This window comes from Chaetodon trifascialis, chromosome 14 (genome assembly GCF_039877785.1).
Source record: "Chaetodon trifascialis isolate fChaTrf1 chromosome 14, fChaTrf1.hap1, whole genome shotgun sequence".
In the NCBI taxonomy this organism is placed as follows: domain Eukaryota; kingdom Metazoa; phylum Chordata; class Actinopteri; order Chaetodontiformes; family Chaetodontidae; genus Chaetodon; species Chaetodon trifascialis.
In genome coordinates this window covers 18,695,041-18,755,988 of record NC_092069.1, presented here as the reverse complement: position 1 = coordinate 18,755,988, position 60,948 = coordinate 18,695,041, and the positions used below count along the sequence as shown (strand labels likewise).

The following is a 60,948-nucleotide window of genomic DNA, read 5'->3' as shown; positions in this document are numbered from 1 at the left end:
CAGCCACAACATTTAAATACAGTTTTTTCGACATTCACTTCATTACGGCTTGAATGCAGGAGTTATAATGTCTTATTTATTGCTTTTTTTGGGTGAAGACTGGTGTAGCTTTCCCTCCTCTCTGTTCAGTGATATTTCTTGTGGTTCAAAGACAATAATTAACTTGAAAGTCAAAGCAGACAGGGCTATCTTATCATGTCTCATGTTAAATACCTTCCCTGTTATCACCACAAACAATTCACTGTCTACAGTCACTTTAAATATCACAACATTGTCTTGTAGTTCTGGGTCTGACTTTTTTTTTTAGCAGTTCAGTTTAAAAATACAGAAAGTAGCACTTTAAAATGCAGTGCCCTTCATCTCCACTGTAGACGACTTCCGCTTCTTGTTTCTCTTGGCTGTGCAGGAGAGGAGGAGCCAGGTGATGGCACAGCCAATCAGAAGACCCACCGCGGCCAGCACACCAGTGAGCCATATTTCCACCTTGTCTGTGCAATCAGAGGTGGGAGGCGGGTCGGTGGTCCAGCTGGGCAAGCTGTTCTTCGCTGTGAAGATGTAAGGATGCTCCTGGAACATGTGAGAGTAAAGGTCTTTTATTCAGTCACATCCACTTTTTATACCATATTCGCCATTACATGAACAAGTTGTACAGAGAAATCACAGCTGGCTCAGCAGTGGCGTGTGACAAGTGTTTGTGTGGCAGATTTCTTACCTCAGTGGGGCACTTGATGTCATTTCGGGCACTTGTGAAATTGTTGTATGTCTGTTTTTCACCCACTGGCTCCAACTGGAGACACAACATAGGTCAGACATCTTTGCTCAGTCCATGACTAAATTGCATGTTTGATTTAAAGAGATTCACTCAGAACTCTTCCCCTGTCAGCTGCGCTTTAAGTGTTCGCCTTGACAGACTCACCATGTTGTTCCACAGAGCTGCAGCCATGTCCGCATGTCCCCGTTCACTGAAGTGGAAACAGTCCTGAGAGAAGAAGCTGGTGTCAGGTTTGCTTTCCTGGAAAAGAGATGATACAACATCAGTGTCCGTAGGGAATTAGGTGCTTTGAAGGGAAGCGCTTGTTACTGTCCTACAAGGTATTTGTTTGTATATGTGGAAGTTGCAGTGGAGTGGTAGGGGTACGCGCAGGGCTTTGGGAGATCAAGGGGGGATGGGTGGGGTGCAAAAAGGGCTTGGCGACACACGAAAAGTCCTCTCTGTTTTTGGGGGTGAGGTTTTTTGGGGGGTAGACAATGTGTCTCATCAAAATGCAGGATCTATGAAAATGCAAATATTTTCACTTCAGAAGTTTAACTACTGAACACTGGATGCCCCCTGCGACGCTGTGTACGTGCACTGGAGGTTTAGAGGCTCCACATCACACTAATTGACTGTAAGTTGCATATTGGACCACGACTGTCTTAAAGCACATCAGACTCTCCACCTACATCCTTCTGCACGGTTCACACATCCAAGTGAATTAACAACAAGCAAGTCCCGTTTTCCAGTGGAGGAGCACTTTAGATGTTGGTCACACATTTTGCTGTCTGCTGACCTGCATTTCCCGATTGATCCGCTTCACTTCAGCCAACTCTGGGGAATTCTCTCCTGGTATCAGGAAGCACGAGCAGACATACCTGAGCATCAAAGGTGAAAATAAGCAGCTGATTAATACATGGATGAGGTATCCTTCAATAAACTTATTACATATATTTGTGCTGGATTGATTAGTATTCGATCAATATTCAGAGAAGCCCCGATGAATCAAAGGAGCACTGGACTCCTGGCATGAGTGGATCGATGAACGTACTTTTGTACCACACTGCACCCAATGGTGTCTTCTTTGATGGTGCGGAGGCCTACAATTTCTAGGATCTCTAAGACGTTGACAATTGTTCTGGGAACCTACAGAAAGAGTTAAAATTCAGAATTGAGTCTTTTATCAGTAATAATTTACATGAAGAGAATATGAACCCATCAAATTTAGGAGGGAAAATTGCACATTTCAGTCATTTTTCAGTCCGTTACAATATTTTTTGATTCATCAACTGTGATTTCTTAGCAGATAACATCATTTTACCTCATTGTAAAGCATATCCAAGCTTGTCATCATATGATGCCTGTAGTTCTGAGGTGACAAAGTGACCTGTAGTTTTGAGACGGAAAGAATAATAAGATTTCACACAATGCACAATGCCTTTTATTATCAATTCATAGTGAACACATGTATCCTTGTGCCTTTTTTCATTAGCAGCTGCTCTCTGTTGTGGCCAGAGAAAAACAGAATAATTATGGCCGATTTCAGGGAAACTGGCCAAGTTTGCAGCAAAAAAGCACATATCAACCAAAAGAGTCGACGCCATGCAACATGCATGAGCGTACGAGCAACAACTAACCCTAAGCTGTCACTACCACAGTCTCAGAGCTCATCTTAAATTGATGCTGCGCTTTGATATTATGCTTCAAAGCACAAACATTAAAAGAGAGACTACCCTGTCAGTGGAGCGTGGGGAGCGTAATGGAGAGAGGGAGAGAGGAGAAGGGAAATGGAGGCTAAATGAGAAAGGAGAAGGAGAGTGGAGGAGGAAGGAGTGAGACAGAGACAGGATGAAGAGAGTCTGGCTTGACCTCTGTGTTGTTTATGCCTCTGAGAGAACAAGGCCTGTCACTGTGCCTCGTGTGCTTGTTTAATGCAGACAGAGGCTGAGATCGGGGGGAGGGGGGGTTGTGTTGGAGGGCTGAAGCGACAGAATGTGCTCATCGAAAAAGAAACCATGTCTGCTCTCATCTTACTCCGACACAATAAAACAATTAAGGGAGGGCTGTTCACAAAGCTTGATTATTCTGCCCCAGTGCGCAGTCCCATTTGGAGGGTGATATCATGAGACGGCTCTACACACAGGGCATCACACTACACCACGGGATGTTTAAACACTGTGCTGTGGTTACGAGACTGTCTTCATTCGGCGGATCATCCCTCATTTCCTGTGACAACTTCTCCAGGCAACTCACGCGGTCATTGCAGTACTGACACAGGTCATTGCCTCCAATGAAGAGGGTCACCAGCTTCCAGTCATTCTCAAAATCCACCGTCTATGTCCGTTAAAAGGATGGAGAAAGAATCAGAATGAGAGAGATGGAGCAGAGATGATCATTTTGCACATTAAAATGTTAGAATTTGTGCATCAGTGTATGCATGTTATTATATTATCTTATAGAATATGATGCATTGCTGTAGATTAAACTACTCAACAGTATATTAAATACTTAAAGCTCAACTCAACATCTACAGCAGTAAACAGTAAAACACCAACAGGCAGTGTTTTACTGCACAATGAGTACTTTTACTTTTGATACTTTATACTTTGCTGATAATACTTAATACTGATGTTTTCAATGCAGGACTTGGAGTGTTTTCACAGTGTGGTATTAGTACTTTTACTGAAGTAAAGGATGTGACTGCTTCTTCCACCACAGGTAATGCCACATATTAAACTTACAGAGTCATTTTTCATGGCATCAATCAGGACTCGGACCTGCCCTGGGATTTCTCTGTGTGGGAAATCAGAGATTTTCATGAGTGCACAAAATACTTAAAGCGCAGCACGAAATACATGAAAGGGAACCATCCGAACCTGAGGACAGATCAAACAAACGTTAGAACTCACGCTACTTTAGCTCCTGAAACAGCCACGTTGAAGCCAGTCTGTTTTTTCCCTTTTCCCAGTGACACTCCTTTGATATTAGGATTGAACTTCTTGAGGATATCTGATGTTTAAAAAAAAAAAAAAAAAAAGGAGGGAAATTACTACACAGGAGACAAAATACTCATTTTGTTACGGTCCAACTCTGTCATCTACTGGTGCTCATGTGCATTACAGGTCATGAGGGACACAGAAGCTTGGGACTTACTCGGCAACGTTGTGACAGTCTCAAGAGTTTCGTCTCCTCCAATGCTTTTTAATGAAACACAAGCAATGAATGAAATGATTGCAATGCAATGCAAACAAACGTGTTATGCATGTATTCACGTGTGCAGTCTCTCACCTCCATGACACCCCTCTGTCTTCAATTGGCAGCTCCAGCAGATTCTCTGCCTTTGCACCAAAGGCGGCCTTCATGCACAGAAAGATGGAAGAAGATGCTATTTAATCATTTGCAGACACATTGTTTTCCCTCTGACCCATCAAATTTAGAAAGTGCTCTCAGCCTGCGCATAAACCTGAATTACAGAGAAAAAGTACAAGATAGAATAATGATCAAGCCCTTTAAGGTCATCTCATGTGTTTTGATCCCATGTTTTTAACCTACATGAATGTCCTTCATAGCCTAGAATGGTAAGAATAACATGACAGCCACTTCTCATAACTAAAGGCAGGTGACACTCTTGTTGTTGACAGTCTTGTCTCCTCTTCACTGTTTGTGATATCTATTGCATTTAGATACGTGCCTCACACAACACACACATACAGGTTGTTTTTCACATCTAGAACAAAGATATGGTGCATCCACGCCTCGGGAACTGACCAATTATATTCTGTAACGTATATCTGATTATTGTACGGGGTTTGGTCAAACCCAAGAAGATAAATGTGAACTTGTATCTGAAATCTGCACTCATTCTGGCTGAGACCCTGAGGGAACTCTGACACTCTGAGACCAGCGCTGCATTGCTTTACATGCGACCTCAATAAATACTTTGACTGTGAACTGAAGACTTCTCCGGACCGTTCTTGGGCTTCCAACAAAAGAACCGAGCTACAAAGCTAACAATAGCACAAGTCGACCCACCGGTGGCTCCATCATTACAAACTTATGTTGTGTTACTTTTATTCAAACCCACAGAACTTCACACCTTTTTCTTGTGGAGAGAGCAAAAAATATGACAAGCTGCAGTTTGCAGTTACACTGAAAATTCTACACTTGTATCTATTCCATCTGTCAATCTTACTATCACAAACGTACCGTTAAAGAATCTCCCAGAGCACCCACCACTTTGATGTCTGCTGGTCGTAATCTGTGAACTACCAAAAGATCAACGTGAGCATATTTTACATTAAACTATTCTTTTCTCCTGTAGATAACACCTCAGCAAACACCTTGCATGCTTACCTGAAGTGGGCACAGAATCGGATGGAGCTGTGTTAGCACAGGAAAAGTCTTTGCCCCAATTCTGAAGAATGACAGAAACATTTTTTTTAGGCATTTGTAGTTCAAATCTGTAACTTGGCATCATGCATAAAAAATATTTATTGCTATTCTGAAGTTGTGCTGTGTGTGAAAGACAGAAGCTATGACCTACTGTAACAGGAGGAGGAGGAGGGGGAAGGTCTGGATATGTGTAGCCACTGTTGAGAGCAGTCTTAAGATACGGACTGGTCTAACAACAAAATAATTAGCAACACATTAATACAGAAAAAATGCTAAAAACAATAAAATGTAGTGTACATTTTTTGATAAATTGTGGGGCAAAGTTACCGTAGAGGGACACTGCAAATCAACTCCAGCTTCAAAGTCTTGATAAAAAGTCTTGTTGCCCACTGGCTCTAACTGAGAAGTGGTGAAGGTCAGTGAGTTAAATTGGGTCATTATAAGAGTAATTAAAAAAAAAACAAAAAAAAACGAAACAAAGAAAATCCTACCATGTTGTTCCAAAGAGCACGAGCCATGAGAGTGTGAGCTTTCTGGCTCAGATGAAAACAGTCGGGTGCGAAGAACGAGCGATCAGGCCGGCCATCCTTTCAAGAAGGAACAGAAGGGAAGACATTAAATGATAATAATCATGATGAACTAAGATGAATAGATAAATGAAAACAGCATGAATGTTTCAGGCGTGTCGGCTCTTACATCTAACAAGGGAAGGACAAGCTCCCTCACCAAGGGCTGCAGCACCACAGTGAAGTTTTCGTGTGTGTCGTAGCGCCCAGAGTCTATCAGATCTCTCATTCCACGCTGGGCAGGAAGACAGCCAGAAGACCAATGAAGAAAAGTAAACAAGCGTTTGGCTTCTCACTGACAGCTGTTTTGAGTGACAGTGTCATGCTGATAGTCGTGACTGAGCCCTTAAAATTGGGTTTAAAAGTCTTTTTAGGTGTTGAATTTACCATCAAGTTCTCACACTAGTAAGAAATTGTAACACGCTTAAGAATATGTACAAAAAACTTCCTTTCAGCTCTCTTTAGTCTCATACCTGGTAGGCCCGATTGAAGTCATTGACCTGCTGGAGTTCAATGGATCCATCTTTAGGCTTCAGTATGCAGGGGCAAAGTAAACTGAAACATAAATATCAAAACTGCTAAATGATGTCTTCATCAGCTCTTTTCTGTCCATTTATCTTAACACAATCAAACATCACTGACCTCACAAGCCAGGTGGGACAGCCCAGAGTCTTATCATTGTGCAGATCACGCAATGGAACAATATCTAACAGCTCCACCAGATTAACGATGGCACGAGGCACCTGGATGATCCAAAACAACAGGTTTGCAGCCTGACTTCGACTTGCTAATGCACAGATAGGCTGCATGTTAGTGCAGGCAGGTGAAAACATACTTCACTGTGGAGGATGTCCAGAGCTCGTTTGATACGGCCGACCACGTTGCTGGGTGAGAAGAAGATCTGTGGGAAATAAATAGTTTCCCAGTGGTTCACAGGTCCCAAAGAATGAGGACACATAAATATGAACACGTTAATGCTCAAAGAATTAGCCAGTTAGTCAACTGAGAGAAAATTAAGCAGCTGCTTTGATACTTGGTTAATCATTTCAGTCAATTTTTCGAGAAAAGATGCCAAACATTTCCTGGTTTCCTTTGTCGTTTATGAAGGTTTTGGACTGTTTGCAGTTACAGATATGCCAGATAATTGATAGAATAATCTGCATATTGTTAGTTGCAGACATTAAACAGTTTTACTTTACATGTTTTGGATGATCATGGCTTCAAATGTGACACTAGATCTAGATCTTGAACAATATTTTTTGAAATGTCATCAGACCCTAAAGCCATATTTTTGTCCTCTGAGATAATTTAAGACAATTCAACAATCATATATAACAACCATATGAGCATAACATCAAAGCACAAAGTATGAAATTAATGCACTGATCTTAATAAAGAAACTGTGCTCACAGTGTCTGTGCAGAAGTCACATATGTCATTGGCAGCAATAAACATGGTGATCACTTTCCAGTCGTTCTCGAAATCAATGCGCTGTAAAAAGAGATAAGAGGTGAATCTTTAGTTAGTTTGGCAATTGTGAACACAAAACTAGGACAAAGGTTACATGAAAGCATAGCTGGATGAGTTCAGAAGTTCACCGCTGCCTTACAGAGTCCTCCTTCATTTTGGTGACCAGGACGCGCACCTGGTGCTCCATATCACTGCAAATAAAAAACGTTTTATTTTAATAATATTTTTTGTAGTTTGGCCTGAATTCTGTTGAAATTTTAAATATTAAGATCTGAAAGGTAAAGAGCTTGACTGACCCGCTCTTCGCTCCTGGCACAGCCTGATTGAGGAAGGCTTTAGCAGAGTTCTCACTACCTCTTCCCACTGAGAAGCCGGTCAGCGAGGGGTTAAACTCCCTCAGGATGTCTGCAGACCACAAACACAGGGAAATCTTTACCTGATCTATAATGATGGTGATAAGGCACCATAATCACAGATCAGTGTTACAATTGGCCAACGATGGACATCTGATAGTTAATTGGATAAACATTAGACAAAGCATTTTATATGTATGCTATTAGATTTTTACTGTGAAGCAAGAGACAAACATACTTGGCAGAGTGGTCACTGTGGAAATATTGTCATCACCACCAATGCTGAAAATTGAAGCAACATCTCATTAGCTTTGAATGCAATGCACAAAATTAGTAAATGCTGAAGGATTTTCCTGCATGATCAAAATTTGAACAAAGGTGTACTTTAGCTTATCTCACCTCCATGACAGTCCTCTGTATTCAATAGGCACAAGCAGAAGGTTATCAGTCATTGCTCCCACGCCATTGGCTGCCTGTAGAGAACAGTGTGACCATGTAGAAACTGAAGAAATATTTATTGAACTTACTGAATTATAGTTAAATCATGATCTTCTTTAAATACACGTTCAGCTATAAATTTAGATGATAGCAAAAGGACTTACTGTCACAGAGTCACCCACTGCTGCCACCACCTTGATATCTCCAGGTTTGAGTTCATGAACTACACAGAGAACAAATTGGTTGAGCTCAGCTGGATTGAACTACATTTCCCAAAATGTTTTTGCAGAATAAGAGGTAAAAAAATATATTTTACCTGAAGTGGGTATGGAGGGAGATGGGCTTCGGTTTGTGCAATGTACCTCAGTGCCCATAACCTGCAAACGTTCATTAGTTTCAAATAAGTTTAATTGTGTGTGATGCAATTCTGCACTGTAGAAGCTGAAAGACTTACAGGATCGACAGGTGCGGAGGCTTTGTCCTCCTTCTCACTGGGGGAATTACTCTGCGTCCGCAGGAAAGGTCGTTCCTGGGATTAAAATCAGGTTGAATGTCTGAGAAGTTTGTGAAGCATTTCTTTCTATGTTTGCATCAAGACAGGAAGACCATGCATGATTATTCTATATCCAGTTTGACTGCATTATGGGATGTCATGCCTCACCTGGGTAGGGCAAGGAAAAGTAATGACGCTGCTGTCCATGACCCCTGGCTGACGTGTTGATGGCTGAAGCTGGAGGAGGATTGGTTCAGATTTTAGGTTTCAGTGGGACCACTCTGCACAGCCAGTGGCCACACAGTGTCAAACAATAGCGATTACATCATTCTTCGATCAGCATATAGATCTACAGTGATCAAAACTGCAAGTCATCACATCGAATAATCTCATCATTTCAATCTTCGAGGGCATCTGTTATCTAATCTCTCGTGAGAGTAATAAATGCAGTCACTACAGTCATTGTTCCATCTTACTTTTGCTTTGAGGGATTATGGCGACTATTACCTATTGGCTCATTTTACAACAGCACAGAGATCAATGTTGAAGGTTTTCTCACAGCCTAATGTATACAGTACAGTGTGTGTTTTATTGTTCCACTTACCAGATTTGTCCATAGCTGAACAGCTAATTGGTCTGGGTCAGACCATGTGGTCCCCTGCAATAAAACAGACGATATGTGCTAGTTATACATTAGCCATTTCAAGGTCCTTTCATGCATTACTGGAAGGCAGGCTGTATAATTTACAGGTACTGTATTGTTGATTATAATTGGCGTCTGGAAATAGCTTCTCTTCACTTACAGAGATTTGTTCAAGGATAACCGGAGTGGTCTGCAGCACAGCAGCGAAGTCCACTCCTCGGTCGTGCCACTTTGATTTTTCCAAGATGCCACTTAGAGAGGCCTGAAAATAAGACAAATACATTTTTGTTAAGCAGGTAGCCAAATATGAATCATATGAGCATGACCCACGGGCACATAAATACCACGTCTTTATGTTTATTTTACCTGTAGTGCGTTCAGAAGAAATGCTTGATGTAGTCGCCGGTTGATGTTTTCATCTCTCATACACTCGCACCTGCACACATGCATTTTTCAATTAAGAGGATCACAACTCCATAAAAAGCAGGCTTTCTATAACCGAGTAATCAGTTTTTACTGAAGTTATTTGCTCTCTTTTAATACCTAAAATTCAAAACACTCACTTGTCCCGCTGATGATTTGTGCTCCAGACTGCAACGTGAACTAAAGTGCGATGCGACTGTTAACGAAAAACAGCATTTTAGTTTTCTTTTCATTTTATCTGTTCATGGTAAACTTGTGATCAACAAAAAGCACAGTACCCTTTTCTGCAACAACTCCAGAGCTGCTTCCACTTCCTGCACCACAGAGTTAACATTTGCAGCAACCTGAAGCACAAGAAAACAGTTACACACTCGAAACACCCCTTACAAACTAACATATGCCACAGTAAACATGATTTTTTGTAGCAAGGAATCTTACATCTGGTGAGCAGGCGCATACGGAATCTGCTGGCACAAACAGCAGCACAAGCTTCCAGTCTGTCACCTGCAAAGATACACGAATCTGAGCAAACTCCATCCACTGTGAGATGTGGGAAAAAGGTGCAAGAAACCTGACTAGCAGCATCTCTAAAGCTCACTTCAAACATCTTGTTTGTTTAATCCATGCAGAAATTGGGGTGTAAAATGAGTGGTTTTATGAGACCAAAAATAGACGGAAGCACAAGTTTCTTATTTATCTTAAATTGATGAAATACAAGTTTTCATGTCAGCTGTGGTTTCTGGTTTTGATGGGAGTTGCTTGTCCTCCTAAATATGGACAGAGATGAGTTCTATTTAATATTCTGCTGAGTGTTGTGGTAAATCTTTTATTCTTATCTATTTTCTATCATAGTTATGGTGGTTAATCTCACTCAGTGTAGAATTATCTTCATCTAAATAAAACATTTAAAATACATTACACAGCAACGTTATTAGAGGGTTGATGCGTACCTCGTGTGAAAGGGAGAGGGACAGATCTTCAGCTTCCTCTAACAAGCTTCTGAAACACACACATAAAAACAAACACACTCACATAAAACACACCTGCAGCCATATCCTTACATAGCACTTATGTGAGTGTAACTGTGCATGTGTGTGTCACCTGGGCTGCAGTGAGCTCTGATCCAGAAAGTGACTCACTCCAGGGTTAAACATGGACAGCAGCTCTGTTCAGCACACACACAGACACATTTGTATAGATTTAATCAACATTATTCTAGTTCCTAGACCATCTGATGAGGTCATGAGGTCACTGTGAAAAGGAAGCGGGTGAAAGCTTCCATTCGTGTTGCCAGTTTTTTCTTACTTTGGTGTAAATGGAGGTCAACAACCTTTGTTTATTGCCCACTCTTATCCTTAGAGATAGAATATGCCCAAACTATGACACGGTCTTGATTACAAGCGCCGACTGAGCTCTCTGGAATTTCTAAGTGCTTTTGAACTAACCCTAACCCTAACCCATGGTCAGACAATCCCCCAACAGTGTGAAAGGTGTCTGTTTTTACCTTAAATCTACTCAAAGTTAATAATTGACGGAGAAAGATTACTGTGTTAAACTACAACAAAAATCGAAGACCAGGACTATGCCTGAGAACACAGTGAGAAAACTAAAGTCACAATCTAAATTCAACACACTGACAGTGCTGACAAAGCAAGCAAAAAATAAACGTAGGAAAGAAATACAGGGGATTTTAGGTGATTATACACTTTTTCCTTTCTGTTTGATCGTGGAAATACAATCTAGATAAAGTCTGTGGGCGAGAGTTTAAAGACTTACCAGCTACCCTGCTGACCACCCTGGATGCTTCATGCCTAACAATGAAGATAAATGAGTTGTTAGTGTGAGTTAGGGATGATGAGGTTCTAGTATGTTAGCTTTGGCTTTGAAGAAGCTCAGGAAGCCACTGTATTTACTGTGTGCTGTCACTTCCAGTGATTTAAGTATTACTGAAGCAAATCTGTGCATTTTATTTTTGGCTGTCTACCTGTGTGAGGATGGGATTCCCAAGACATGAACAGCTGAAATATCATCAGGTCTGAGAGTATGAACTGATGGAGAGGGAACAGACAGGGAATGAAGTCAGCAACAGCACGATAACAACAAATGACAGATAATAAAACAGATTTTTGGAAAAAGATTGCATTCAAGGAAATAAGAGCATCAAAAAGACTAATGATGCAGTAATCACAGCACTCTATTATGATTGCTGATGATGACTGCAGAGTGCACTGTACCTGAAGAGGATGAAGACACAGTGGCAGGTATGGGTGAGCAGAGTATTGGCATGTAACTTTCTGTCTGTAGCACAGAAAAAAACAATCCATGTCATTGACACAGTGTCAGACCAGCATAGAGGGTATGAATATTGTTGAAAAATAATGAAAAAATAAAATATTAATGTGTTAAATATTAACAAATTCAATTAACACCAAGCTGTGATTACTGACTCACAGTACCTCTGAGTTCTCTGTCTGCGGTGGATTTTTTCGTACATCAATGCTGAGGGCGTCTAATTGTGACACGAGAAACAGGAAATAACTTATAATACCTTTCATAGTAACACATTTCTAAGAGGCTAAGCATTTACTCTTTGCAAAGGTTCAAAAGTTAATATGTACAGAATAAAAACACTTTTCTTTCATTTCACTCATTTTCCCCCAAACTACAGCAGACTGGCTGTTCAGTTACCAGTTCATTCCGATCTCATCACATAACTGTGTCACCTTGCACTTAAAGGTCAGTGACTGTAATGAGTAATTCAGTGCACAGAGTTTGTCAAATGTCCTGTAGCTTACCTGTAAACTGAGCGCAGGATCCAACGAGGGCGGCCAGAATCAGGAGTGCAGATCTCGCCATGATGTGGTGAGATCCTGAGTGACTTCCACACTGTGGGGTTTATGTAATGCCCTCCTCTGTTTCCCCCGCAGCCTCAGAGAAAGAATGACTGTTAGCTTTCACTGACTGTAAAAGTACACTGTACCTGTGAAGGCTGTGAAGACGGAAAAAACTTCCCACGAGAGAAAAGTTTTCAAAAGGAAAAAGAAAACCACCTCTCGTGAAAAGAAAAATGATCAGTCGTGCAGCTTTTGCCACTTGCACTCTTTTATTCTCAGGCATATCTTCCTCTTATCAGTTTATCGGGATGACAATCAGTCAGACTAGATGGCGTTTCACCTCCTCTCTATCTCTGCATTCTGTCTCTTGATGTGTATCTGTATCTTGTGCGGTTTAACTTGTAAATCTAAAGGATGTGCTCGTGTTTGCAACAGACCGAACAGACACGTTTATGGCTGCCAGCAAATAAATCATTGATAAATCTTTATATCATACATTTAAGGGATTAAAAAGGCAAAACACACAATCTTTTAGCTGGACAATTACAAGGTTTATCCTGATAAGGCAAATAAAAATGCGATCAAATGCCATTAAATATAAGGAATATATCTAATGAGATCTTAGTTCTATACACCTTCTACTTTCAGTGTATTTTAATTTTAGCTGAAAGCTTTTTTTTTTTTAAGCTGTTGTTTCAGAGCCCACATAAACAACTCCTAAAGAGTGGTTGAGCTGAGCTCCTCCGTTGTTTTAAGGAACAGGACGGAGTTTGTGGACACAGTGATAGTAACGATTTTTCCAGGGGAATGAATACGTTTCTGCTTCATAATAAAACTCATTTGGGTGTAAAAGCTCAAACAATCATAAATCTTCTCTGTTATTCAAAGTTTAAATGTTTTTGTTTTCTAGCTTGTGGAGGTGGTTTTCCACATTGAAGCACATCACTGATAACATTGACAGAACTATGAGTCATGAGGTTAACGTGTGCCATTTAAGATCATTTTAAGGCGTTGCTCCTGAACGTGTTGTCATGCATTGCTGCGTGCACATAAGACATTTTATAAACTGTGATCATACAAGTAACTTCACAGTGTTTCATGTATTCCATCCGGTTATGTAATAATATGTTAACGACCAGCAATTTAGGTAGATTTGGAGATGTGATGAGATTGCTAAATGCTTTATGAGTTTGTCCTTAGATTGACTTTGCAGATAGCCTGATCCTTGAAGTCGAGAGAGAAAAAAACAACGGCTTATCTTGATATTGAGTTATCAGATTTCTATCAAACAGGAGAAAATGTATGTGGTTTATAATGCTCTGATATGTTGCATCACAATATTTGGATTGCCCAACAACTTGCGAAGAGACTTTACAGTATATTGGTTTTCCCTTTTATTTGTCGTCAATCTGCATTTTCCTGCCTGCTTGAAAGTTCTACTCTCAAATATGAAGCGTGTCATATTCCTTATTCCACATGGGGCTGCTGCATTTACTGCCACTATTTGTGTCCTGCTACAGTTGGAGTCTGGTTGGTTGGTCAGTCAGGAGATGTCTGAATCTCTCTTATCGTAGTGCAAAAGTGCATGCGTTATCAACACAATTAACAACAGGTCTGTCCTATTCAGGTTTCCCAGTAAGTCATGACAGTGAGTCAGCATGCACAACACCAAGACCCTGAAACTGAAGCAGCTAAATGGAACAGATGGCTCAATGGGAGCGCCCACCTGCCTCCACCCCATCAACCAACACACACACCCACGAGCATCTCCCAAAAGATGAAAGGTGGCTTGATCTGAGGATGTGTTTTATTTCATTTTCAACAGCAGACATGCTACTGAATGATCACAGAAATACAGTATTACAGGAATATTAGAGGCAATTCCACAGGCAGTAGTGTGCCTCTATGATCCTCTCCCTCCTCTGTGACTACATGTTGCTGTCTGTCACTTTGATCATGCAGGTGACACGACTCTGCAGAGGGCATCGGCTATAATATGGTATAGAATTAAGTATTTATAGTATCGAGCATTATAGATCCGAGACCAAACAGACTGAAAGGTGGATTGAGAGACAAAAAAAGGGATGCAACTTCAGCACCGCGGACAGCACCTTAGGTTTATCAATACACGGCACAGTTAGGCTACTGACATTTTAATAAATAGGGCGATAGATTCTAAATATTAACAAACCTCATTCAGATAAAGGATCAATGAGTCAGGCAGATTAGACTAACACATTAAACTAAACAACCCCTCTGCCCCTCCACTCTCTGCTACTGTGGTATGGAGAGGCGTGGGTGACAGGTTAACAAAGGGGATGTATTTTGGTCATTTTTTTAATAACGTTGAAAGCGGGTGCCTTCGTTGGATGCCACGTATTATCTGCTTTGCCTAGTGTGACATATCAAAATGTCAAGTGAAGTCTAGTAAGATAAGATATAAGATATGGTTATGGTGTCCGTTCAGGTGAAGGTTTTCCTCTGCTGACATCTTGTGGCGGGCCCGCGCGCAGCTACAGCACGGGCTGCTACGTCATGACCGGATGTTGATACTAGGTTGGAGCACAGCGCAGACAGGAACAGCTGAAAAAGAACAACAAAGCTGCGGCGACGACGGCACAAACAACAGATGCGTGTCTAAAATATACCAAAATTATCGGTGACATCATCGCTGGTGGGGACAATCTGTGCCACTGAAACACATTTGAAAAGGTAGAAAGACGTCATTTTGAACTAAGCTGAGATATACGTTTTGTTGTTGTTCCGCTTGTTCCTAGCTTGTTGTCGTTGTCGCTGTTAGCTCAACGGCTAACGCAACGTTAGCTTCTTTTTACTTGATTCCACTCAGCTAAAATGTCCAGAACCACTTTTGAAACCAGCAAATGTGCTCCCTTTTGTCAGTTACTCAAAAGTATTTATCTTCACTCATGTTCTGCAGTCTACTTTTTGTCGTCCTAGTTGTATAACGTTATACTAGGTTTTTCTGTCCGTCTTGGGGGAGGGATCCCCCTCTGTTGCTCTTCCTGTGGTTTCTTCCATTTTTTCCCCTGTTCGAAGTATTTTTTTTTATCGAGGCTCTAAGAACAGAGGGTGCTGCATGCTATAATTACATAAAGCCCCTTGAGACATAATATGATTTGTGATATTGGGCTGTATAGCTTAATACAATTGGCTATCATTTGAAGAGAGGTTATTTTTTTTTATTTTTGATGGGTTTATTTTCAGCACCATTTAAAGCTCAGCTGCCATCTACAGGAAACAGTCTGCATGACACACCAGTCAGGAACATAAAGTCCTTTAAACCAGTAAAAGGCTCAACAGGGAGATACAACAGCAAGGGGAGGTAATAAGGTAAATACACCTCAAAATACAGTTAAATAGGTCATAATGTTTGTTTTCCTGTTAAGACTGTGATATGGATAAAATCAAAGTGCATGTTATTTTATATTGTGATGCAGATATGTATCGTAATTAATTTATTAATTTTCTGGAATGTTTCTGGAAAATAAGCGAAAAAAATATTCATTTAAATCAAATATATGTATATGTGTGTGTATCTCTCTCTCCCTATATATATATGTATGTATATGTGTGTGTATGTATATATGTGTGTGTATGTATGTATGTATGTATAGGTATTTCACTGCTGTATGATTGTTTTGCACTTATAGTAACTGTCTTACACCTGCTGATTGAAAATTGCCTTCTTTACACCATATCAGACACTCTGGAAAGGCACTTAAGACATGGGGTGGCACAGGATGCAGTCTGTTTGTCCATGACTTTCACAGTTAATGCATATTTTGGTTCTGGGGCACCACCGTGGTTTTATTTATCCTCATAAAGCGCAAATAAAAGCCTCGCTACCTTGTTTGAAACTAAGATAGAGAAGGAAGTAAGTGAGGGAAGAGAAAAGAGAGCTTGAGGGTGAGTAGAGACATAAAAGCGAAACTAAAACCAAAATAACATCAGTTGGTATTTACTTTTAAAAGTTGCCTTTGACATAGCACTTCTTGATATAATGTAGACTGGATGACTGTGAGTCTTCACAGATTTAAAAATCCAATGTGGCCAAAAACAGTCCTGCTCATTGATTTGCAACATTACCCAGAATGGTCTCACACACCCAAAGATTATATTTTCAGCTTTTCTGCTTTAATATAATAGCAACAGCTGGAGACAGGCAGGAAAGGCAGGGGGAGAGAGAGGATGACTTGCAGTAAGGGCCCCGGGCTGGAATCCAACCCGGGCTGTTGCAGTAAGGACTCCGTCTTAATGTGTGGTATGTGCTCTACAAGGTGAGCTACCGGTGAGCTTGTTAAAGGAGTAGCTGTCACATTATAAACGGTATAACAAAACCTCTTTGAGTTCTCACATTTGCGTAGCCTTAAGGTATTGTATTGTAAGGTGTTACTGCCTATATACTGTTTATCATCAAGTCCTATTTTTATGTCACTTTCAACAATAAATAGTTTGCCCTTCTCTTTCTTTCGTACTTTAGCTTTAGTTCAGTCACTGTCAGAGATTTGGCGATGGGACGCATCTTCTTGGACCACATTGGCGGAACACGCCTCTTCTCCTGCGCCAACTGTGACACCATCCTGACCAACAGGTCTGAGCTTATCTCAACACGCTTCACGGGAGCCACAGGCAGAGCGTTCCTCTTCAACAAGGTACAAATAACTACTTATGACATTTACTCCTACACCAAACAGGGTGCACACATTCAGTATCTGCTTGCCTGCTACAAAATGTGTTGTGTCAACCCCACAGGTGGTGAACCTCCAGTATAGCGAGGTGCAAGACAGAGTGATGCTCACTGGAAGACACATGGTGAGAGACGTCAGCTGCAAGAACTGCAACAGCAAGCTGGGCTGGATCTACGAGTTTGCTACTGAGGACAGTCAGCGGTACAAGGAGGGACGTGTCATCCTGGAGAGGGCGCTGGTTAGGGAGAGCGAGGGCTTTGAGGAGCACGTCCCCTCAGACAACTCATGAGTCCCTATCCTTGGATTAACTCCTCTCCCTCTCCTTTACCCCCCTGCCTCTGCACTGCACACCACCACCTGCAGACTTAGTGGTCAGTGAAGTTTTGGCTTCACCCTCCCACACCCCTTCCCCGTCTCTGGCCTATGACCTTAGACCTATTCCTACCACTTCCCGATTTAAGTGTCACAGGGCACCACCCCAAAACAGCTGGACACACAGATAGGAAGTTGTAACTTCACTTGTTTAAGTGTTCGTGCACGGTCACACAGAATTTTCACCATCTTTGCACAAAGCACGCTCCACACATGGTAATTAAACACATGCATGATAGACATGGTCAGTCACTAAAATCACCTGGTTGTTTTATTTATTTCAATAACTGGAGTATGTTCATCATCCAGACATGGGTAAAGCTACCAGTCCTCTCTACACAGCAATGTTAAATGAACCAATGGAGGTGACACTTCGCTTTCAAGAGGCTTGTGCTTCTGTGTTGTCAACTTTGTCTCAGTGTATTTGTCACTGTGAGCTCTGAATGCAGTTAAGACCACGATAGTTGTTATTTCTATATCACTTTTATTAGTAGTGTAGTGAATATGACAGTGTTTACACTCTCTGTTCTCATCTGAATTACACCATAAGTACTGCACAGATTGATGTCATATTTAAATATTTGTTGCTGTGTTTGATGATGAGTTTGATTTAGATCACACGGTGTGTGCATTTATTTTGACTGACACAACATTCTTGAAATGTACATAAGGTGGCTCGTGTCCTTAGTGTCCCATTTTTTCAGTTCATAGTGTGGAAGCAATGTGGATCCCACAATTTAATGGAGTTCTACCACTCTCCATCTGTTAGCATGGATTCTGTGCTTGTGTGATGTGCCGTGTGAAGCGCAACATGTCACTTTGGTGACTTATGAGGAGCGTGTACCTTCCAGCCATGTGTCTTCAGTATGACGGAGGGGGAATGAGTCTTAGACGTGATGGAGACATTCTCTGGCTGCCTCCTGGCTTAAGGACAGGATTATGAGAGGATGGGTCATGCAAGTGTTTGACAGTAGCCAACAGTGGGAGACAAGTTTACAGACACGCTCTGGAAAGAAGACAGCAGACGTTCTCTTACCAGTTAATATATAATAAAGTTAGAAATGACTTATTTAAACACAGTTGACTGGAGATGACATCTACTTCTCAGACAATGACCCATCCTCTTTTTATAATCTTCGGCTTAAGGCATATTTGGTCATAAGATGACTTGTTTCTTACAACACAAAGCCAAACAAGCTTTAATGGAGTCTTTGAAGTTGAGCCTTTGCCCTCTGACTATGCCAGAGCCCCAATTTTATATTGTCAGTGTCCTGTGAAGATTTCAACCAAAATGTCAACTTGTAAAAAAGGAAAATCTCAATCTCCGTGACATTTGAGGTTATTTTTGGAGCGGGTCGCAGCACAGCATCATGGCCCCAGTGTAACATTGTGCCATTTCAGAGTGTACATGCCTGCAGGCGTTACCAAAGTGGTCCAGCCGTCACTGGTGACACTGTCAATGTTTTTGCTCGCCTTTCCAAGGTCACGCAAGAAAGTTGTCATTTCTACAAAAAGAAAAGCTAAATTTAATACAAATGGCTTTTCCAGGACATAGTCCATATCCCCACGTCAGTGCAGTGAACAGTCAGTGGCTGTGACAGAATATTGTTATCATTTTGTTGTTCACTTTTGCCATTTTATTGATAGGTAATGGTTTTATTTGCTTTACTCTATATGATTATTATTTTATTGCCCGATAGATGATCTTATTGTATATTTTCTCGATTGGAGGTTTGGAAAAAATGTTTTCTTCTTGTATGGCTGTAGTAAGGTTTTCTCTGACGTGATTTCTAAATAAACATGTAGTCTTGCTGGGTTCAATGTCTTTGTCTTATTTGTCCATTGAAATCTATAAATCTGTAGGAGAGAGGACAGGTGTTTGAATACATGGCTATAATTACTCAAACCTGGTGCTTAAAGCGAGTTTTTAAATAAGCACTCGTGGATTTATGTACATATCCATAAAGGGATCAGAGGGATGGGAGGCCGCTTATGAGCAAAACAAAATCCTCAGACCTCTAGATGGCAGCAGGGTACTGAGAGACAGGACGGTCTCTGAAGACGTTTTCCTTTCTGATGCATGATGCTGAGTCCCTTGCCTGCCTCTGACGTTAGCCTGCTTGGCATGGTCTGTAGAGCTTCACTGCAGGCTGGAAATACATGTCAGTGACATTATTCTTTGGAGCAGAAACATGAATTAAATTACTGGATTATGTGCAGTAAATAAGTGGCCAATACAGGCAAACATTGAATGGGTTGTCAAGGAAAAAGCCAGCATTTATGACGAATGTGTACTACATCTAAACTATAAATTCCATTTAATCCTACTAATTCAGTGAATCAGCCCCATGAAGAGGTTTGACTGCATTGGGTTTATAAATAGGCAGTGACGATTCACTCCTAATCCACCCACTAATATTGCAGTGCTGCCGTAAAGTTATTTATAGCTCTGATCCTGTTGGAAGGCTTCTTTGTTAGTGTGTCTGTGTCACAGCGGTGGAATCAACAACCGATCTGCTTCTCTGCAGTCACTCACGGAGGCGACCTACACCGAGCACGCAGCACTAAACTTAGCTCACACAAATATTAATTAAAGGTTGTTGAACACGACAAACTGTTCTGGTCACGGCTATTTTTACAGCCACCACGGTTGCTTTCCTTCTCTGTTTCTTTTCTGAGGGATCCGGAGCATTAATGGATCCAGAGCAGTGATGTTTTTCTGACCGCATCTAGAGCCATTTAAATGCCGGACATGACTAGAGGCAAAAAGCAGCCTCCATCTCCACAGAGCTCACTTGCCTGCTTTATAATTCATAGTAGTCTGACTTTGTCCCTGCGTAACCTCAGGATTATCTGCTGTCTTTATTGAAAAAGCCATCAGGCCAGATAGGGATAATTACATTGCCCTGTTGATCCTATTAGTCTGCAGGCAATTCGACAGACATGGCGCAAATCTACATCTGCCAGTCTTTACGTGTGAGAGAGCTATTTTTCCACTACCCTACACTTCCACCGTGATCCTGGGCAAGACTTGGGACATTGACATTTAAAGTCTTTAACCTTAAGCTCTCATCCTATACACCCATTCAACTATCCTCGTCTTTGAGGGCCAAATCTAGTAACAGGAGGAAAAAGAAGTGCACAAGTGAAGCAATGCTCTCATGTGCATTATCCATCTCCCTTCCACCCACTGTCAAACATATCAGAGCACATCTGAAGTTACATTTAGATGTTGGGGATGATTTGGGAGCGGGGGAGGGAAAGAGCAAAAAAAAAAAAGAACCAGGAGCATAATTGCACCCTTAATTGGCCCGTGATTCATCGTCCCCAGACAGCTATTTTCGTTTATCCTCACCTTTTGTCTGTCTTTGGTTCTGCGGGATGTCAGCATCACACCCCCTCTCAGTCCCCTCAGGAGAGCAGCGATATAGGATATAGAAATAAACTTGTCGCTTCGCACACTCACAAAGGAGTGACATCATTCTGTCAGAGGGGGAGAAAATAGCATGCTTTCCATTGACATCACTCTACATCCCGTTGCTAGGAGACAGGGGAGTCAACATTAGTTACTATGGCGACTGCACTTCACCTTCAAAGCTCCTGACCTTTTTGGTTGTCTATGGCCGACTAGGACGTGTTTGTGTGCGTGCTAAATAGACGAGGCGAACTGTGGCCCGGGTGTTGTGTAACATGAGCGCTGAAGGTCTTGTTGCCTCATTCACCGCAGTGATGGTTTGTGCTAAGTTCTAGATTAAAGGACCGCAGAGACAACTGCAGCAAGTGAACACGTCAGAGTGAAGACATGACAGCAGTGAAGTGGAGGTGCTCTACATGAGAAACGACTGTCACTACCCCTACGTCATATCATAATGTCACACCATGTCAGCCATGTATAACATTTTAAACTGATGCTACCGTCAATCCAATGGCCTGGGCTATCAGGTCGTTTACCATAAGCATCAAGGCAGTATTAGTGTTCAGGTTGAAGTCAAAATTTCCTAAGTTTGCCATAAAATCAAAAGAACAATGACTGGAAACGTGAATGAGGTGATATAATATATTTATTTATAGATTTCCTCCTTTAAGAGCCTGACTCAAACAGTGCCCACTGTGTTTACCTGAGGACAATGACTTTAAAGAGGTCCAGCATCAAAAAGTGATTGTAAAATGGGCAACAGAAAATAGCACACGTGAAAGAGTAATATGTGGAGATTGTAGCTGGTTCAGGGTTGAGGAAACTGATATAGTACCATGTCTGGTAAACTACCACATGCTGATGGTAAAATTGTTAACACAGCTAGATCACAGTGACTGGAAACAGCCCCTTTACACTTTTAACTACAGGAGCTTCAGAGTCATATAAACAAAAACGAAAATAAAAAAAGACGTGTCAGTGAACTTCCTTTTGTGTGGTTGACCGGGAAAGACATTTGAAGCGGTCACCTAGAGCACGTGTTGCACAGTGTTACAGAAACTGCTACAGACTGTCTAAGACACAAATGTTTCCTGACTCCCAGAATTAACATGGTTTCATATGGTATTGAGTGGCAAGGTGAGTCAGTGGCTAAAAGCGTGGTCGAAGCACCACTCCAATCTTGTTTCAATTTCTGTCCTTTTTTGGCACAATTGGAGTAGCTTTCTCAGCTGTCATTTGCTAATTGAGTTTAGCAGGCGCATCAATGCCAGTCCTCTGGAGAGGGACGCAGGCAGAGGTGGGCATTACAGGGCTTTTTTGGATTAGGTTGAGTTCAGGGCCAGTTTTCCACTCCAAGTCTGGTCCTCTGTGCCACCCTGCACACCGAGGGGTAATGTTGTCCCAACAGGACATTCTTCCACCCCAGCACCACCCACGTCCTGCCTCTACATGCCATCCCTCCATTCCCAGAAAGGGCACAAAGCTCATCTGCTTCTACACTTACAAGATCTTAGTCAGATCTTTGATCTCGGTGAGTTGACGATCACAAGTGTTACCTCAGCGTGGCTGCGGGCAACCTTTCCAGTGGCGGGTGAGGTTTCCCTCTCCGTACAAGACAGCCTACATTCTGTTTGGTTACTTTTTAAAATCACGTCTGCTTTTCACACCTTTGGCTTTTATGTGCAAAAGCTACTTGAGGAAACAAGCAGAATAACATAGTTTAAATTTCAAGACCTATACGATAATAAACATCATCACAGAGGAAGTTACCTCGAACAACTCACTGGGAAAGGTTCTTTCCCCAGTTTGTATAAAAGGGTAATTATACCCAATAAAAGGTAAACAATGGTACACATATATACCTGTATATTCCATCATAATTCTCTGTGAATTACATCGGTCTGTTTTTTTTCAGTACTTGACTAGAGACTACTAATGGAAACGGATTCATTGAACTTGTCCCTTCGGTCTATTCCAGCAAACTACAGTGCTGATTTGAATGTTTGTTAGTCAAGTCATCATATGTTCAGGGTCTGTACTATGGCTCTGCTCCATAACGTATGACACCGATAGAAAACCAAGGGCAACACATACAATAAAACCAGTTTCAAAGACATGGCAACTGTATAACAAATACTAAACAGCATTGTTTCACCACAGACGTCCACACTGAGGTTCTGAACAAACAACCGTAATAAACACCAACATAAACAGATAAAATGCACTGACAGCAAGCTTGCAACGGTGATTATACAAGGGGAGAGGTACAGGGGGCAAGTGACACATCATGTGTGATGAACTCCTTGACTCCGACACAGATAAATGTACATAACATTCCTCTTTTTCTTCTTCAAAAGAAAGGCAAGCTCTCTCCACTGAAGCCATGCATACTGCCAGGAGGTGAACTCATTAATCCCTTTCTAAGGCATGAAGGACTGCGTCCCTCAAGGGGATCCTCTAGCCCTCTGGACTGAACAGGCCAAGACCACTGAGTCCTCAGTGTCCTTGCTGAGCACAGGTGGAAACATGTCATTGTCCAGTCAACACAGTTTTACGTCCTCACTGCATTTTCCCATCCATCACCTTTTCCTTCTCGCCAACGTCAGCAGCCATGGACTTCCAGTATCGATGGCACGACATCTCCAGCAGCTCCAGTCCTCCAATCAGCTTCTGCTGGGCAATATACACTCCAACCACTACCAGGAAGTAGAGCCTGAATGGAGCCCACAGCCACAGGCCAGTGAAACACAGAGCAATGAAGCTGCTCCAGTACAGCAGTGAGGCAGCTTTGATCAGAGCCACTCGCAGCTCCGTCTTACAAGGTGGCACACGTGCAACACCTTCCCTATCGAAGGCTCGGGGTTGGCCTGAGTAGAAGTCCCGCAGACGGACCTCCTTCTCGGCCCAGCGCTCTCGACACCAAGACTCCAGGTCAGAGGACGAGGTGGGCAGGCAAGCCACTGAGTAGCGGCGGACGTGGAAGTGGATCTCACGGGGGAAAAACCCCAGGATGAGGTGGCGTTCTGTCTGAGGGATGTTCTTGGGGTATGCTACTGTAATATCATGGACGGCATCCAGGTTGTCTCCTAGGAAAAGGGAGACAATTTTAAAATTATCTACGGAACAACACTTGCTGATGGAACAGTCTAAAATAACCAAAACAAGACGGTGAACTGGATCCTTTTCTGTAAACTCCGCAGTTTCCAACATGATGGCATGACACTGAGGGGAGATTTAATTAGATCCCTTTTCCACATCCACACTCGTTATTGGAACTGCGTTATGCACCCTTAAAAAAATCCCAGCTCTCAGCTCCATTACACATGTGCCTCTAATTACCCAGGGGCTTAGAGCTTCATCCCCTCTCTGCCTTCAACAACTACCCTGAGCTCTACACCATCATCACCGATCTGCAGTGCTACAACACACGGATAGAGCTGAATTAATTATCAAGTGGACAGGGTGACACCTGCCAGCGCCCGCTCCTGTCCAGCTCGGCTCTGCCTCGGTAAAAATAGAGCCGAGAGGGGCACAGTGGACTTGGACAAAGAACAACATGCACAGCATGTCAGTCAGCGGTGCAGAGAGAGGGAGAGGAGAATTAGCTAAGTCTGATGACATCACACTGATTCACAACACCTGCTTGGAGAGTTAGTGCCACGCTCAGCATCCAGGGCGGCTGGGGGATTCGACGGCAGGGCCAGAGGTGGTATTTAAGAACCCTGGAGGGCTGCCAGAATTAGCTCACAGGGAAACATGAGAGTCTCTGGGGTGCTGTAATGGCTGGCAGTAGGATGAAGCATAGGTCTGAGACTGTGAAAAATAACAGGTACAATCCCTCTTCCAGAAACAGCGTCAGTGGATTAACTACAACCATCATGACAGCATGTCATTTTCCTGCGGTTTTGCTGATAAAATATTTCCATTACGAGGACAGACTCCGTGTCCTACTTACCCACAACAGCACGTCTGCTGTTTGACTGCCAACTAATAACATTATTATTATGAGTGGATCATTGTCATGTTTAATGTGGACATTTCAGAAATGGCTGATGCGGATCACGCCTGACCTTTTCGTAGTCTGTCCACAATGAAGGTGAATCCAGTGGTGCGGGGATGCAGCACATACTCGAATTTGGGCAGACTGTTCTTTGCAGCAAACGCATCACTCCTTGCTCTTGTATTTTCTGCAAAAGACACACACATGATAAACCTCTGGCATCTGCAATCACCGCATGTGTGCTGTCCTGTATGTGCTCACTGTTCTTACAGAGGAGCAATCATCTACATGTGTAGTAAACCGGTGCATCATACTATTTTTAGTTGCAGGTACAGAGCGCACAACTGAAAATTACATTAGATGTTATTCTATTCTGAAGTAACACTACAATTAGTGCATACATATTTAAAACAAAAATAAGGTAATACAAGGTCATTTAAATGGCTTGTAATATGCCAGCAGATGCATGTTAGGATACATTTTGACTTTGTAGCTTTACAATAAATGTACTAAATGTGCATAAACCGTGCAAGCCTAATTCCTGCATACTCCTTATTTAAAAAATAAAATAAAATTTGACATACAATCATAAACAAAAGTGTACCATTATAAAGATATCAGTTAAACAATAATAATGTTGTTTAAGGGATATGACCACATTCATGAAATACATCCACCAATGCTTACACATTTGGAAAAACCACAGGTGGACATCGCTCAAACATTCTTCAGGTTCTTCCTGCAGCAACACGTAAACTATATCATGACTCATTATTCAGATTATGCAACGAGTAGCCGAGGTCAAATTGTAGGAAAAAAGGACTATGGACAGACGTTTGTTGATCAGGACTCTGCTATAAGTTCTCATTCTTGCACAATCTTTCCTTCAATTCACAAAGGCTCCGCAAGCTATAGAAGGGGTCATGGAAAATTTTAGAGGGGCTTAAGCACACCCTGACCTGATCCTGTAGACAGAGGTTATATGTACAACTCTACAATACGTAATAGCAGAGTTAAGACTAGGACAAGTTTAAAGGCATGAGAACATACTGTATACATCCTCCAATGTTGAGGTTTAAGAGGCTTAAATGCAGACGTGTGCGCACATACAGAGGAACAAACACAGCCCTAAATCTGCTCAACAATTATGATGCAACTTCACTGGACCCCTCATGACATCATGGTATGTACAGAGAAGTTAAGCTTGCCCCAGTAAAGCTACTCTGGACTTTGATTGGCTTAAATGTGATCTCTGAGGGCTTTAAACACTGGTGTCGCTGTTGCTTGGACTGAAAGATCAGAGCATTCTTGCAGAAATGACTGTGCGTCAAGGGATTTGGCTATGCCTTATCACCTGGAAATTGTGTTTGCATAACAGTGTCAGTGCAAAGGTGTAAGACAGGTGCCGCACTGAGCTCTGGAACTCGGTCGGTGGGTAACACATTCTGAGAACAACAGATGAAACGTGGGAAATTTGTCCCACGGATGGTTGGAGATGTTGCATTGTTTCCTTCTCACCAGTGAGGTCTGTGCCCTCCGGGAACAGCAGCAGCTGCAGCGGCTCTCTGATGTCGCAGAAGTAGTCCAGCATGTTCTCCATGTGCCTCTTGTCTGCTTCCCAACGACGCTGAATAAAGATGAAGCAGGCCACCTGCATTGCCCAGCCTGGAGAACACATACAATGTCTTAGCATGCCTTACTGATTACTTCTTCTGATTAACTGATTCTGTAAGGGTGTTTCACAGAGGTGTTCATTCAACTTAATGGTCATTCTGGAGGCTGCAGGTTTGAGGTGAGAGGAGGCTCAATAACAGAAATACCACTGAGTTTTATATAATACAATTCAAGAGGATCGCAAACTGCATCCTCCAAAAGATCATACAGTTGAATGAACATCAAATTGAACATTATAACCTTGGATTTATTGCAGAACTGTTGTATTAGACTGCCCTGAAGCTACATTACACACTGTTCCTCTTTTATATTTAGATTCAGCTGTCTCAATTTGAATGATTTTGCTTACGCTTTGTAAAGCACATTTTACATAAGGTATGCAGAGGTGTTCAAGTCTGTGTGTACAGGAGAGGGCAGGGCACCCACTGTATACCCACCAAAGCCAGGAACGGCCTTCAGGGCAGCCTTGAGGCAGATCTTCTCCAGACGAAGGTAGCTGTACCTGAGCAGACAACACCACAGGAACATCCAGTCCAGGCGGGTGCGGTGGTTCATGATGATCACACTTCGCTCCCCCGGAATGAAGCCATCACCTGTTATCACCACTTTCACCCCAAACACCAGCTCCAGCAAGGACTGCAGAGGGGAGAGACGTCAGGATAGAGGGAGGATGGTGAAGAAGTGAAAGAGGGGGAGGAATGGAAAGGGGCAGAGAAGAGGTGGATGATCATTTAAAAAGGATGTAGAGGGAGAGAGGAGGGACTGGGAAGAGAAAAGGCGGAGAGATAAATTTAAGAGAGAGACAAGAGTGAGTGGAAAATAAATTAATAATGCTGTCAATTCATGTGGTCACTGTAAACAAGATTTGCATAATTGTTCTTAAGGGTAATCTGAATAAATTAAGTTTACATCTCACAGAAATCTTATTAAATGGGGAGGCATAAATAAGGCTGAGATGACGCAGGTTATCGTGTCAGACACAGATAACTTAAGACCATCTGGCACGCACAGAAATAGGCTAAGTGAAGGCGAAGCTGGTGTACACACCACAGGCAGGGTGAGCCAGGTAGCGACGATGCGATCGGTGATCCAGCGATACCAAGCAGGAGACAGCAGCATGAGGGGCAGAACTGGACCCAGCATAAAGACGCTTCCGAAGAAACTACCCAAAAACAGGGTCACCACAAAGTACAGGCCCCGCACCGACACAGCCATCTGCGGAGAGATGAGTGAGACAGATTAGATTAGCTGGAACGTAACTCAAAGACACATAAATAAAATGGTGTTGAGCAGTCAAAGCGCTGAGCTGTAGTTGCATTAAAAAGGGGGATAAAAATGATGACTTTTATGGAATTTATTCCTGATTTGGATTTCCACCACGGAAAGGAGCTGAAGCGGTGAAACTCTGTAACATGAAACAAATGGGATTATCGACATTCTCATCAATAGCAAAGACTGCTGTTCTGTTGTTCCTCCGACATATTTTCCCACAAACAGTGGAAAATCCAGGGCAGACGTTCCTACACTGGAATGTAAATAGGGGAACCTTTCTGACTGTGGCTAACAAATTGTGGGTGTATGGTCACTAAATCAAGTGTGGACATGGCTTCAAAATAATTCACTGGCTGTACAGCATGTACAGTAGCATTAATATTTTCTGATGTTTTAAAATAAATAACTGGTGGTAGAATATCACCGCTATATCAACTGAAGATCTAAAATACTGTCAAAAACTTATCAGAAATTTCAACCGTGGTTGCAATGCTATTCTCACAGTTAAGATAAAACAGCTGATGATTTGACCGGTTTGCGGAAAAGAACATACACTCACTGCTCTCCATGAACGTAAATGCAGACCATTTAAACAGACTGACTGCTGGTTAAGCATGACTACAACAGTAGCTGCAACATAGCAGGAATACCACATGGTCATTATATCCCTGAGGGAAGTGAACTGAGCCTGTAATCCTTCTGAAACTCAAAACCGAGTAATGGGACCTTCAATTGTCCATGACACATCTGATGAGACTAAAGGGGCTCATGTGGACATGCCAATGGGGATCCCTTGTCATTGAAATGACATCAGTTGTGACCACTTCAGTTTCTGATGGTACTGTTACACTTGTGGAAAATGTCCTTTCTGAAAACCCTACATATAGTACATCCACACAGGTGGCTTCCACTTATTTTGCCTGATTACACCTCTTCTCTGGACTGTGTGCTTGACTAGAATGCCTTCTGTTCGTTTTGTTGCACATGTCTATTGCACCTTATTAATACATGAACTTTGGTGACGTCATGTAATTCTTAGTATGGCTACACCAAAACTAAGAGGAGCTCTCCGTAACCAGAAAAGTGGTGTTGCCATGTATTATCCAAATTATCCAAACAACCACTTAACGAAGCCAACTTGAGTGCCCAAACAGAACAATTTAAAACATGGATGAACAACACTTTCAATAGCAACCAATACAACTTGCTCTTGAGAAAGTCACTTAGATGTTAAACGGAAGGAGTCTGGGCTGATGCTACAGGGAGGATTTCATCCAGCAGGTGTTTTCTTCTCTTACATGAACTGCAGTATTCACCTTTCCACCTCAATTACTGTTATGATTGCACAAGTCTTCGGTTCACACTACCTGCCCCCAACACTCCCATCATCCTCCCCCCGTTGACACCCTCTGCGGCACCATGACACAGCAAGTTTCACAGCGGAGACCAGAGCGGCTGAAGCGCATTTAAGAGGTGCAAGTGTATTTGCGTGCATGATTATGCCGGCAATAAGGGTTTAAGGGTTACTGGTTATAACAACGGAAAATGTGAGTGTGTGAGAGACGTGAGAAAAACAGGCTTGGTCAGCACAATTGCCACAATTAGACTGTGTCCCCACAAAAACAAAAAGCACACCCTTGGGTGGCTGCTGGAACAATCAGACAAGCCTATTCATACATGCAGCAAAAAGGCATGACACACCTGGAACCATTAGTGAATGGAATTATGGACATTAAAGGGTTAAACAAACATGTTTTTCTTCCGCTTCACATGCACACCTGGGACACAGCACTATTTAAACAAGGCATCCACGGAAACACTTTGTTTTCCACACTCCATAGTACCACTTGTCGGTTTGATTTAGCCGAGTCCATTTGCATTGGTTTAACATTTATTTAATCACCATAGTAATGATTCTGAAAGCACTTCCACAAACACACCACCACATGCAATGCTGTGCAGCATACTCCTCATAGTCCCAGTCTGAATTCTCTGGCAGACATTTTGCATTCCTCGTCTTAAGCCAAGACCAGACATCCCAACAGAGCAAAGCAGAGTGAAGAGGTCAAGCACGTCTAGGCTAAACAATGAGCTTAAGTGGTGTGTGAATGTGTGCAAGAGACAGACAGAGAAGCAAAGACAGAGGCAGGAAGAATGAAATAGATAATGCCATAAAATTAATTGCAAATAGATTTAAGGGCAGGAAAATTCTACAGCCCAGAGGGCACTTGGAGAGAATAAGCCTCCATAACTGAACAACTCTAAAGTCTGCTATGCTAGCCAAAAGCACAGTCAAACTTTAATAACTGGTTCGGTTTTTTGACTTTACAGCCTTCAGGAGTCAAGTCAATATTTACCAAGTTTCAGAGAAATCATTTACTTTTTCCAGAATATCCTTTTGACAAACGACGTGGCAAAAAAATGAAACAGTACAGGCACGAAAAACAAAACAAAACAAGTGGTCTGTACGCTTTATTTCCAACAAGCACATTGGCTATAGGAGCCTTGAATCCATACCTACATGTAACTAAACCTTGCATCTTCCAATATGGCCAAAATCTAAAATCTGCCTCTAATGAGACCACACTTGGTTTTAAAAACTAAAGAGTAGAACTGAGTTTCTGTAAAAATGGAAGTGTTAAGTTCCCAAATGAGAACGACAGAGATGCCATAGAGGTGCATCATCGTCACCGACTGTCACGTCACATGAGGACCTGGTTAGCGCTCCTGCAGCCCAAATCACATGACCTTGAGGAGCACGTGGATTGCTACACTGAGCTGCCCCCAAATATACAGCAGAGACACCAAAGCTGTTGTCTCATGTGAACTCTGGACGGTGTCCTCAGGATCAGGTCCAAACATTTTCCAGAGTTGTCCTTTCGCACATGTAGCACAGTTATCTGTGTCAGACACGTTCTCACTTACTGGAAATACGCTGGCTTAGGCGAGGTGTGGCGCCTGGGTTGAGTGTGCAGGAGAAGGAGGAGGACTCATCTGTCATGAATATAATTGCATGCATATAAATGCTACATGTATTTGGATGTAACTGCAATGTCAACGAAAGAGTGGAAAACGATATACAGGCAAGCAGAATAGAGTACGAAGCAGATACACTCCGTGCAACGACATCAACATACCCATTCAGTCGCTGTGAAGCCGCGTAGAAGTGCATACACTGTGAATGACTCTGTAATTATGGCTTAGCTCCCATGGTGGAAACAGTATTGCCAAATCATTTTTGCATTTTTATCATTGCACAGTATACACCGTCACACCGCCAAACCCATGCAGACAGTACTCTTATATGTAAGCAGGGCAAGAAATCGTGCTGAAGAAAGACCACAAGACATTCTTCGATGTGTTGTTGTAAAAACAACTATCCTAGTGTGCAATGCGTCTGTGTGTAGCAAGTGCGTGGTTGAGCAAGTGAGAGAAAGGTCAGAGAAGTGAGCAGAGGAAAGGTTAGCCGTAAATTAATCTGGCAATAAATGTACAGTATAGGTTACAAAGCATCAACTAAGAAACACTGCAGCTTCTCAACCACAAGAAAAGGTTTGCTAATGCTAACAACACCGCAGTACTGTCTTTGGAAAAGCAAAACAGATATAGGCTTTAGGTACATTGTGTGCGGGTTTCAAGGGAACTATACCAGAGGTGTTTGGTGGAAACATGGACTTAACAGTTTTCAGTTGAAGATGTTGTCATCAAGTTAGACATTGCAGAAAATATGTTTTGTTTTTTTTGGAGCAACTTCTCCATGACAATGTCCTTTGGTGTCCAACCACTTTCAAACAGTACCACAAGCAGGTCATGTGGGTTTTATGTGACATGCATGCACACAGCTGCACACCGGTGGAGAAACACATGCAAGATAGCTTCTGCCACCATCAACTCTGACAAAAATCCTAGCATTAACAAGCCTTCCATTAGATTAGGAAGACTTGAGACTTACTTTACTTGGTTTCTGAGTAAATGTGTCCGAATTGGTTGGTGCTTATTAATCACTGCAGCTGCACAACGAGCCTGTGGATGAGTAATAAGTTTGGGAGCAGAGGATGTCAGTGGCTGCAACTTGGACCTTCCCAGTCCACCATATCGATTAATGCAATAACTCTGGGTATTTTATGTGATTAAATGAATCCGCATTAGGAAACAGGGACTGAACCACGCCTCATTGATGCAATATTCAAGACGAGTAAATAGCTAATGCACTGTTATTTCACGTGCACACATTTTCCATAACCCCAGGGTGGAACACACAGGGAGCAGGGAGTTTAACCACAAAGACAACACAGCTTCGCCAACGTTTAACTTTAAGCTAAGTGATCACAAACACAGGCCGTCAGCGAGGTTTGCCATGTCCCGTCTGTGAATGATCCGCCTTCGAGCGGCATGTTGCTTCGTGGATTATTAACGCATTTAACCTCACCATCAAGAATAAGGAAACTTACTGTCTGTACATTATAACATACATTTGAGACGACAACGGTAGCTGCTGTTAGTGCAATGTTTGAGCTAATATGCCACTCTCAATGAGGCTGACACGAACAACAACGTGAATGCTAACTTAGCAAACCAAATCTAACACAAACATAAACTAGCTCATGTTAACCGACGTCATTTTAACCGGACTGGCTGATGCACAAACTACTGTCCGACAGTTCACTGCACTCGGTCCAATCACAACATACCCACCTTTCGTGTTTTCCTCCAGTATTAAAGTTTGTCTTATGTGAGCTAGTTCTGTTAGCTCAGATTAATCCAAGCACTTGGTTGCGGCATAGCAGCTTCGCAAGCCAGCTAGCTGCTCGCTAACGTTGGCTAACGCTGAACAACAATTGCGTTGCCGGTCTTCAGAGCTGACGCTTGTTGAAACTGTTTCGCAACCGGTTTGTTTCTCCCAAGATATGAACCGATCCAAACACGGACCCACGACAACTTAGCTTTCTTTGAATGCCTTTACTTACTATGACTGCAGCAAAAGTATAGCCGCCTGCTAACACGACCTCTCAACTTGTCACCTCTCACCCGTCCTTACAACCAGGCGTCAACAGGGGGTGCTATTTGTATAAGCTTACGTTGATTGACTTGTTGACAGTAAACCGCACACACATCATATTGGAGCAAAGGTTCCCAAGGCGGTACTGAATATAGTGTAGATTTGACATGATGATAGTAACTATGGTTGTTATATTTTAAGCAGTACTGAAATTACCTGCACTCATGAAGTCTGAAGTAGGCGGTGCAAAGGAAGAGAGGCACATGCATGAATGCACTGCAAGCACCAGTGGTAAAAGAAGTACTCAGATTTTTTTATAATATAATAATATCACAATGCGAAAGTCATCAGCAAAATGAACTGAACGTATCGAAAGTAACAGAAGCTCATTATGCTGTTAAATGGCTTCTGTGGATGTTGTGTCATTATGTATAACATGGTTTTATTGTCATTAATGTCTAAGCAGCATTTTAATGTAATGTGGAGGTGGTGCCAGCGTTTAACTTGATCATAGCTTCATCTGCAAAGTAACTTCAGCTGTGAAGTAAATATAGTATAGTCAAAAGAGCAAAATTAATATTTGCACCAAATGAGAAGTTTAGACAAGTTAATTATCCAATTAACTAATCAAATCATCATTCTTTTGATATTTAACACAGGTTAACTATGAACAACACAAGTCTGCCCCTTGTTTGACGTGTTTCAAGAGTAAATATCCAGCAGGCATCTCCTTGTCTCAACAGACTCACAACATCCTGCTTCATTTCTAGAAGCTTAACCTTTACAATGACATACATGTCTTTAAATCATGTTTAAAATCACTAAAATGAATCACCATGTCCATATCTGTGCTCACTAATCCTCCTTTCATACCTTGAGAGGTTTTACTCATGTTGCAGTGTTCCTCCTCAAAATCCCTGTGTTAATAATATGTCAGAGTTCATTCAAATCTCAAGCATGGTATTGATGATATACTTCCCTCAACATGGCCTTTTAAAGTAGTGTAAATCCCAGCATGTGTCATTTGTTTCTTTTACCCACAGTTATGAGCTATTCTACTGTTTCAAATTACCTCAGCTTTCAGTGATGTGTGTGTGTGCGTGCAGATTGGTCAATGTGTCCGAGCGTATCCGAGCATGCATATGTACTCTCCTGTGCGTGTGTGTGCTACAGTGTGTGAGGCAGAGACAGACTGACAGACAGGGTAAAAGACAGAGTGCACTTAGTCAAACTCAAGACTTTTCCATGACCTGCTCCCTATGGCATGCACTCTATCTGAGAGACTGAGTGAACTGTATAGCTTTGTCAGTATAAACTTCTCAAGGGTCAACGCATCACTTCAGAGGGGAACGGAAAATCTTTGCTTTGAAACAAGCCCTCAATTTTTCAGTTAAGTGCCAACTCACCTTCAAAAGAGAAGCACATCCACATGATTAACGACTCACGTCCAAGATAATTTAGCAAGAGCAATTCGATCAGGTGCTCTTAATCATATTCCCTTTGAGAATTCCAGATATCTAAAACCCTCATTGCAATGCATGAAAAATATAAAACATGCACACATTACTTCTGTTTGCTGATGGACACGACATGGGAGGTAAGCCAAGCCAAATGCAACTTTTCTTACAGTGAAAGCTTGGATCAAATTAACAGATAAATGCAGAGAGCAACTACATTAATTCACGTTTGACATGCCATTCCATTTACATAAGTCCACGTGGGAGAGACAGCGACTTTTTCGGGCATTGCACACTGTGTTTTGGTTTATTTTCAGTGGAGTCTATTGATAGCGCTTTAACGAGGCTTTATTGGAAAAAAAAAAAAAAAACTCATCTAGTTTGTTTCTTTAAACATTCTTGCCTCTAATGACCTCTTGTGCTTTTTTGGTAGTTCAAAGAGCGGACATGGATGATTTGACTTGAGTCTTCCTCACTTCACTCCCCCTCTGCGTTGTCTCAGCCTCACACCTGTCAAGGCACATGCACACTATTGTTAATCCAGTTTTGCATCTTAAATGCTGTGTGTTTATCTCTGTCTATGTCCTGGTCCTATCCCCTCTCTCTTTCCTCCCTTTTTCCACCCTGGTCTCTAAGCAATAAGGATTAGAGTGGCGAGGCCATAAGCAGTCTATTTATACCGATGACAGCCTATGGAAGAACAGCAAGCTTAGCACATTAACACACAAAACTATGGTATAAAGCGGATGCCAGCAGACGCGTATTGATCAAAGCTTTAAAAGCTTGAGGATGAGATGGAGATGTACCTTACATCACCCTGTTAAATAGAGAATGAGTCCCAGGGTGCTTGGAATTATCTGTCCAAATATGCACTGTGGTTATGAGTCCAGCAGTTGCATTATGTCTTCAAAGGCTGGTCTGTTGATGTGCACGTACAGAGTGCAGTCTGGCACACTACTGAGCAAGCTTGACTCTGATTAATTGTGATGTTGCGAAGACTTTTGTTTTGAATAGCAATCACTGCTCTGTGGTCCCCTCTTCTCAACTGGTGTATCACACGGCACTGTGGGGTTTTCAAATGTCAAATATATTCAGGGGAATGACAGATTACAACCAAAGGAGTTGCCTCACCGACTTCCAGAGGTCTCTTGCAGTTTTTTTCCATCCGTGCTGTTTGTGGCGTAATTTGGAAAGTGCATTTGTTAAATTTTACGAGGGCATAGTGACACTAAGCAAGGTCCCAAGTGTCATTCTTGCTATGGTTTTATTTCTCATCAAGTCTTATCTAAATTGGCCACCAGCAGAGACAACCAGCCTCTAAACTGTGATTTATCCATGTTACAGCGCAGGTGTTCTTTATGCTCTACCTCCTCAACATCCTTCGTTTTTCTTGCCTGACCCCCTCTCCTTTTAATCCCCCCTCCTTGTTGTATGCCTCTCAGTGTTATCATTCTCTAGCTCTTCCCTTGTTGACAGTGCCAGATATGTGTCTACGCTTGGTGGGCCGTCTCCAGACAGGTTATAAATAACCATCAGAGTTTTTGCTTCATGTCCTGAGAGCTCTACTTTCTTCTCACACTTGAGGAACCATGGGAAAAGAATCTTTCCCTTACGCAAATGGCGCTCATAATAACAGACACGGTTATACATAAAACCTCCGAGCACATGTGCCCGTTTGCAAGCTCTGCACAAACACACAGACACAGCTATGCATGCACACACAGAATAAACCTTGGTGGCTTATACAGTAAGGTTGCAGCACTAAAATAGCAAGGTTATAAGAACAGGGGCGCTGTTTATAATGAAATGTTAACTTGCGTTACATAACCTGCACTGTGGGAATGCAGAGTACATTTCGACTGTCATGTAAGTATGGGAAACTTGCTGAAACAACAGAATGGGATAAAAGTCTGGGAGAGCGAAAAATAGAAGGAACAAGCAAACAACCTCACTGGAGCAGTAAAAAGGGGTGGAAAAAGAGTTCATCGGATAAGCATTATTTTTCTCCCCGTGACATACCAGACTGGAGAGGGAGGGGTTACATGATGGCTACGAGAAGGGGTTGGTGTGAGTTTATGTGTAGAAGAGTGACAGTGAAACAGCGTTAATGTAGACTATAGTCGGCAGACGGGGAGAATTCGGGGGTTGGTAGGTCAGACTCTGCTGACACACTGGGATCAGCGATGGGATTGTTTCCATTGGAAAGAATTCCAAGAATGAGCTAGAAGAGCTATCAGTGACTTCACTCAGAGGGCTCTGACAACAGTTTTAATACATAGCCAGGCACACGCTCTCACACATGCATTTAAAGATACTGCCAACAATGGTGTGTGAGACACACTCCATTCCCCTATGTCACTGAGTGCTCAGTGGCTCTCACTGAGTACTCACCTTACCATTTGCAAAATGAATGCTGTCATCCCTGACCACCTGCTGAGTGGCTGGGGAAAAGATTTCTCTCACACGAGAGATAAAGCAGTTCAAATCTGCAGTGAAGTTCGCCAAAACACCAGGGCATGTTCAAAGGGCAATGTAAAATTAAAGTCCCTGGAAACTCGATTTCAAACCATGAAATAAGCAACAATAACAGTTTAAGTCAGTTATTTATTAAGAGTGCAACAGAATAGCTGGACATGTCAGGGAATATGTTTATTCTTGCAGTGTTAGATGAGAGGATTGATACCACTCTTACGTCTGTAAATATGTAAACTGAAGCCACTAACTGCTTGACTTAGCTTAGCGTAGCTTAGCAGTTTGTGAATGGATTCAGCAAACAAGTGTGTTAATCAGTGAGTTTAAGATGTGCTGGGATGCAGGTTTTATTACCACTGAACAGAACCAGGCTAGCTGATTCCCAATTTCTTGTGCTAAGCTAAGTGGCTACTGGCTACAGGTACATATTCACAGCACAAATACGAGCATGGTGTCAGTATTCTCACCTAACTCTCAGCGAGAACAAAAAGACACATATTTCTGAGCTATTGTTGTTTGACCAGATTTAACAAACAGCAGCTTGACAACATAAGCAAATAACCCCATAAGTGTCATTCTGATTCAAATGTTCGGAAATGCTGATCGGTACATGGAAGTATGTGACATTACCTCTTCCCGACTGAGCCCTGCCCATTTCAAACTAGTGAGAAAAACACAGGAAAAAACACAGAAATCTCCCATGTTTTCTGACCTTGGCAGGAAATGTGCTCACGCAGGAGCCCGTCATTCATAGCAAGGGGCTGATTGAGAAACTCGAACTGTTTATATGAATGGTGAACATTTCTTTCAGCTCCCAGCCTCAGTTTTTAGTGGTTTATTCAGGTTTGAAGATGCAAAGCCCTGCTTGTCAAAAGAAAAGAACAGGAGACACTGGAAATACAATTTACAGCCCTTACACAGTTTTTCCCTTCTGAACAAGAACCTGCTTGCATCACATTCAGTTTCTTAATGTAGTATTCTGCTTTGTCACGTAAGTACTGTTTGTAATAAGGCTTACAGGAGGCCGATGTGATGAGAGGATCATAGCATGACTGTGCTTGCACTGCATAACAAACAAGCCTTTGAGCATGGCTCACTTTCTTTCACTTTGTGCTCACTTTGCCTTTTACACCGTGAATGCCACAAAAATTGTTTAAGAGAAATTTTTGGGTGGGTCTTGTGGGTGTGGGTTTGGTGTCAAGGGCAACAAGGTGGCGCCGCACATTTTGATTACGAGTTGCATTAAAAAAAGTCTTTAATTTCAAAGGTTCCTTAGTGAGTTAAACGGCTGAGAGGCGGCTGAAGTAGAAGGGCTGAAGATAAGCTCAAAATGTCAAAATGCTATGGAAAGATGCTTCAGGGGCTTCCTCTCAAGACCCAGAAACACAGGACCTTTCTTTATTAAAACTGAAGTATATTACTTTCTCGCTATTCCTTTCCTCAGTAATTTGAAGGACAACGCAAAGTTCAGAGGTTTTCGGGCTGACGTCACATGATTGCGTAGCTGGATGCAAGTTCAGCCCGTCTCTCTAAGGACTGTGATTGTCCTTTTCTAACTTCTTATGATTTCTTCTTTCCATGATGTCATGACATTTTCCACTGAGATCAAGGAGCAGTCGTTAAGAAAGGGATGAAAGACGTTCCTTTTGTAGCCTATTCAGACCTAGCTGCTGGCTCCCTGGGCCAGACACACTCTGCCACTGACCACCATTATCAGCTGGGGGTATTAATAACTCTTTATGTTCCAGTTTTTCCAGGAAGAAGGAAGCAGGATAGAATGTCAGTTCATTGTTCCCCTTCTAGGAAGTGACCATAAGGCCCTGAGAGTACCACCTTGGCCAATCTATCAGGCCCTTGGCCTCCAAAGGCCCTACCACAGCAACTCTGACGGACTATTCCCGGTACAAGGCAATCAAACTTGACCTGATGGGTCACTAATACATTATACAGCAGCGAATCACCTGAGAAGTTTCCACTGTAACAGTGATCAGAAAGCTTTCTGTTTATTCCTGTAAATCCCCCAGTTCCCCATTAGAACTTTTCCACTCAACCACATTTTATTAGTCTTGTATCATTGTGGTGAGTGTTTATGGGTAGAGCGTGAGGAGTTGCTTCCACAGGCTTTTATACCCTGTACTATCCTCAAGATTTCTGCTATTGTAAAAACCCTGCAAAAGGTTGGTGGGTCAAACCAATGTTCTCAATTACGCTGGATGGCATCATCTTGGTATTTTAAACATGCAGTTTTTAAGGACTTAGAAATGAAAGCTGTTCTGAGCTCAGGAATTGGATGTTGTTGTAACTGAGAGTCAGGTTGTGTGCGTTTGTGTGCAAGTTGGAGACAGGAAGTAGCATGTGGCCTGTTCTCGCTTCTACACGCACGCATTTGATACATGCATCTATATTCGTAGAGAGAGAGATTCTGTATGAGAGAGATGTCGAGCAGGAAGTACTACTGCTTTCCTCTAACCACTGCAGGTGAAGTGAGTGGGGAAAAGAAAGGGGGGTTTCACAGAAAAGAAAATAAAAGTAAACACAAGTCTCTTGGAAACAGTACTTCAAATGTGCTGGAGGATTACCCCTGTAAAAGACTGATTTAGTTCATCTTGTACCATAAAAATGGCAGCAATGCTTTATAGTTAATTAGTCTCACAGCAGAGTCACACAGTTGGATAGCAAATTCAAATGTTTATTTACAGCCTCTGTAATTGTCACAGAGAAAGTGGTCTAAATACAAAAAAAAAAAAAAAAACAACCAAGAGAAAGATGGCGGCTAATCTCCCTGAGCTTTACAAAAACAATGTGGGACCTGTAGGTGACAGACAGGAGAAAGAGAGATGTTCTGTACACAGCCCTAATGCCACTCAAATGAGGAATTACAAAAAGAGGAGACATGTCAGTTATGCGTGTACAACAGCATATCATATCATGTACACAAGAGTGAAATCTTTTCCGCAAATTGACTGACAAGACTTGCTGCACAAACAATACGTGGTGAATTTAAAGAGTGAACAAAAAGAACTCTGGCTTTCTGAAATCGCGATACAAACAAATAAAATGACAGATGTTTCTACCAGAGAACAAATAAGATTTCTCATGAACACCTTTTGGCAGACATGGGGTCTAATCCGTCTTGTGGAGAGTACGGTGTCAGATATCGCCTAATTCATTTGTGCACTCTCTGCTACAGCGCGACTTCACCGTGACCTGAACTTCACGGTGTCAAAAGTACTGCTGTTTAAAAAAAAAAAAAAAAAAAAAGACCAGGAAGACCAGTTCATTTCAGGTGTGTACAGCTCAGAGCGATTCTCAGTCTTTGTCTTTCTGAAACATTAACCAAACCAAGAGTACAAACAGGATCAGCGCTTTAACAAGGCCTCAGGGGTTGGCTCATTGGGAACAAGTATTTACACATCCTTCATTGGGTCTGTACATTGCTTTATCAACTGTCAGTCCTTACTCAGCTTCGCCCTTCTGACCAATAACCTGCTCGTATCACATTCAGTCCTCTACGCTGCGTCTTTTGCTCCGTCAGCCAAGGACTGTTTGTAATAAGGCTTACAGGAGGCCGATGTGATGAGAGGATCATAGCATGAATTTGCCTGCTCTGCATAACAAACAAGCTTTTGTACAACGAATTTATCACGTAAGCGTAAGCAGGGCATGCTGGTTTAATTTCTTTCACTTTGTGCTCACTTTGCCTTTTTCACCGTGAATGCCACAAAAACGTGCCAGAAAAATTGTTTTAGAGAAATTTTGCCGGAAGGAGGGGAATCCCAGTGACATATTACACAAACACCCACTTCTCAAAAAAGGGACAAATCACAAAACATTCACTTCCCAGAAACAGACAAATCTATGGACAGCAGTGGCAATCACAATAATTAACATATCAATCCAGAAACTCAACACAGGTATGGACAGTGTACTGTAGACGATAATCCCCACGGGAACCACAATAGTTCTGTATGCCAGTATGAAGTCTCTGGGGTCATGACGCCAGCCATTTTGGAGTAAAGGACAGTTGCAGCCCCCTGCAGTTTAAGAGCTGTCCATGGAGCGCTAAGATGCCGCTGTCCAACAGGATGTCCGCTCGGGGCCGAGACACACACGGTGACAGGCGTGATAGCAGAGTGTTAGAGGTGTGTGTTCTTTTCAAGTCCGTTCTGGCAGGTTTGAAGTTCGGGGGGATGAATCATCGTGTGAGAAAGTGTGTCGCCGGGAGTGACGCTTTGGTGTCAAGGGCAACGAGATGGCATCAGGAGAGGCTGAGTGTGCGTCTGCCGGTGGAGTCGGGTGGAGTGCTGAAGGTGCAGCGGGACCAGTGTGGGAAAGGAAGAGTCTTTCAGAAAGAAAGGGGGCACGAGGGCGTACGCTGCTGCGACACGGCCTCTAGTGCTGAGAATTCTGTATCGGCTGTCCGTTTGGGATACTGCCATTATTCTGCCCCTCTTCCTCCTCTTCTTCCTCCTCTTCCTCCTCTTCCTCTTCACTGACCAGAAACTCCTCTGGAGGCCAGCGGAGCTCCCCGCTCTCGACTTCTCCCTCTGTTGGCTCAACCACGATGGATGGCAGACGATCCTTGAGCTTACAGCAACGGTCAAAGTCTGAGGGGTCGGGGAATATCTGAGGAGGAAAGAAAGGGGTAAAATACGGGTTATTTATCTTTCATTAACCTCCTACAATTCATTTTCTGAACTGCAGAGCATGCTGCTCCAAGCTAGGACAGTCCACCCTCCCTTATTGTGAGGTAACAAATCATTTCTGAGCACATTTCTGATCAGTGCTAAGTCTGTGGTACGCTCCGGGAGACCAGAACTCTCTCACAATTACAAGGTTAAACAACTGTGAAGGAAGTGATGTGAAGACTAAACATCTGTGATGGGAAGTGCTTGCTTAAAATCCCAATGGCATACCTCCTCCTGCCCAACCCGCACTCCTCTAACAGTCAGGCCAGCCTTCCACAAAGGTGCTCACCCAAAAACAAATTGCACAAGGGGAGAGTTACATCAGCAGCTACGGGTATGGGCAAATGAGGCATGTCCAGTGAGACTCACGGCAAATGCTGCATCATGTTTAATCTAAATGCTTCCGAAGGCTTTGTGCCAAGCAGCTCGTAGCTGCTTACAAACTCATCCAGTACCACGTCAGCCACTACTCGGAAAATTATACAAGAGCATAATCACGGCATTTCAAACCAGCAGCAAGTCGAAAACACGAAAAAGGTGACGCTTACTGGGACGTGATTTGTGCATAAATAGAACATCCATTGCTGTAACAGTGAGCTTTTAGTGCTGAATACTTTATGTTCCTGTTGAGATGGAGCTGGAAGAAAGGTTTAGGGCAGAACATCAAATCGGCCGAGTTATCTGCAAATCCTGACTGATACGTCTGCTTAGAAACGCAGCGTGCCACACTCAAATATTTGGATCCAAACTGAAGGGCATGAGAGACATTCTGACAAGAGAGATTACATGCATTCCCTGTCCTGGCAAGATTGAACATCAACCTCAGACTTTCACTGTTCTCAGGAACTGGAGAAATGGCCCAGGGGAAAAAGCCTGCCACTCCTGGTCCAAGAACAGCAGCTTTTTTTTTTTTTTTTTTTTTTTGCTGTTGTTTGGATAAAGTGGATGAATATTTTTAGACCTGCATATTTCACTCCAAGACATTGGAGGGGAAGGAGGAGGGGGGAAGGCAATGTCGCTGTCTGGGCAAAGAGCCGAGTGGAAAGAAAGCATTAGATGAGGCAGGAGAGAGACAGAGATGAGAGGAGAGGGGAAGAGATAGAGGGGATCCAGCTGTGTCCAAGTCTCTGTGAATTCCATAGGAGACAAATGAGAAGGGAGGAAAAGGAACAAAAAGCTATAAATATGCCCTGTGAATGTGAGAATTTGTCAGGTTATGAAAGTGTGCATGCGCCTGTTGGAGGCTTTTACATTCTCTAAAAACAGCTGCGTATAGAACCGAGAGGTGTGATTATATGCGTGTTTACGTGTGAGCATGTGTGTGTTCAGTTCTAATGCCTGCGTGTATCTGCGATTCCTGGCCTGCATCGCCAATCCTCACTGTGCGTCAGCACCAAGGGGAGTTAGGCAGCAGATGACCTTGCCTTTGGACCCCTGGCTAACACATGTCATAACTTGTTTCACTTCCAGTGGCAGGAAGCAACGACACATCATCAGCCAGGCGAAATGTTGGCTATTTTGGGATCTTCTGGGGTAGTGGTGGGGTTGGGAGGGGCCCACACTCGGCGCCTGAATCATGACATTGCCTTTTGAGATGATAATTCAGTAAATCAGGAACTATTTGCTCATGCTTCTCCACTAGTAGGTCACATTCAATAACTTTTATAGGTGCAGCTGGAATTTAATGGTCACAGTTTGTGTCGAAGCCCCTGGCGCCCATGAAGGAGGAAGTGACTGGTGGCAACATCGCTGCTTCATACAGTGCTTCTCTAAAGGAGTGGCTGGGACCTTGGGCAAAGGGCCGAGGTGAGGAAATACGGAGCGGGGATGGAAAGAGTGGAGAAGTGGCACCCTCCTTTTCTCCTGTTGCCCCCCCCCCCCGCTCATCCGCTCCTCTCATCCTCTCAGACAGACTCACAGCTGGGGTGTGAACGGTGGGGGAGGAAGCCAGCCTTTTCCTCTGGGTCAGTCTACATCCTCTTTGAGTCAGTGTCTACCTACAGCATGGCATTAGCAGGCTGTTGCATTGGGTTTATGAATGTATGAATGAATACATTTTAGAACAGGAAATCAGCTTTTGGCCCTGTGAGCTGTACAGTAAAAGCCTCAACAGGTGGAACTTGCTGAAGAATTTTTTTTGGTACCCGTGGCCTTATGACACCAGTGGTCGCTCTGACCCACCAGTTAAAAATGCACTGTTAGACCTCCTGTCCAAAATCATAAATGGTCCTAATCAATTCAATCACAGTAAAATGGTGTCAGCAATTCTTTTTTCATCCTAGGCATGAACGTGACTCTGAAACAGGCAAGCAGCTGTGCCACTAAGTAGTTCTGTTTCCAAGATGGCCCTGTTGAGCTGACAGTAAAACAAAGCCGCTGGCAACACCTTGTCAAGCCCACCTGATGGCTGCCTCTCTCTCATCTCTCTGAATCTGCAGGGTTTATTTCTGTGACAGGCTGCAGTAAATTACAGACAATTTCCCAGACACACATTTTCTTTGTGTGTTGTGAACAACCGTAAACTCAAAATGTCCAAAATACGAGAGAGTGAAAAATGGGGCATGGAGAATTTTGCTGCAGTGCTCTTTTAATGCAAAAACAATTCGACTTGGCTAATCTTAAATTCCTCTCTTTTGCATTCATATACATTACACTGACATTTCCACCATCTCATACCAAATGCAGCTGCTGCTGACTAACATGCAGTGGCTGCTCCTTCCCCCTCATGCTCATGATAATTCATGATAATGAATGGATGAAGACCAGTATAAAATGCCCATGCCACATAACAATGCACCGGTAGGGGACTGGGACGGACTTGGTGTTTCACTGTCTCGCATGTGTGTGTGTGTGCGCTCTACCTGGAAGGAGAGTCTGTCCTTGCTGGGGCTGAGCCTCATGTCCTCCATGGGGGTGCTGTTGATCATCACCTCAGTCATATCTCGGCTGGGCACAAACACTGGACTGCAGGGTTGAAGAGAAGTAATGTGATTAGATACTGTGCAGTGCAATTGAATTATCAAACTTTTACAATTCATTTAAATGTGGTTCCCATTTGTTTTGCGCTAAATATACCACAGGAGGACAAACAGATGCTGAAAGTCATGGCAAGTAGGAACTGTCAGTAACAAAAAGAGAAAACCAACAAACGGCTAATCTGTCAAGCCATCCATATGTATACACATAGTCAAAGTCTGAAAGTCATGGTCCTTTTACCTGCACATGTTCAACAGTTCTGTTTATACTCTGCACATCTTGACCACAACACACCAAGCATCCATTCTGCGCTCTTTGCTAATGCACTGCAAAGCTGCACGGCTCATGCTGAGGCTTGCATGAGCTGGCCGTGTCTAAATACAGGATGATGTGCTCTTGCACTAGCAACCAGAGAACAGAGTCATTGTGAGAGTCTGCTGGGGGCGTGCTGTGGTATTTGACTGGGGTGAAACTTGATGCACTCAGTTCCATCCGAGCTCGGCCAAACTTTCCATTTTAGATTAAAGTAGCAGTAGTTTGTTTATCAATGTTCAGTGCGTCCACTACCCGGCTTTGTCGTAGCAAAGCTTTAAACAAATGGCTTGAAGCAGGTCCCAGGACCGGCATAGACGCCGTCTTGAGACGAGATGCTGAGTGTCCTTCTCACGCTCTCTATTTAAAGCCTGGTGCCTTGTGGTCAGTGGCCACAGGCTTGTGGTTTGTGTGGTCACTGGCTATGTAGAACAAAGAAAATCCAACACGACAAGTAGCTCACTCACATCATCTGAGTCAATGGAGTTTTTTTTTGTGTGTGTGTGGAAGAGATGTGTGGGCTTCGCTTGGCCTACTTTGAATCTTTAATACATTTTTTCATACAGCAGAAAAAAAAAACATTCTGTGATTAAAACATGGCTTTAAAATAAGGAGTGATTATGTAAACAAGCTCCACTGAATTAATTTTAGCCTTCACTGCAGCTTCAAAGTGTATTAGACACCATTAGAGAAGCTGAAAATAGTGAATCATTTCAGTGTTTGATAAGTTAGACAAACAGAAGTCCCCTTTAAAAACAAACGGTGTCAAAAACCTACAACAGTTTTGCTTCAGCTGCGATTACAACATCAAGCACGTTCTCTGGAATTTCTAAGTAAAGCACAGCAGCGTCGTTTTGTCTCCATTTATGACTCATCCAAAACTTATTATACTGACAATACTTGTCATAACACATATCTGTGCCTCTCCATGTTCACTGCCGCATGAATGGCCTTACATCAAAAAACACGTTTATGAAAGCTTGAATTCATAAACAATAAAATGCACACTTGCTTAGTTTGAAGCTGCTGCAGCCTTACTTGGTCTGGTATGACCAGTAGTTTTTATGGCAGCTAATGATAGCAAACTTTATATAGATATTGCTGTGCAATTGACAGTTTGCTGGCTTTAACATTATATTCAAGTGGCCAGAAGTTATTATTCAGCAAACGTTACATAGTCTAACTTTAAATCCAACAACAAGAACAAATTAAGTACCTCCTAATCTGTGGAGATTAGTGCTCATTCAGTGATTTCTGATGTAGGATTTTCTAGGCTTCTACATTGTATCTACAGCCTTTTAAAGCACTATCAATCATGCTGTCAGTGTTTTGAGCTGCACATTTCTGTTCAGAAACACACACCACACATACATTGCAGTCTTCATTTAGACTTAAATAGAGTACGGCGTAACACAAATTCATCCTGAGGAGGAGAGAATAGTGTGACATGAGTCAGGAGATCATTAACCCCTGAAGCATTGCCATGTATCATTTTTTCCATTCACACATGACCCTTGTCTCCTTCACGAGGAAATACTGACATAACAGCAGAGTGTATGGTGGCTCTCAAGGTGAGAAAATTGAAAAGCTTATGGCTGAGTTACTATAAGGCAACCTTTACTGCATCAGTGAGAGGACAAGGCATACTTGGCCGAAACAATGCCCGGATATCCCAAAATAAAAAGGAGGAGGCTTGGATGATACGTGAGGTTTAACATGGAAAAAAAGTCATGTCAGCTGGGGCTGCTCTTGAACTTGTTTCATCCTTGAGTGGGGTGCAGAGAGGGCGAGGCAGGCATGCAAAAAGCAGCGGAGGAGGGGATGGAGGGATGAACAGTGACAGTGAAGACCTGAGCAGAGGAGTCGAGGGGAAGAGAGGGAGGGAAGGGAAAGAAAGATAAACACTCGGGCCTTGCCAGTCATATTTCTGTTCGGGGATCGTATAAACATCCTGCTCGGCTAAGAATAACAGAACATCGGCCTAATAAAACATAAAGGGGCACAATGAGGAGGAAGTGGGGGTGCGCAAGTAACAAGTCAACCTGGGAGGAAACAAACATACAGTTACATCTATTGCTGCTTCAAGTGTGTCAAGCAGGGCTGAACAGTGTGTGTCTCTCACAGAGTGGAATACTTGATTCCAAGAGGGGAGGCGTTAAGTGATCCCATAAGTAACCAACCTGTGCATGCACGACACGAGATTAGCATGTACCACAGCTAGTTAACTGGAGCTCAGGAGCACACATTTGGAAGTCCTGACTCCTGTCTGAGTGTGATTAGTATGTGAAGCTGGCGTGGCAGATGGCTCTTTACCTCCTGACCCAGTCAAGATAATGCATACCTGCTCCTGCCAGCTTCCAAATGCCACATCCAGTCAGGGCACAGATGGACAGCGGGTACGAGAATTTATCAGCACAATTTTTCAAATCAAATAATCAGCAGAGAGTTTCTTTTCCAAAGCAAAACATACCCTGAAAGTTGTGGCTTCTCCAAGTTAATATTTGGTTTTCTGACAATGACAGAGCACGTAATATAACTGGGTTTTGAAATGTTGATCAGACAAGTCAAACAATTTGAACACATCATCTTAGACTATGAATGAGTAATTGAGAATAGCTAATCCATAATGAAAACAATCATTTGTTGCAGCCCTACTAGAGTTGACTCATTCAAGATTTTTACAAATGTCCAACAAAAGATGACCAAGTTCATCTTTTTTTCTATTTTCTGATTTTTAACTCTGGATTCCAACCACTGGAGATGCAGACATGCTGTGTTTAGCAGCCTCCTTGCTCCCTGATAGTCTTACATAAGCATGACACCAGGTTCATCCACCTGTCTCAAGACTATACAAGGCCAAGGCCAAGCCAGCTCCGTGCCTGTTTGTACTGCAGTGCCGCGAACAGGAGCCCCAAGTGGCCTCTGCAACAATCTCACTGCACAAGAGGGGAATTTGCATCTTGCATTATCAACATTGTTTCCGCTCTACCATCCCACAGTTCTTACTACTACTCTCATAAATCTCAGCCTGTGTGGCGACAGGGCAAAGCTGCTGACGCTCCCTGCCAGCGCTGAGCTCTCCACCAGCCGAGTCACACAGCTCTGCAGGTATGTGGGTGCTGAGGGAACTGAGTAAGACCCCCCAGGAGTGTGCTGGAATGAATGGGTTCTATCCAAATTCCTGTGGGTTGAGTCTGCCACTGAAAACACATCATGGATCAGTTTCCACTCCAGCGCCTTAAATGTAATCTTAGTGATGTGTGTAGGACTGAAAAGATAAAAAAAAAAAAGGTTCAGCATGCAGATCCAAATCAAATAATGAAATGAAAACGTAACATTCCAGAAGAGAGAAGCATAGGTCAACTGAGAAGTAAGCACAAAGAGAAAGCAAAGTGTGGTTACAGTAAAGAGGTCGATTCTGAACTTCCTGGTAGAGACAGCCAGAAGCCTGCTGAGGTTTGAACAGTTCTCGCAAAACAATGTTTCAAAGCCACTTGCATATCCTCTCTACAGACAGGAAAACATTTGGCAGATAAGAGAGCAGAAAGGCTCAAACAGACAAAGAAGCTCTCGCTGTTCCTGTGTTAAGTAACGGGAGGAGTTAAGGTACTGACTGCTAGAAGAATATGTGGAAAAAAGAAAAAGACACCGATAACAGATAGCTGTAATAGATAGGATCAGAGTGCATCCATCCTTCTCCAGTTGCACTGCACCTGCAGCACCAAAAGCCAAAGGCTGAAAGCAGACACATTGAAATGTTTAAGGACACAGCAAAGTAAACCCGTGTGCTTCCTTGTCCAAAAAGAAGGTCTTGAAAGGGGGATTAAAGTACATTTTATCCCAAAACGTAGTGGCTGAAAATGAAGACACTGTGTGACCACTGTGACCTTTCTGAACAGCTGCAGCACAGGCAGCAACGTTACTCAAGCTGGAGGCTGACAATCATTTACTTACAATAAAAAATGCACACACACATATATATTTTTTCCAATCTGTGTGCCATGACATTTCTAATTTCAGGGGCAACACCCCACAGAAAATCTCAAAAGGAAACAAGAGTGGGTGTAGCAACAAAGGTGGCTGATTCCGAGGGAAATCACCAAGCAAAACAGACCACAACTGAGTACTTCAGTGCTCTTACCTGCCAGGTGCAAAGCCAACAAATCTACTGTTTCATACACGATTTTCTAGCAAGCAGCTAAAATAAATAAATAACACACTACTGCTGACACACGTGAACAGGTGAACGTGGAAAAGATGCGTGTACTCACCAGTATATCTGCGGGGAAAATACAGACATGAATTCACACCTGCTGTCAGATCTGCTGATGAGTGAACGTCACTGCGGCCGCTGACTTTTCTCTCTTTAAACTGTTTTTGTTCCGGCTCGGCACGATCACGCAAACCAAAAGTGACTGTGCGAAGTGTCTGCCAGCCTGGGGACGTGAACGCCGCGCGGTAAATTGGTGCGTCTGCTCATCAGCGCCGTTGTGTTGAGCCTTTATGCGAGAGGCGTGTGCTTCGGGACGCAGGAACACGCCCCCTCTCTGCACGAGCCAGAAAAACCTCAATGACTGCTCATTAACAGCAGCAGCCAATCAGAGCTCAGGTGACTCGACCCCCCTCCCCTCCTCCTCTTCCCCAGGCCTGATGACGACAGCAGCCACTGAACCCTCTCATTGGGAATGAACCAGAAGATACTGCATGATGCTATTGATTTGGAGTCTCCAAGGCAACAAAATGGTAGTCTTACCTTCTCTTGAATGACAAAAAACACACTGATTCGTCCGTTAGGTAATCCGTGACATTTATCCAAATGAGGAGAGGGAGAGGGGAGGGGACAGAGCTCATATGCCTGGACTCATTCACAAATATATTCCAAGGGCAAGTCAATGTCTGCATCTTTCAGGAGCCATGAATGGTCCTCCTGCCGGGATTCTGCTGTTTAATATAGCATATAAAACAATGCATGCACAAAGGAGTACACATGTCCTCTACAGACCGTCCAGCCAGACTGTTTCGTGTATTTCAAAGCCCTCAAAGTTTAATAAGCCTGATTTTCCAGGGCCTGACCTTGTTTATGTTAAGGTCTTGGACATAGTTGACCTTCACACCTTATAAAATGCACAGTTGTCTTTTTTCCCCGAACACAGTGTCCTGTACATTTGGCTCAGATAAAGCAGGTGCACAAGACACTCTCCAGGTTAAGGGAGATGGTCAAATGCTAGCAGGCCTCTACTGCCACCTTGTGACCATCCAAGGATGAGGCGATGAGTTGTTTCTTTCATAATAATAAGCAAACATTGGTAAAATTTTGAAAGAAGGTACTTTTTATTGAGAGTAAATCTTTAAATATTGCCTCACTGTCTTTGTGGTAACATGAACACTACATTATAATGCAGCTCATGGTGTCAGCGAATCTGGCGGTTTGCAAATGCCCTTTAATAAAATCTCTAGGGTGTCAGCAGATGGCAAACATGCCCGGCAGAAATAAACATTTTGTGAATCTGATATTAAAATACTGTGTGTAAAGTGTTTTCTTTAACCCCTTCGAAGCAAATGTCAACCACTGTCATTAAACAAAGTCACCGAATAAGACTGCGCAAGACATCTAGATTATTTCCATTTGCTGGAATGGTACAGATAAAAAAGTCTCTGGTCTGAATACCTCGCTCTGGGTAAACATGACACAGCTTCAGTAAAGATTTGGAACAAGGTGATACTGAATATAAACGTGATCGTGTATTTGTCAAGTGCTCTTCAATGTTAACTGTGTGGGTAGTTGTACAGCTATGCAATTGAGCTAAATTCACCTCCAATAAAGACTGAGGACATAAGATGGCCTTATTTAGCGGAAGGAAATGTAGAATTGGGAAAACAGAATTGAACAAAAGAGAAGAAAGAGGAAAACTGGATTCACAACAGTATAAAATGCTAGCTGTCAAATTAGCCAACGTACAAAGTCCCTCAACAGAAATGAATCATTGGTGAAAGATCTACATTAAGTCTCCATTGAAAGAACAACAAAAATAATTGAATTATTATACATTCTTTAAGTCTACATAAGGAAAAGAAAAGAAGAAAGGAAAGTGAAACAGTTTGCCCAACACAAGCTAATCAGTTAGCTAGCTACTTGGACTGTTGCATTAGCAACACATTAGCCTAAGACAGCTAGCGAGCGGCATGGCTAGCTGTAAACTGGTTACTGAAAAATAAATGAACAATCACAAAAGAGCTGTAATAAGTTCATGCAGATAAACCTACAGAGAGGGCATATGAGGGTTAAATACAAGATGCCTGTAAATATTTGCTGGGTCACAGATCTGACAAAATGGTGGACGTAGCAATGTCAGTTAAAGTGTAACTGCTATGAAGCTGTGTCGGTTAACCTGAACCCAGCTGAAGAGAGCAGAACAGAAATGTACTTGAAGTTTGACTTACATGTGAAAACTAAAATGTTTGAATTTCTGAACCAAGTAAGTATAGGCTTCTCCTACTGCTGCTGCTGATTTTATATGATGTGAAATATCAAAGTCCTTCATTGCACTTGAAATTCTTCTTTGTTGGTGATGTTCAGAGTTCAGAATCATTGATCAAACAGAACTGAAATGAACAGCGACGTCAGTGCAGCATATTCTGCATAAGTGGTGATTTTCGGTTCCTGCTCTGATATATTTATGTGAATTTCATGTGTTTGTGTGCTGCAGCTTGTTAGCAACAACCTAGGATGTGACTCAGCGAATGACATCATCACATGGTGACACAATGATGTAATGAACAGCTGTTGTTTTGGTCACATTTGCCCACTCAGCATGAACTTCTGCTACAACATACGATACGGAAACTCATCATGACAAGAAAGACAAAAACAAAACACAGATAAACCTCTTTAATCTTAAAGCATTTTTTTACTGTGTCAAAGTTTGGCATCCCTAGCAAGAAATGGACGAATAACAATTATTATTTTAAAAGAGTCATTGACACGAAATGACCACAGGGTGGCAGTATTGTCTATGGAATGGCAAAGTGGTACTGCAGGAGGCATCAGGCCATACACGAATTGCTTTATGAAGGTCACATTTGCATTTACTAAAATAATTTCAACAAAAATGCAAAAATACAGTATTCTCAATAACAATAAAATCTGTAGCTGTGGGCTGAGTGAGGACATATATTGACAAGCAAACTGGAGTGTATTTTAAAAAGTTTTAATGCTTTTCTGCTTAAAGTCACACAGATTTTTCAGATTGTAACATTCAATAAATGTAAAAGGACTTTTTAAAGTTCATGAGGTCAAGATATCTGGCTTATCAAAGCAGTTATAATAAGCAGGTGAGAGAAAGACAGTCAAGATAAGACACGATATCTTCCTGTGAATTGTTTTTTAAACTGTGTGTGAGCACACTGACAACAACTTCAAACCAGAGTCAAATTCTTTCTGTGGTAATATTCTTGGCCAATAAAGCTGATTCTGATTCTGATATTACAAATATCACAAGTGCATCTGCATCAGAGTCATTTAGAGGATTCAGTTATATTAACACAAGGCATATAGTATAATAAGTATGATTTAAGTAGGACCTGTTTGTCTTTCTACTTAAACATGATGATAATCTTTGTGTTGCTCTGAATTTTTGTATAATCAAATCTAAAAACTGTGTGTTGCATAGTCTATAATAAGATGTATAATAATATTCTGAGTGTGTAATATTTTTATATTTTGCTTGGTCTATTTATCATCAGCTCCATATTTCCAAACACGAATCTGAGGTGGTCAACAAATGGATTATTAAAAAGTGATTACTGATAGAGTGAACAAAATTCCCCCAAAACACCACATTAAAAACCACCACATTATAATCATGATTACTGGCAGGGTAATTTTGCTTTGGCTGCTTTAAAAGGTTGAACAGTGAAAGATTAAGAAAATAAACCTGTCCTGAACCTGTTGTGAGTATTATCGGCTTATGCTTTCATCAAGAGTGGGATACATTTGTAGACTGGCGACCCCGTCTGTTCATTTGGGGGTTGTGCAGGGCAGGCCAGCTGCTTTTATCGCTGCTCCACATAAACAGCTGCACATCTGGGCAGGCAGAGATGCCTCAGGGGAGCAGAGGGGAGGCTGAGGACCGACTGCACGACGTGTAAATGAACGAGGCCCTGAAGGGGACGGCCGTCGACAAGCACCCGTTGTCCTCTTGGCTGCGTTTTTGAAGCAGGCTTGAGTTTCATTTTGGATTCTGAAAGATCCAAGTTTTTTTTCTTGTTTTATCTTTTTTGTTTTCTTGTTCTTGTTCTTGATCATCATTCAACTTTTGCTTCAAGGGAGATAATAAGAAGCAGTCTTTGTTTACCAGAGCTACATACACAGGTGATTTTAACTTTTTCACTTTTTTGTGGCTCTAAATAGAAACCAGAGAAGCATCATGCATAAAAACTCCAGTGATTATTATTCTCACTCTCTCCAATCTGCAGAAATGCTCTTCATTATATGCAGAAAACACATTGTGGAGATGGCTTTTCCCACATCAGTTTGAGTGTTTCCATGTTCTCAGTGGGTTTTTTTTTTTTTTTTTGTATGTGTTTATGTCCATTAGTGTAAGCATGTGCAGGCCTACAGGTTTATCCTGTGTGAGGACATTGGCGGACCCATTTTCAAGCGTACATGTGTGTGTTTGTGCATGTGTGTTGCTGAGGGACATCTGATCTCTGGGCTCGCCGCACGCCACGCTTGCTTGCAGGTGGTCTGTCCACACTTGGGGGCCAAGCAGATTTAATATTTCATAGGAGCACAGCACACCCCTGGACGCCATCATTGAGTCCACATGGCCGGCCGGAAAGCTGCTCTGTGAACACTCGGCTGAAATATGCGGCCTGCCAGCCCCCTCTCCACCATGCTGCTCGCTCACTTGCTGGGCCTCACAATTAAAAGCTAACCACAGCTACAGATGTTGGCAGCTGTCTTTAACCCATAAGATGCCACTCTGGAGTTGCAGTTTGCCACTCTGCACTGTCTAAACGGGTGAAAGCTGCTGTTGGATGGCTTGTAAAACGTTGTGCAAGTACTTGTATGGGCTTAGTGAAAGAAGAGAGTCAAAGAAAAGACAGGAATATAAGCAAAAGGAAAAAGCTGGACAAAATGAAAGAAGAGAAAGCAGCAAGAACTGCCCAAAGCTTTTCATTTTGAGAGCTCCCAGGCCAAGTACGTTAGCTGAACCCTCAGCTCCTCCAGTTTTAATGTCCCCTCCATCTTTATACACCATATAAACAGGAAACCAAAACCAAAAGTGTTTATGACCACCTTGCAAAATCCAATGTTAGGAATTTAGGTTCAGGTCAGAATTGCGTCTACCATTCATCAGATTCCAGTGAAGCCAATCCTTGTTCTGCGTTTGCCGTCATGTATGGTGTGGAGCTGGACTTCAGCCAAAGAGAACAGAGGGAACTTCACCAGCACCATTATTCAGCAAGGTCAAACCCGATTTAGATTTGAAACTAAAGCCAAAACAGGGCATCTTGAAGCTGTTAGGAAACTATTCCAGATCTTAAACAGACCAGGGGGACTGTGTACATCTCCCTAATTGCACATGTCAATTTATGTACAAGCGCTCAGTTTAGTCAAGCTCCATTACGCCCCCCCTTTCTTACTCTCATGCTGGTTCACTGTCACTATCTCCCTCTTGTATTCTCGTTCTGTCTTACACACAGATAAACTCAACTTCCTGGACACGAAAATTCACAAGTTGTAAGTGCGTATAGTCCTAAATGTTGCAAGCGGTGTGCTTACACAGAGGCACAGAAAAACGCTCTAAATTCACACACACGCATGCACACACGCAGAATGTTAGGCAAACCAACAAGTCACTGAGACAAACCATGTCAGTTCACAGCTTGACAGCTTGTTAATGTTGTGTGACTTCTCCGGGAACAAAGGATGCATTGCAGAAACTCAAGACTGCATGTAATTAATCCAATCCCGGCAATAACCCTCTCAAATATTTACTGTATTCCACTATCAGTGGTGAGGGAGACAAATGAAGAGCTTGACAAAGACCTCACACAACCATGGGAGTCTGCTGATTCCAGACGCTGTGCTGGAAGAGCAGGTGAAAAGAGTTGTTTCTCACTTCTCGACCGTCAGGGCCTATATAATGTTTTAATGCACTGACTATAACCCTTCGGGGACCTAACTACAATAATGCTGTCATCACCTGGTTTGAGAGTTGTGGCTCGATGGTGTGATACGACCGTCCAGCATCCATGGGAGACTGACCAAAGCAAACACAAAGCTGTGAAGTTTTCTCCCATATATTTCTTCTGTATATATCTCAGCAGAAATACATTTGAACTCTTTTGATCCCAGTACACATATTTCATGACAGGACAGGAGCCATTCAGAATAACAGAACTTGGGCAAAAGTGACACAGCACATAGTTACAGAACAAAGGAGATTTTTAAAGGGTCATTTCACACAAATTAGAAAGAACGTACTTATATTTTTGACCACTAATGGAGTCAGTTCATGCAAACAATTAACATTTTATTTGAAGGTTTATCTGTGGTTCTCACAGCATTGATAAATTACACTTAAAGGTGCATTTACTCCCTTTTTCTTGGCCATTGTTAATTTTGCTAATGCAAATTATGATATTCTTTGATATCCTTTTAATTCATGACAGAATAATAATAATAAAAAAAAATCTCTGGTTGTTATGCTCTGACACGTGAAGGTGAGATGCAGTAGTTGGCTCTGTTCAGGTGGATAACCTAAGCAGATCACAGCAGCCATCTCAAAACATTGGTTGTTTTCCTTTTTTAACATTTATCTGCGAGTGCAAGCGAGGTGCAGCTTCCAGTATAACACAACATGAACAAGCAAAACTTTAGCGTGGTATTACGGTGCCTTCTTGGTTTTAATGGAGCCACAGGTGATCGTATTTGGATGAGAGAGATCATATCTGAGGATGACACGCATTTCCAGGGAAAGATCATGGTTTGAGTTAAAAGTGTGTATCTCAAGAGCAACAGGCCAAAAATAGTGTGTGTCTGTGTTGCAAGTGCCAGTTATATGCAGGAGGATGTGACGGTGAAACTATGAGGAGGCAAATTATGAGAAATCCTGTGAGTATAAAACATTATTTATCCTTCAGTTTCTGGAGACTGAACCTGCAGAAAAATAGGCAGTGAAAAGGAGAAACAACTGCTGACAATTTCTATTATGCTCTCTTTAGGATCAAAGATGGAAAAAACAAACTAAAGAGAGAGCTCCACCCTTGATGTACCAGCCAGGACACTGAAGGACTTTATTAAAAGGATGGAGGTGGTTGACGAGAGACTGGCTGTACCCAGCTAACTATCCGACATGCAGAGGCCATGATGGATTGTTGTGTTGTAGACATATACAGAGAAATATGTTTTGTTCCTACAGGGCTGGTAACACACTGTGGGCTTTTTGAGAGCTTTTTTTGCTCAATACAAGAATGAGAGCAGAGCCTGTGGAGGGGAAACACCCCCCCCCCCCCAAAAAGAACTAAAAGAGGCTAAAAAGCTCTGCAGAGCTGAAGGAAACAGCAGAGTTGGAGGATCTCTGTTTGTTCGCCATCTTTCACATTGCACACAACATTAAATTCAATTGTTAACTGGAAGGCCTCAGTATTCTGTTCTCTTTCATCTTTGTCTCTGTTTTGCTATTTTTCAATTTCTATGCTCATGAATATGTCTGGGCTGCACGTGGTGCAGCAGGTAGTGCGCGTGCCTCACAGCAAGAAGGTTGCCGGTTCGATCCCCGGGTCAGGCGGGGCCTTTCTGTGTGAAGTTTGCATGTTCTTCCCGTGCATGCGTGGGTTCTCTCCGGGTACTCCGGCTTCCTCCCACAGACCAAAAACATGCTCATTAGGTTAATTGATGACTCTAAAATTGTCCGTAGGTGTGAGTGTGAGTGTGAATGTTTGTTTGTCCTTGCATGTGGCCCTGCAATTGGCTGGCGACCGGTTCAGGGTGTACCCCGCCTCTCGCCCATTGTAGCTGGGATAGGCTCCAGCCCCCCGCAACCCCGAAAGGGATAGGCGGTATAGATAATGGATGGATGGATGAATATGTCTTTTCTTTGCCTGTCCGTCAGTGGCTAAGGTCAGTGCCCAGGGGAGACATGAGAGGCTTACCTTACTGTAATAGTGTAAGATGTATGCACATGCAATGTTTGACCTTGACTCCCACAAATCATTGGCTAAATCATACAGACCCCTCTGTGCGCTGACATTGAGGTAGAGGAGAAAGAGGCCTTGTCATTAAAAAACACATTTTCACCATCGCTTCTCAGTCTCTGCACGCTGTCTATTTTGGATAGGAGTAAATAGCCGTGTTTGGAAAGCAATCATCTGGCAAACACTTTTACATCGAGTTGGAGGATGAAAGGCAGGGAGGGCTCAGGCAAATGTGACCTCCTAAGTTGGAATAAAGAAAACAAAATTGTGAAAGTTGCCTTGTCTATGTGTCTATAAACGTATGGGTAATCAATAGCTGGAAGGTTAGTGTTACTGCAAGCAGGAATAACCATTGTGAAGGGGAATTATTTTGATTCTTTTAATCATTTGCGGTTTCTGTCAGCCAGCAGCAGGTTGTAATGATCTGAGAGCTGTTTTCAAGACGCAGCTTTGGTGTGAAAACATGGCACTAATTGAGCTGTGATTAATCCTAGTTAGTGTGGAAGGAGACTTTCAAAGCCATGTTGTGAGTCATAATGGCTTTAAACACTAGAGGGTAGCCTATTCAAGCAGGATTAGCTGTTTTCCACTTCACAGAGATAAAATTACCCTGCCCCGCCAAATATTTCAATAGTGGGGAGATAGGGCCATTAAAATACCTTTAAAAGGTCACAGAAAGCTAACTTCAAGGTTTGTTGTCTCACCAGTTCTGAGTTACACCGAGAGGCGGTCGGGATGTCTTACAGGCCTTGCGAAGAGGGGGGTCCTGCCATTCTGCAGGTTCACAGGAAAGATGGCCAAGCATGTTTGCTCATGCCATGGGACATGTTTTCAGAGGAACAGCAGGAGCAGCGGAGGGGGCGGAGGGTGGGGGTGGAATGGAAGCAAGGAAGAGGGAGGGAGGGAGGAGAAAAAGCTCCGGAGGAGTCTGGTGGCCACATGTCGCCGTTGCTGCTCAGTGCTTGGATATTGCTGGCTTTTGTGCTAAACATCGACGCAGAGGCTGAAAATAAACCCTGTCCAAATACAGAGGTTGGGTGGTGGACTGGCGAGTACAGGTCCCAGACAAGACTTTCACCAGCAGCCTCCTCCTTTCCATATCCATCCAGATTCAAGCCCTCCCGAACATCAACCCTTGCCTCCAGCCTGACTCCTAACTTCACACTCCAGCCAGCTGAGAGACCTTACACAAATTCTAATTATATAAATAATCCTTAATGAACATACATGTATTACTTAGATCAGATAATGTATTTTTGAGCTCTCGTGCCCCCAAATCAATTAAATAATGCCGGAGTCGGATGTCTGGAAGTGTTTTTCCAGCCTTTATGAGAGCACAGCGTGAAACATGGATCTTTCTTTGTGGTTTATCAATTTTTTATTATTATTATTTATAATCAATCTCACAAGGAAAACTGAATCTGGGATGAGAAAAAGTTCAAAGAGCCCCTCTTGCTCTCCCCAAAAAAAGTCAGTAAAATGAAAAAAGGCATAACCCTCCCCTCTCTCTGAACCCTCTCCTCTCCTTTTCTACAGTCCCTAAAGCTGTGTGAACTGTTATTTCTCTCTTCTTGTTTCATTTCTGTTTCAAATATACTTCAACATCCGTATTGAAGACACTAGAAATGAATCATTTTCTGTTTGCAAAATTCAGCAGCTACAATAGCAGCCCTCTGTTGCCATATTCGGAGCAGACATGTCTATATTAGTGTCAGAGACACCCAGAGGTATGTCACATTACCACACAGTAAAACAGGTTAAAGAGGACCTTAATTGCTTGGTTGCTGTCCTTTGAAAAGCTCTGTTTTCCTTGGAAGAAAACTTTCCAAAAGCAGACGAGCTGAGGTCGAAGCAGAAGGAGAGAGCCACATCAAACGAGGAGTGTGCATGAATCTGTCAGCAATGAAGGGCTATTACTACAGTAGCAGCACCCTGCCTCAGGGAATATGCTGTCAGCTTCCTCATTAAAACACTGACCTGGGCAGGAGAGAGCCTCAGGTTAGCTCACATTTTCAGCTTGACTCTTTCCCAGCATATCTCAAAAATCTAGCAGTTGCATTGATGAGAAAACACTTGTCTAACACGTTAGATATTCTTTATATCAGGCAGATTGTGTGTTTCTATGTGTGTGTAAGGGCGAGGGAGAGAGGCCAAGAGTGAGATACACAGCGTTTGCATCCTGTCTGTGAAATTAGAAACACAAACACATCAGATCTTAAACAAGCTTACCACATCCAACCTCTGCGAGCAATTAGAAAAGCATCGACACCATTACGCAGCGACTCTGACACGCTATGTCTAAACCTTTCACCTTTCGCAATGAGTAAACACACACATTGGTGATAAAGCTAATGAGGCGCCGGCAAACGGGCCACATGAGGAGAACGAGAGAGAGCGATCCATCTCCATCGTGGGTAACCAGGGTCCGGACAGGGGACACAGGAACCACCACAGAGGTTGTGCAGTAGTTAGTGAACCTGTCTGTCTCCTGTCAGACTGCTGTCACACACACATCGAGCCAAGCATCAATACACACTGGCCTTTCCCCTCCGATCTCCAGGCCTATATGCACTGAACGCACATGTTTTGATTGCTGACGGCCATGTCAGGAGTCAAGTAGAGCCTCTTAAAATGTGGCCTAGGGGCAAGGGTCATCCGCTAATGAGTAAAAGCTTTTTTTTTCCCTTTGTTGGCAGGGAGGGAGTAAGGAAATGTGCTCACTAGGTGGTAGGGAGGTGAGGAGGGGGAGGGAGGGGAGGAGAGAATGTGTGAAGGGATGGGCAGTGGCAGGGGAGAGGAAGGGTGAAAGGGCCGAGCGGGTGGAGGGAGGGGGTGTCAGGAAGTAGAGCGAGAGGGGAGGCAAAAGGTGAGGTCTCAGGTGAGAGGGGGCGATAATGATAAACTGTTTTTCTGTGGCGTCTGACAGAGGAATAGAGGGATGGAGAGAAAGGAAAGGCTGGATTCTGAGGAGCTGCGTTCAAACACATCACTGACCTGATGTCACATTTTATAGATTCAATTCTACATCATTCCCAGTGAACACTTAAATTTGAATCTTTTGAAAGCAGGTTTTACGTGTATATAGTCTGCCTCCTCTTAAAACCCCTTGAGGCAAATTTTTACTTAATTTGACTAGTTTTGTTTAAGCGCTGTTGGAGGTATGGACCCTTTGGACAAACATGGCTGATGACGCGCTTTTCTTGATCATACCACCAGTGGTTTCTACCAGGACTACGAAGTTCTGACATAGCGAACGTAACTCACATGACCGATCAGCTCTTTCCAGTACAAAAGCCGAAGAAGAAGAAGAAGAAGCTGTTTCGGCTGTCATCATCATGTGCGAAAACATGGCTGGCAGTGCCAACAGCAGGTACGTGAAAACATGGCCAACACCAGCTGGGATGAAAAACATTTACAACCTGCAAATTCCTGCAGACCTCTCTCCATTTTTCTTGCAGGTGGTTAAGGCAATTTGTGCTGTTTCCAGTTGTCGACATTCTTCTTCTACTCTGTATAGCCATGCGTAACATAGCTTATACTGCCACCTTCAGATGAAACTACGCTTAGAAAAGCATCGACACCATTACGCAGCGACTACATACATACTACATACAACCAGTATACTGCCCCATACCTCTCCATCTCATGTCATCTTTATAATGCTGTTTACCATACATACTTTACGTACACAGTGTGTTAATCTTCCCTCCCTGCTGCACTCTGGGTGTTGCAGGGGCTTGTCCAAGGCCAGACAGCCTGACCCTGACATGCTGAAACTGTTTCACAAGAAGCTCCCTATGCAACTTGGCTGTCTCTGTGTCCTGGTGGGCTCGGGACCCTGGCAGGGCAGCACATATATGAGGATGTGTAGATGAGACACCGGTGGAGAAGAAAGCTCGCCCTTGTGCTCGGAGAGTTAACCTTAAGTGCTGCGATACCTTCGAGTGCAAAGAGACGCTCTTTGTTCCCATCGCTCATCTGATCTGGCCTTTACCTCTCCAGCCAAGAGGTGTGTGCGTGCGTGCGTGCGTG

General features: G+C 42.8%; 4 protein-coding genes across 6 annotated transcripts; 1 reads left to right on the top strand and 3 right to left on the bottom strand.

Annotated features, from left to right (window-relative positions):
• Window positions 1-302: 302 nt before the first annotated feature.
• plb1 (phospholipase B1) lies at window positions 303-12,445 on the bottom strand. Its single transcript, XM_070978575.1, has 42 exons — window positions 12,328-12,445; window positions 11,989-12,041; window positions 11,767-11,830; window positions 11,517-11,580; window positions 11,309-11,343; window positions 10,634-10,697; window positions 10,483-10,531; window positions 9,971-10,036; window positions 9,811-9,876; window positions 9,673-9,728; window positions 9,476-9,545; window positions 9,259-9,371; window positions 9,071-9,119; window positions 8,635-8,703; window positions 8,428-8,502; window positions 8,290-8,350; window positions 8,138-8,196; window positions 7,935-8,008; window positions 7,774-7,817; window positions 7,479-7,587; window positions 7,322-7,373; window positions 7,123-7,203; window positions 6,548-6,613; window positions 6,355-6,455; window positions 6,186-6,267; window positions 5,843-5,947; window positions 5,638-5,733; window positions 5,474-5,545; window positions 5,298-5,375; window positions 5,108-5,168; window positions 4,961-5,019; window positions 4,043-4,110; window positions 3,908-3,951; window positions 3,664-3,763; window positions 3,496-3,547; window positions 3,008-3,088; window positions 2,076-2,141; window positions 1,806-1,900; window positions 1,551-1,632; window positions 917-1,012; window positions 713-787; window positions 303-567 (listed from the first exon to the last, which is right to left on the bottom strand). Exons 1-42 carry the CDS (start codon window positions 12,386-12,388, stop codon window positions 340-342), a joined length of 3,141 nt encoding a protein of 1,046 aa, XP_070834676.1. The 5' UTR covers window positions 12,389-12,445; the 3' UTR covers window positions 303-339.
• Window positions 12,446-14,911: 2,466 nt separating this feature from the next.
• ypel5 (yippee-like 5) lies at window positions 14,912-19,268 on the top strand. Its single transcript, XM_070979468.1, has 3 exons — window positions 14,912-15,078; window positions 16,868-17,039; window positions 17,140-19,268. Exons 2-3 carry the CDS (start codon window positions 16,899-16,901, stop codon window positions 17,362-17,364), a joined length of 366 nt encoding a protein of 121 aa, XP_070835569.1. The 5' UTR covers window positions 14,912-15,078; window positions 16,868-16,898; the 3' UTR covers window positions 17,365-19,268.
• Window positions 19,269-21,490: 2,222 nt separating this feature from the next.
• lclat1 (lysocardiolipin acyltransferase 1) lies at window positions 21,491-32,860 on the bottom strand. Of its 3 annotated transcripts, none has more exons than XM_070979815.1 (6): window positions 32,504-32,860; window positions 27,584-27,751; window positions 26,974-27,172; window positions 26,381-26,527; window positions 24,933-25,049; window positions 21,491-23,948 (listed from the first exon to the last, which is right to left on the bottom strand). In XM_070979815.1, the coding sequence occupies exons 2-6, from the start codon at window positions 27,749-27,751 to the stop codon at window positions 23,422-23,424; spliced, it is 1,158 nt and encodes a 385-aa protein (XP_070835916.1). In that variant the 5' UTR covers window positions 32,504-32,860; the 3' UTR covers window positions 21,491-23,421. The 3 variants fall into 3 exon arrangements, with proteins under 3 accessions (XP_070835916.1, XP_070835918.1, XP_070835917.1); XM_070979817.1 differs by having other exon boundaries at window positions 26,974-27,298; window positions 32,504-32,846; XM_070979816.1 differs by having other exon boundaries at window positions 32,776-32,830.
• A 7,127-nt stretch (window positions 32,861-39,987) lies between these two features.
• On the bottom strand, window positions 39,988-49,493 carry lbh (LBH regulator of WNT signaling pathway). Its single transcript, XM_070979984.1, has 3 exons — window positions 48,984-49,493; window positions 44,286-44,388; window positions 39,988-41,362 (listed from the first exon to the last, which is right to left on the bottom strand). Exons 1-3 carry the CDS (start codon window positions 49,010-49,012, stop codon window positions 41,129-41,131), a joined length of 366 nt encoding a protein of 121 aa, XP_070836085.1. The 5' UTR covers window positions 49,013-49,493; the 3' UTR covers window positions 39,988-41,128.
• Between the last annotated feature and the right edge of the window lie 11,455 nt (window positions 49,494-60,948).

Excerpts from the sequence above, each read along its gene's own strand:
- plb1 (XM_070978575.1), bottom strand. The coding sequence starts at position 12,388 with ATGGCGAGATCTGCACTCCTGATTCTGGCCGCCCTCGTTGGATCCTGC. Across the intron at positions 7,204-7,321 it reads CCAAAATGAAGGAGGACTCT|CGCATTGATTTCGAGAACGA; the intron begins GTAAGGCAGCGG and ends CTCTTTTTACAG. Across the intron at positions 568-712 it reads ACATCAAGTGCCCCACTGAG|GAGCATCCTTACATCTTCAC; the intron begins GTAAGAAATCTG and ends CACATGTTCCAG.
- ypel5 (XM_070979468.1), top strand. The coding sequence starts at position 16,899 with ATGGGACGCATCTTCTTGGACCACATTGGCGGAACACGCCTCTTCTCC. Across the intron at positions 17,040-17,139 it reads GAGCGTTCCTCTTCAACAAG|GTGGTGAACCTCCAGTATAG; the intron begins GTACAAATAACT and ends TCAACCCCACAG.
- lclat1 (XM_070979815.1), bottom strand. The coding sequence starts at position 27,751 with ATGGCTGTGTCGGTGCGGGGCCTGTACTTTGTGGTGACCCTGTTTTTG. Across the intron at positions 27,173-27,583 it reads CCTGGCTCACCCTGCCTGTG|TCCTTGCTGGAGCTGGTGTT; the intron begins GTGTGTACACCA and ends TCCCCTCTGCAG. Across the intron at positions 25,050-26,380 it reads GGAGGGCACAGACCTCACTG|AAAATACAAGAGCAAGGAGT; the intron begins GTGAGAAGGAAA and ends TGTCTTTTGCAG.
- lbh (XM_070979984.1), bottom strand. The coding sequence starts at position 49,012 with ATGTCTGTATTTTCCCCGCAGATATACTG. Across the intron at positions 44,389-48,983 it reads TTTTCCCCGCAGATATACTG|TCCAGTGTTTGTGCCCAGCC; the intron begins GTGAGTACACGC and ends TCAACCCTGCAG. Across the intron at positions 41,363-44,285 it reads AGGACAGACTCTCCTTCCAG|ATATTCCCCGACCCCTCAGA; the intron begins GTAGAGCGCACA and ends TTTCCTCCTCAG.